Source organism: Leucoraja erinacea, chromosome 29 (assembly GCF_028641065.1).
Source record: "Leucoraja erinacea ecotype New England chromosome 29, Leri_hhj_1, whole genome shotgun sequence".
Lineage (NCBI taxonomy): Eukaryota > Metazoa > Chordata > Chondrichthyes > Rajiformes > Rajidae > Leucoraja > Leucoraja erinaceus.
Window position 1 is genome coordinate 14,521,402 of NC_073405.1, and position 72,089 is coordinate 14,593,490.

The 72,089-nt window shown below is 44.9% G+C and overlaps 1 protein-coding gene across 2 annotated transcripts; it reads right to left on the reverse strand.

Annotated features, from left to right (window-relative positions):
* Nucleotides 1-11,223: 11,223 nt before the first annotated feature.
* Nucleotides 11,224-55,377, reverse strand: LOC129711210 (A-kinase anchor protein 2-like). Of its 2 annotated transcripts, XM_055658685.1 has the most exons (5): nt 55,169-55,377; nt 18,749-20,864; nt 15,250-15,407; nt 14,445-14,483; nt 11,224-12,012 (listed from the first exon to the last, which is right to left on the reverse strand). In XM_055658685.1, the coding sequence occupies exons 1-5, from the start codon at nt 55,226-55,228 to the stop codon at nt 11,923-11,925; spliced, it is 2,463 nt and encodes an 820-aa protein (XP_055514660.1). In that variant the 5' UTR covers nt 55,229-55,377; the 3' UTR covers nt 11,224-11,922. The 2 variants fall into 2 exon arrangements, with proteins under 2 accessions (XP_055514660.1, XP_055514661.1); XM_055658686.1 differs by lacking the exon at nt 14,445-14,483 and having other exon boundaries at nt 55,169-55,376.
* Nucleotides 55,378-72,089: the final 16,712 nt, after the last annotated feature.

Consider the following 72,089-nt stretch of genomic DNA (forward strand, 5'->3'; position numbering starts at 1 on the left):
CTTGGAGGTGTTTAGGGACAAGTTGTTACTTGAGCACCAGTCCGCCAGGTTCTGCACCTCCGCTCTGTATTTTGTTTCATCACCGTTGGTGATCAGTCCGATCATCATTGTGTCATCTGCGAACTTATATTCTTCATAAGCCCCATCTGATGCCACCTTCTTAAACCTGATATGCTCTTCCATTTTCTTCCTGACCTAGTTAACAACCTCCTTGGTCATCCACAGTTCCCTTATAGGAACATAGAAACATAGAAATTAGGTGCAGGAGTAGGCCATTCAGCCCTTCGAGCCTGCACCACCATTCAATATGATCATGGTTGATCATCCAACTCAGTATCCCGTACCTGCCTTCTCTCCATACCCTCTGATCCCCTTAGCCACAAGGGCCACATCTAACTCCCTCTTAAATATAGCCAATGAACTGGCCTCAACTACCCTCTGTGGCAGAGAGTTCCAGAGATTCACCACTATCTTGCCTTCCTTATCCCTCCTCCTTACTAGAACATGTTGATCCTGCACTTTGATCAGATGGCCTTTAAACAACTCCCACATCTCGTCTGTGGACTTCCCTAATAACAAAGGTAGACAGAAATTCTGGAGAAACTCAGCGGGTGAGGCAGCATCTATGGAGAAAAGGAATAGGCGATGTTTCGGGTCGAGACCCTTCTTCAGACTGATGTCGGGGGTGGGGGAGGGGGAGTGGAAACAACAATAAACGCTCCCAATTTACACTCCCTAGCTCCTGCCTAATAACATTAGGCCCGGCCTGAAACGTGGCCTATTTCATTCGTTCCATAGATGCTGCTGTACCCGCTGAGTTACTCCAGCATTTTTGTGTACCTTCGATTTTCCAGCATCTGCAGTTCCTTCTTAAAAATGACATTGAAATCTCCTTCCCCCCCCCCTAATTAGGTACCTTCCCTTAACATCCAGACTTATCCCTATTCAAAACCATCCTTCCTTTCCTCCATGGAAAATAGTCACACCCTACTCAGAATCGCCTCATAATTCAAGCCCCCTAGCTGTGAGAACATGCTTGTGCATCTTTTCTGCACTCTTTCTTGCTTAATCACCTTAGTGTGGTGATCAGAATTGTTACCAATATTCAGATTCAGATTCAATTCAGATTCAATTTTAATTGTCATTGTCAGTGTACAGTACAGAGACAACGAAATGCATTTAGCATCTCCTTTGAAGAGCGACATAGCAAACGATGTTGAATTTAAACAAAATAACATAATAAGTGTCGGGGGGGGGGGGGGGTGATTGGCAGTCACCGAGGTACGTTGTTTTGTAGAGTGACAGCCGCCGGAAAGAAGCTGTTCCTCGACCTGCTGGTTCGGCAACGGAGAGACCTGTAGCGCCTCCCGGATGGTAGGAGGGTAAACAGTCCATGGTTGGGGTGAGAGCAGTCCTTGGCGATGCTGAGCGCCCTCCGCAGACAGCGCTTGCTTTGGACAGACTCAATGGAGGGGAGCGTGGAACCGGTGATGCGTTGGGCAATTTTCACCACCCTCTGCAATGCCTTCCGGACGGAGACAGAGCAGTTTCCATACCATACTGTGATGCAGTTGGTAAGGATGCTCTCGATGGTGCAGCGGTAGAAGTTCACCAGGATCTGAGGAGACAGATGGACCTTCTTCAGTCTTCTCAGGAAGAAGAGACGCTGATGAGCCTTCTTGATCAGAGTAGAGGTATTGTGGGTCCAAGAGAGGTCATCGGAGATGTTGACTCCCAGGAACCTGAAGCTAGAAACACGTTCCACCTCCGTCCCGTTAATGTGGATGGGGGTGTGCGTGCCGCCTCTGGACTTCCTGAAGTCTACAATGAGCTCCTTGGTCTTCTTGGAGTTAAGGGCCAGGTTGTTGTCAGCGCACCATGCTGCTAAGTGCTGGACTTCCTCCCTGTAGGCCAGCTCATCGTTGTTGCTGATGAGGTCAATCACCGTTGTATCATCTGCATACTTGATGATGGTGTTAGTACCATGTACAGGTGTGCAGTCATAGGTGAAGAGGGAGTAGAGGAGGGGGCTCAGCACACAGCCCTGATTCCAGGAGCAGTGTCACCAATGCCCAGTGCAGCTGTAATATAACATCCCAACTCTTGCACTGCGTACACGGCCAGATGAAGGCAAGCAGCCAAATGTCTTTATCAGCACTTAGTTTTTATTTGCAACTTTAATTAATAGGATTTGTTTATTGATTTGTTGTTTATTGATTTGTTGTTGTCTGATGTACCGAGATACAGTGAGGGAATTGAGAAACAGAGGACATAGGTTCAAGGTGAGGGAGGAAAAAAATCAATAGGAACCTGAGGGATAACTTTTTTACACACAGGGTGGTGGGTGTATGGAACGAGCTGCCGGTGGAGGTAGTTGAGGCAGGCATAATTGCAATGTTTATGAAGCAATTAGACAGGTATGTGGATAGGATAGGTTTAGAGGGATATGGGCCAAATGCAAGCAGGTGGGACCAGTGTAGATGGGACATGTTGGTTGGTGTGGGCAAGCTGGGCCTGTTTCTATGCTGTATGACTCTATGGCGCCAACTACTGTAAGGTGGCTGTCACCCGTACAGTTGCTTAGTGCAACTTGTGTGGACTACTTGATCTCACCCAGATTTCATTTTGGGGAACCACTTGGCTGATGATTATTGGAGCTGACCTTCCTCCATCAGACAGATCTAGGGTAGAGGGTGGAGGGCAGGTCTGCGCTGAAGCCACAAAGGATCTCAAGGGCAAGATCTCCATGGGATAGGTCCCCATTTCCTACCAGTCTGAAATCAGTGCACAAGAACAGGTTGATCGAGGGCCTAGATCACCCAGTTTGGGATCTGAGCTCTGAGGGTGAGGGAGAGATATTGCCCAAATCTATAACATCCCTAACTCCAATTTTTAATTAATGATGCCTAATATTATAGAGCATTGCCTTAACAGGTCCCACTAAAGCAGAGGTTGAAAGTCAATGGCAAATGTTTGGAATAGTGCAGGGAATGAGAAAGTTTATCTAATTCCCCAAAAGAGGCAACAGGGCTCAGGAAAAAGATGCCACGGGGAAGGAGATGGAGTCAGATGGCTGAGGTATCAAGAACGGAAGATAGGACAGATGAATGCATGGCTCAATTGGGACCAAAGGCGGGGTTTCATAATTTTGCACCATTAGGATGTCTTCTGTGGCAGAGGTGACCTGTACAAAAGGGACAGGTTGCACCTGAACTGGAAGGAGACCAATATTCTTGCAGGGAAGTTCACTAGTGCTATGCGGGTATGGAGTAAGGGGACCAGAGTAGGTCAGCAAGAGGAAGGGCTGATGTGAAGGTAAAGGTTAGGACCAGTATGTCTCAAAGGAAGGACAGGCAAGTTATGAAATATGGTGAAACTGATGGGCTGAAGTGTGTTTATTTCATTCAACACAAGGAGTATCATGAATAAAGCAGATGAATTTAGAGCCATTGATGATGTTGCCATTGCGAAGACTTGGTTGTGAAAGGGACATGATTGGCAGCTGAACGTTCTAAAGTTTTGATGTTTTAGATAGAGATGGAGATGGTGAATCTGTGGAATTCTTTGCCACAGAAGGCTGTGGAGGCTAAATCAGTGGATACATTTAAGGCAGAGATGGATAGATTTCCTGATTAGTACAGGTGTCAGATGTTATGAGGAGAAAGCAGGAGAATGGGGTTAGGAGGGAGAGATGGATCAGTCATGATTGAATGGCAGAGTAGACTTGATGAGCAGAATGGCCTAATTCTACTCCTATCACATGATTTATAATCTTATGAGGTAGAAGATGTGTAGGAGTTGTTCCAACAAAGTCACAGCATCATTCAGAGAGGACGCACTAGAGAGGCAATATGGGTGGAGCTCAAAAATAAGAAAGGTGAAATGACTCTCGTGGGATTGTACCATAGGGCTCCCAATAGACAGCAGGAGATAGAGGAACAAATATGCATTCAGCTTATGGAAAAATGGAAAAGCTACAGAGTTGGCATAATGGGTGACTGGCTTCCCTGATATTGACTGGGACTTGCTCAGTGTCAAAGACTTAGATGTGGCAGGGTTTGTTAGGTACATCCAAGAGGGCTTCCTAAAACGGTATGTGAACAGCCCAACTTGAGGAGGGAGTGTACTAGACATTGTTTTGGGAAACAAGGCAGGACTGATGAGTAGAGTTTCAGTGGAAGAGCATTTTGTGGGTAGCAATCAAACTACATGTTTTAAGTGTTCAAGAAGGGACTGCAGATGCTGAAGGGTTGAAGAAGGGTTTCGGCCCGAAACGTTACCTATTTCTTCGCTCCATAGATGCTGCTGCACCCGCTGAGTTTCTCCAGCATTTTTGTGTACCTTACATGTTTTAAGATTGTTTTTGAATAGGACCATGTGCAAAATATGCCATGTTTTGGCACCATTTTGTAAGTCAAAGCTGCACAAAGACCCATTCCAGCCATCATCCTCCATCTGGATCGCCAGTGTTCTGACATCCACTCTCGTCTGGCCTTCAGCCTTCGTGCCTCGGGTGCTTCTTAAGGTACAGTGTTTTGCATACTGTCTAGAGATCAGATATACCATACATAGATAAAAATGAGTTCAAACTCACACACAATAGATAGAGCAAAGGGGAAGATGCAGAGTGCAGAATACAATTCTCTGCATTATTGTGTAATGTAGTGCACCAGTTCCTTAGACAAAGCCCAATGTCCTCATTGGGGTAGAGGTGAATCAAACAGTACCCTTGTTTATGGAAGGCAGATATATTAGTGGTGTTTAAGATGCGCATGTTTAGAATGGCGCATGAATATTCAGGGAACATATGGATCATGTGCAGGCAGAAGGGATTATTTTAATTTGGCTCAGATATCATGGGCGATAGGGCCTGTTCCTGTATTGAATTTTTCGACATTCTGAGTTCTAAAAAATTATGAAATGCGGGAAACAGTCTGATCCTCATACATTTTTGCTCTTTGCACAGATGTTGGCTGGCTTGCTGGGCGTTTCAGCAATTTCTGATTCTGCTTTAGCACAATCGGCTGTTCCAATTGTTGGCACCAGGGGGTGGCATTGTGGTGTGTGAAGATGAGAACACGAGTTGGTTGGAAAGGGAAAAGTGAGGCAGGTGGGTGAGCCATTCAGTTTCTCCATCCTTTTCCAATTATGCTCATTGAGGTGGTGCTGATCGGTGAATAAAGCCCAAACCATGGAGAAAGTAATCTTGCCCTTTAGACTTGCTGTCCAAAAGAAATGTAATTTTCCTGTCTGCCTGCCAGTGGAATCACAGTAACTTAATTCAGACCCTGAATTTGAATTGTAGAATCATACAAGCCTGTCAGTCCACTGAGTTGCTGCTGATACCATGTGTCCATCTGCACTCATTGTGCACTAACACCCCTCAACTCCCCCCCCAAATCCTACCCCTCATCCACACAACTGGCATGATTTACAGTGATCAATTATCCCAGCAATCTGCACATCTTTGGGATGTGGGAGGAAACCAGAGCACAGTGACACAGTTGGTAGAGCTGCTGCCTTACAGTGCCACAGACCCGGATTCGATCCTGACTCTGGGTGCTGTCTGTACGGAGTTTGCACGTTCTCCCTGTGACCACGTGGGTTTTCTCCCACATCACAAAGACGTGTGGGTTTGCAGGTTAATTGATTCTGTAAATAGCCCCTAGTGTGTAGGATGAGGAAGTGGGATAACATAGAACTAGAACTGAGTATCTAGTCCGGCATTTGACTTGTTATGGTATGGAGGGCTATGGGCCAAATGCTGGCGAGTAGGATTTATACAAAAAGGTACAATAGTTGGTTGGACATGATGGGATAAAGGCCTGGTTCCATGTGGTATTAATATTTGTCTCTACAACAAAAGGTGAAATGATGCAGGGATTTTAAAAACAAGGCAAGAAGTTAACAAACAAGGCGATCACAGGGTAATGGATCCAAGGTGTAAATTAAACTATGGACTACTCTGGATCTGCCCAGTGCCTCCATATAAACACACATGACTATATCCATCTGAGACAAGGAGCCAGGAATCGCCAGCCAGATGAGCTGTATGAAACGTATGATAAAATCATAGGTTTGTAGAGTTGTCGATACAACCAAGGCTGATATGCACCTTGTGGACAGTGATGTCCTAATGTTATCAACACTGAGCCAAAGAATCATACAACAAGGAAATGGGTCCTTCGGCCCAACTCGTCCATGGTACTTACCTGAGTTAGTCCCATTTGTCTCCGTTGCCTTTATATCTTTCCAAACTATTCCTACCCATGCCTTTTAAATAAAATTGTACCCAACTCAAACACTTTCTATACCAGCTTGTCCCACATAACTACCCCACACTGTGTGAAAAATGTGTCCCTCAGGTCCTCTTTAAATCTTTGCCCTCTCACCTTAATGCTATACCCTCTGGATTTTTTCTCTCCTACTGTGGGGAAAAAACTGTAGCTTTGCCTCTCATGATTTTTAAAACTTCTAGAAAGTTACCCCTCAACCACCTTTGCTCCAGGGAAAGCAATTCCACCCAACCCAATCTCTCCGTATAACTTGTGCCCTCCAATCCTTGTGATTTTTTGCTGCACCCCACATCCTTCCTATAGCATGATGACTAGAAATGCACACATTATTTCGTGCAGTCTCACCATCTTGTACTGCCGCAATAATGATGCCCCAGCTCTGGTGCTGAAACTTGGCCGACAAAGGCAAGTGTGCCACATACTTTCTTTACCACCCTGTCTCACCGCGTCACCACTTTTTGGTGGTTGAGATACTTTATGGGAAAACATCTGCTGATGTACAACATCTCCAAAGAGTGGAATGCCAAGACCCTTTCCATGGATCCTGCCTCTATTGGGATTGGCAACCTTGCCCCCCATCATGAACCTTCGTTGGTGCCACAGCCGACATAGTACAAGCCCAGAACTCTGGCAATCTCCAGGCCAAGTATTGGACCTATATTTCTATCACTGTGGCCAGAACAGTGTTTTTTTTTTTTGTGTCTCTGGAAAGTAAGTTGATGATCAGTTTCTTTCAGATACTGTACATGTCCTCAACTGAAGGGGTTAACAGGAACCGTCTGACAATGCCTATCCTGGAACTGTGATTCATCTTCTATTTTTAATAATCCCCATGGTGACAGATTTGAAAGGAAGACTAACACAAAAATGTCAAATAAACAGTTCATAATGATTTCCAGCAATATTTGAGGACATTCCTAAAGCAGGAAACTACACTTGAGGAAGGATATTCCTGTCCGATGAAGCATCCTAATTTGAAAGTTTGGATTATTTAACATCAGAAAAGAAAGTCTCTGCTGTTAGAGAAACAATAAAAACAGAAGGAAGGCAAATGGCAAAAAGATTATGCCTTATGGGCCAGTCCCACTTAGGCGATTTTTTAGGCAACTACAGGCGACTAGTTTGTCGCCACATGTTCGCTGGTGGTCGCCGAGAGTAGTCTCCTCAGTCACGCAAAAAGTCGTAGCGTCTTTCTGGTCGGTGCTAAATTTTCAACATGCTGGGAATTTTTTGGCGACAGTGGGTTTGATGCCAATGAGCGTAGCTTGACATCTCCTGACGCAGGTGCAGTCGTGGGTTGTTGCCAGGATGACATGGGTTGTCGCAGGTTTTTTGGCGACCTGCTACGACTATGACAGTCACTGGTAGTTGCCTAAAAAAAAAATATTGCCAAGTGGGGCAGGCCCATTAGAAAAAGACAGGTACTGTTACAATTGTAAAGAGTACTGGCGAGGTGATACCTGGAGTAAGGTGCACCATTTTATATCCTTTATTTACAAAAAGATATCTTGGCTTCAGAGGCAATTCACAGGGGATTCACCAGGCTAATTCCTGGATGAGAGGAATGTCCTAGCCTCCTGTATTCCAGAAAGAATTTTACAGGAATTCAAAGCTCAGCATGAAATAAGGGCAGCGCAGTTGGTGGAGCTGCCCGAGACCTGACCTCAAGTGCTGTCTGTGCAGAGTTTGCACTCATGGGTTTCCTCTGGGTGCTGCAGTTTCATCCCACATCACAAAGGTGTGCGGGTTTGAAGGTTAATTGCCCCTGGTATCTTAGGAGTGGATAAGAAAGCGGGATAACAAAGGACCAGTATGAACTATGGATGGCATGGAGTTGAGTCTGATCGATGGTCAGCATGGACTCAGTGGGCTGAAGGGCCTGCTGCCATGCTGTGTCTTTAAAACTAAGAACTAAATCTCTTGTCCAATTTCTTTATGCAAAACATAACTTTGCCCACTACAGTGGTGTATACCCCAATGGCACTCTTGATGAAGACTGAGAATATGTTTTTGCCTTGTTTAACAGCAATTGTCCTTGTTGAACTGAAACAGAGGAGTTACAGAATCATTATATTGTTGATCAGTAAGAAACTCACAGCCACCTAGCCAACTGACACACTCAGGTCAGGTAGCATCCGCGGAAGCAAAGTTGTTGCCTGTTCATGTTCTTGACCCTTCATCAGAACTTTTGATTTTAATTAATTGCTATTTAAACATGTGGCACACACGACACAATCCTCGCCCAAAGTGAAGACATGCCGTTAATGATCCATTAATCTTCACCCTCATCAGCTCCATGCTTCATTTAGGGAAAGATACGTGTCATGGATCAAGAATCAAGTGTGTTTCATTGTCATATGTGCAGCCAACTAAACAATGAAATTCTTATATGCTGCAGCAGAACAGACCTGTAAACAAAATACACATAGATGTTATATAATAAACAAAAATTCAACACATTAATATTTGTTTGGCCAGCTGTATTCTATCTATAGAAATCCATTCCTTTTTCTTCTTCAGAGGTTGATGAGTTGACTCTGCATGAGCTGGGCAGCGAGATTGAACTCGCAACTTATATCAACTCTTCATGATCCCAGATCCAATTGACTTGCTGAAGATGTATGAGTCTCAACAGGTCTTTCCTGCCACATCCTCTGCACCGATCAATTTGGAGACAGGATGAGTCTGTTTGAATGAAGCAACACACCATTCCTCTATCAGGATGTCTACCTGAACCCCGTGGAGCCGGTAAATGGGTGGGAGCCAAAGGCAGAAGTCACAAGCGTACATTGCTGGATAGAACTGTTCTGAACACACAAAGTACACACAGCTCATTGCTCACTCTGCTTACAGTTCTCACGTGCAGATGCCAACTCTATGAATCACTGCACAGACTTCTCATTCTCAGTAGAACGCTACTTGCTCTGCACACAATCCCCGTACAGCTCAGCCTGCACACGATGCACACTCACACTCTGTTCATCTAGTTTCCTCACACTGCACTACCAGTGCAAGCTGTGCACACACAGCTCACTCATATGTAGAGTGCCACACATTCCGCACACTGTTCTTAACCATGCTGCTCACATAAGTGTCACTCTGCACCCATTGCTCACTTATATTCTACATACATTGCCCTTTGCCTCGAAGGTTCACTATCTGCATATACAGTTCATTCACACAATGCAAGTACAGGTCACTCTGCACACAACACACCCACACATGGTTTACTTTGCTGCCACATCTCCTGCGTGCACTGCTTTGTCAGCAGTAAAAGGATCGGTCTGAGTCAGCATGGATTTACCAACAGGAAATCATCCTTGACTAATCTGGAATTTTTTGAGGATGTAACTAGGAAAATGGACAAGGGAGAGCCAGTGGATGTAGTGTACCTGGACTTTCAGAAAGCATTTGATAAGGTCCCAAATAGGAGATTAGTGGGCAAAATTATAGCACATGGTATTGGGGTTAGGGTACTGGCATGGATAGAAAATTAGTTGGCAGACAGGAAACAAAGCGTAGGGATTAACGGGTCCCCTTCAGAATGGCAGTGACTAGTGGAGTACCGCAAGGCTATTATATATTATTATATACATTAATGATTTAGATGAAGGGATTAAAAGTAACATTAACAAATTTGCAGATAACACAAAGCTGGGTGGCAGTGTGAACTGTGAGGAGGATGCTATGAGGATGCAGGGCAACTTGGACAGGTTGGGCGAGTGGGCAGATGCATGGCAGATGCAGTTTCATGTGGATAAATGTGAGGTTATCGACTTTGGTGGCAAAAACAGGAAGGTAGATTATCTGAATGGTGTCAAGTTAGGAAAATGGGAAGTTTTGGGGGAGATCTGGGGGTCCTTGTTCATCAGTCACTGAAAGTAAGCATGCAGGTACAGCAGGCAGTGAAGAAAGCTAATGGCATGTTCGCCTTCATAACAAGAGGAGTTGAGTAGAGGAGCAAAGAGGTCCTTCTGCAGTTGTACAGGGCACCTAGTGAGACCACGCCTGGAATATTGTGTGCAGTTTTTGTCTCCAAATTTGAGGAAGGACATTCTTGCTATTGAGGGAGTGCAGTGTAGGTTCACAAGGTTAATTCCCGAGATGGCGGGACTGTCATATGTTGATACAATGGAGCGAGTGGACTTGTATACTCTGGAATTTAGAAGGATGAGAGGATATCTTATTGAAACATATTATTAAGGGATTGGACAGGCTAGAGGCAGGAAACATGTTTCCGATGTTAGGGGCCACAGTTTAAGAATAAGGGGTAGGCCATTTAGAACGGAGGTGAGGAAAAACCTTTCCACCCAGAGAGTTGTGAATCTGTGGAATTCTCTGCCTCAGAAGGCAGTGGAGGCCAAATCTCTGGACGCTTTCAAGAGTTAGATGGAGCTCTTAAAGATAGCAGAGGATATGGCAAGAAGGCAGGAAAGGGGTACTGATTGTGGATGATCAGCCATGATCATAGTGAATGGCAGTGCTGGCTCAAATGGCCTACCCCTGCACCTATTGTCTGGTGTCTATTGCACTATTCCCAGACAACCTGCTTCATTCACACATACTTTGCACGCTACACAAATTGTCATTAACGCACAGTGCTCTTTCACACTACTGCTGCCACACACACACACACACACACACTCACTCATGCAATGTGCACACTGCTCACTCTGCACACTTCATTCATCGCTTTATTATACAGAGCTGACTCAGGTTTTTCACATGCAACATTTATTAATTCACACTACACAGCCTACATTGCTCACTCTCACACTGCATACTCTTCGCTATTGCCACTCATTTGCACTTTTCACAGTCCTCACTCGCAAACACTGCTCAAATGCACTTACACATAACATGTCCTGCTTTCATCACTCCACTCTCACTAGCAATGTTTGCAGCAGGAACTTAGACAGTATTCATATTTTGTTCCAAATGCTAATTTATTTATATATATATTTTTAAATAATGGCACACAAGCATTCATTTGTTTTCTTTCAAATGGTTGATTGATATCTATAGAAACAAAAAGCAAACATTTTTATTTATAGTTCTCTTCATGAAACTGAGCATTTCATGTAAATTTACCAATCTAAAGAAACGCTGCTAAGAGGTCTGTGATGTAGAGGGAATCGGGGGGAAATCTGGCTGTGAATACTATAACCCATTGCCTTCATGGCAAACAAGTGGCAACTGTCTGATAAGGCACTGTGGTTATTAAAGAAAGACACAATCATGGGTCTCAACATCGAGGTCGGAGACTGGATACTGGAAAAGGGTTTCTGTGACTCAGTTTGTGTTTAATGGAGAACATTGCATAATAGTATTATTTAGGTTGTGGCTGAGATAGTACATGTGTGAGATTGATGTAGCATTGAACTCACATAGAACGAAGTGAGGAGTTGGATGGGATTGCAAACTTGGGGCAAGAAGATTGGACCTCAAATTTGTGTCTTTGTTCTTGAAGTTTACTGGTCACTGTTTGAAAACAGGAGAGTCACTCAGAGATGGAAATTTGTCCAGAGTGCTATAAAGAACTTAATTTCTGATCAATAGGCAGTGCTTTCCATAATTTCACTATCAATATGTATACAATTATATATTGCTGGCAGCTGGGCTGGCTTCATTCGTCCAGATGATTGTTGAATATCCCCGCTTCCCAGCGCTGGGCCATTGTGCTTTTACGGCGAGTGACTCTGGTAGATTCAAGTACCTACAGGCAAGATAACAAGGGTCAGGAAGATAGGATAGTAGAGCTGTAAATGATACGTCCACCATGATGCAGAATCGGCAATCTGCAAACCATGAAGCACCAATTGAGGTTAACAAACTTCCAATGCCATGAAAAGAAAAACAAAATAAAAATTGGCACACACTCTCTGGAAGGAAAAAACGATTAACAGATTAAAATGGTTATGATTGAGAGGGGAGCAGGATGGGCATATCTAGGAATAGGAAAGTGATTGAAGGAAAGGTTGGTGCGTTGAAGATTGCATTTGTAATGGGAGAGTGTGTTTGGAAGTAACATTCTTGGATATTCCCAAACGTGTGCTAGACCAGCCCAACAATCAATGCTTCCAACTTTTCCCAAACTTTCATGCTCAGAACTTGACGGAATTTGAGAATTCTCTTGCAAAGATATTGACTGCTCAAATACGTGTAATCAGTAGATGTTGCTGCCTTCCACTGCAATCCACTGCAAAACATTTGGGACGGTACAGTCGTGCAGCGGTAGTTACTGCCTTAGAAAGCAAGAGATCCAGGTTTGATATAACTACGGGTGCTGTCTGTTTGGAGTTTATAGGTTCGCCCTGTGAACACACCTCCCCCACACTTCAAAGACAAACAGGTTTGTAGATTTATTGACTTTGTAAATTGTCCTTGGTGTGTAAGGTAGTGCTAGTGGATGAGGTGATCATTGGTTGGTGTGGACTTAGTGAGCCAAAGGGCCTATTTCCACGTTGTATCTCTAAAGTCTAAAGTAAAGTCAATATTACCCCAGGTTCTGGGGAACCTGACACTCCCCTGGATTTGAGGAAGTATCCTGAGGTAAACGTTAACATCAGGCCTTGGTGAGATCTCACCTACCCAATTGGCAATGCTGGTTTAGGAGAGGAGGGAAGCATGTATCCATGAAGTAACCACATATGTCAGCAACCCAGTCACACCTGAGGACTGAGAGGATCAATACTGAGAGAGATTTGAAGGTAAGATATCAGGCAGATAATGGGGAGTCATAGATACTTTGATGGCATTGGGGAGGTGGGAGAATGGCTGGTCATGGAGAGCCAAGGTTTAGTTGAGGTGGAGAATGATCAAAATCAGAGGTCAACATTCGGAAGGGACTACTGGGGATAATGGAAAAATTATTCCTGGAGCCGAATTGAACCATTGAAGGGGGTTCTATCATGCTCCTGACGTGCCTCACGGAGAGTAGGAAAACTTTTAGAGGGTCAGGACGGATCTCATTTGCTGTAGGATACTCAGCTGCTGCCATGCTTTACTAACGACTGTATAGTTCCTGATCAGTGGTGAGACCCAGTGTATTTGTGATGTCAGATTTAGGTGATTAGACTCCCTCAGGTTGGAGATAGTCTTTGTTTAGCACTTCCGTAGCACACGAGCTCCTTGCCACTGATTGGCTCCTGCCTGAATGTTGTCCAAGTCTTGCTGGCTGCAGGCATGAGCCGATTCATTTGTAAAGAGATGAAAATGGGCCTGAACATGGTGCAATAATCAGAGAATCCCTTCTTCTGACCCTGTGGTGGAAGGAAGGTTGCGCCCAACACCGTGCTCCGAGAACCTCCTGCAGTAATACACTGCAGCTGAAGTGACTGACCACCGACAACACATCACTCCAGTTCTCCCCAAGCTCAGTTTTACCAGGATTCCTTGCTAGTCATACCTGCTCGAATAAAACCTTGACACCATCATTACACCTCGAGAATTCAGTTCATCCATCCAAACCGAGCCCTGGCCTTTGCTGGTTGGGAGTCGACCAACTGGCCGGTAAGTAACTGGATTGGATTTGTCCAGTGAATTTTCCACATTGTTGGGTGGATGCCAGGATTGGAATTGCTCTCGAACAGTTAGAAACACAGCAACTCAAGGAGCTCACGTCTTCATATTATCCTGTTCTATTGTCTGTGTTCTGTCCAGTCACTCACCATTTCTTGATATCACACACATGGTGTGAATTGGACAGGTTGCTGAGATGGTGGGGATCTCAGGAGGAAGCTGAATATGGAAGATTGCAAATGCTTTCAGCTAGGTTTTGACACTACATGTAATCAAAGTTTCATGTCACTGGGCCCTCTGCAATGTGGGAGTGCTTCTACCCACAAACAGCATTAATTCAAGAAAGTGCCTTGCTATCACCTTCTTAGAGGTCCTAGGGATAGGCAACATTCTTCCAGAGATGTTCCTCTGACATGGAGTAATAAAAGAGCCAGGAGTGGTTTTAATGATCAGATTATCATTAGGGCACAGCACAATTAAATAAGCCAGAGGAGTTTAGTCTCTCAAACCCATTGCTGAGCAGCAGTCAAGCAGTTAGTAACACTGAATGGCGTTTTGAGTATATGTTGTGGCATGCAACACTGATAGACAGCAAGCTGAAGTCTGGCACAATGAAAACGTGACTACCTCAGTGTTGATGTCATCAGAAGGCTCGATACCAGCATACTGAAGTTTAAAAAAAAACGCATAATAATTTAAGTAAACATCATGAAATAAACCACTTTAGAAGCAACAACGAATGATCCTGACACTGGACATTTTGTCCCTTCACTGTCTCTTGGACTTGCCGACTGACACTGTGTGCTGAGATGCCTTAGTATTCTCATGGTACTGTCATTCACCGGCCCATCCAACCTGTCTGTCCAACACAATTACGCAGAAGCTTAATGAGGGGCTTGTGGGGCACAACCGAGCACTCTACCATGGCTTTACATACTAAAACATCAGCACATTATATACCAGGCTCATTGTGTGCCTGGGAGAGTTCAGGAAAGAGGAAAATAGTAGAGAAAGATGTAAAAGAGAGGAAGCAAATTAACAAAGGAGGAAGCAGAATATGTTTTTCTCCATTAATTCTTTCATTATTAAACCAATAGTATTGCACCATCCAAACAATCTTCCCTCTGGCTCCATTCTTAACAAAAAAAGGTGCCATTAAATCTGATCCTTTTATATCCAATTCACCTCCCTACCCTATCTGTTTATTCAGTTGTACCCCTAATCTTTCCCCCAACCACACTTCACTTCCAATTGAAGTCAGATGACCTTGTGACTTCTCATTGATCTAGAAATCCAATCACTTTCACATAACACAAGATTTATTGTCCACTGACAGAGGCAAAACAGATTGCTCAACATCCTTCACAAAGCATGCCAGAATATCCACACAGTTTACTGCCAAAAAGGAAGAGAATCGCAAACTTCAACATACCGAAGAGTCATCCTTTTTTCCAGAAGGTTTCGCTCTCCTCTCTTCCTGGCAGTGCGTCGCTGGGAGATCGTCTGTTCGATCACCGTTCAAAGCTCCATCTCTGGACGTCAACTGAGGATACACTGGGGGACTTTGGGACTCCAATGTGGAGACTGTTGCTGCAAGGAAGTTAGAATAATCTTAAATCTTTCCATACTGATGAAGAACACTGTTGGTGGTGCAGTACAGACGGAATGCGGCACTATTTGAAGGGCAGCAGAGAGGGAAGTTTGCACTGTTAGAGGGCAGATAATAATAATAATAATAAATTTCATTTATGGGCGCCTTTCAAGAGTCTCAAGGACACCTTACAAAAATTTAGCAGGTAGAGGAAAAACATGTAAGGGGAATGAAATAAATAGTAGAGACATGACTAGTAAACAAAGTAAAGACAGAATTCAATACAAAACATTATACGAGGCAATTAATGCACAGATGAAAAGGGAGGGGGACGTGGGGCTAAGAGGTGAAGAGATGGGTCTTGAGGCGGGACTGGAAGATGGTGAGGGACAAACAGAATTGCGGATCAGTTGGGGGAGGGAGTTCCAGAGTCTGGGAGCAGCCCTGGAGAAGCCTCTGTCCCCAAAACTGCGGAGGTTGGACTTGTGGATGGAGAGGAGACTGGCTGATGTGGATCTGAGGGACCGTGAGGGTTGGTAGGGTGAGAGGAGGTCAGCGAGATATGGGGGGGGCCAGATGGTGGAGGGCTTTGTAGGTGAGGATCAGGATTTTGTAGTTGATCCGGTGGGAGATGGGAAGCCAGTGAAGTTGTTTGAGGACTGGAGTGATTTGATGCCAAGATAAGAGGGAAGGTTGCACTGTTAGAGGGCAGAGAAAAGGGAAGGCTACACTGTGAGAGGGGCAGTATAGAGGGAATGCAGCACTACTTGAAGGGCAGTAGAGAGGAAGGGCGAGGTTGTACTGTGTGTGTGTGGAGGGGGGAGGGGGGAGGGGGGTGGTACAGGAGAAATTCTATACAGTTAGATAGGCCATCACCATCTATTCTGATAAAGGGCAGGGAACTGTTAGTGGTTTGGTGAGAAATTTTTGTTCAAACAGCCTCACTGTTGGTGCAGTCATAATCGTAGAACCACTTGTATGAGCCTTCTGTATACAAACTGACTAATGTAATTTCTACAATGAATGGACCAAAACAGCTGTGATTTCTTAATGGTGTGTGAAAGATGTGATCTAAAAATTCTTTAAGTTCTTCAAATGCTTGATCAGTGGGTTTCCCAAAGTTTGGAAATTGTCTCTCTGCACCTGTACCCCAGAAACATGAGCGTGAAGGCCACACTGACAAGAGCTATAACTTTAGAACAGCTTTGGTCAGAGTTGGCTGGTCGGCACCATGTCCATGCCGACAACAGCTATTTAGATTGTAACGGCTCCACAACACTCGGTGCATAGTACCGTGGGCCGTGGCTCATCAAACGATCGTCCAAACACACTTACATACGATGACGGCTCCCGTCTCCAACACTCTGCCAGGCCCAGTTCCAGCTGCCACTACTCTTTGGTGAAAAATAATTCTTATTCTCCTTTAATCGTTCTCCTAATTAATTTTGACTTGTGTTAGGTTTAGGACAGCAGAGTGTTATCAGTGATAGAGCTGCTATCTCATGGCACCGATGATTTAAGCTTAGTCCTTTGGTGACCTGTGTGGGATGAAAAGCTACTTCCAGTGAGCACATAGGTTGCCCACCGGTGCTCTGCTTTATTCCTATATCTAAAGGTCAGGTTGATAAGTTGATTGGGGTCTGCAAGTTATTTCTCCCATGTATGTGAGTAGTAGAAAGTAGACAAACAAATGCTGGAGAAACTCAGCGGGTGAAGCAGCATCTATGGAGAGAGGGAATAGGCGACATTTTGGGTCAAGACCCTTCTTCAGATGATAGAAATGCAAGAAAATAAATAGAATTGTGTAAACAGATGGTGTGGGTGAAGTGCAGGGCCTGTTCCTGTGCTGTATGACTGTATGGGGCCCCCAAGCTATCAATTAATCATGGTTAAGATAACGAGAAGCATACACAGATCTGGTCTGAGGTCTTGTGTGCAGTTTCAGCATGACCTGCCTGCATTCATATTTTATTCCTCAGCCAATAAAGTCATATTCTGCCATCTGATTAGCTTGAGGGATGTTTAAGAAGGAACAGCAGATGCTGGAAAATCGAAGGTAGACAAAAATGCTGGAGAATCTCAGCAGGTGAGGCAGCATCTATGGAGCGAAGGAAATAGGCAATGTTTCAGGTTGAGACCCTTCTATAGACTTGAGGGATGTGTGGTTATGTACACCAAGGGCTCTATTTCTTCACACTTCCATGTCCTAGAGTCTATATCCATGATGTTGTTCAGTAACTTGTCCTTGTTCCCTTTTATACCAGGATCTTGGTTCTAAAGTTTAAATGATCTGAATCGTTTAGTCTGTATCATACCTTAACATTGCACAGAGACATTGACCAGAGACATTGAAGTCTAATGCATTCTGCATTGAGGAACATTGTCAATAGTTAAACTATGTCACATCAACATGGTGTGGAATTCTCTGCCACGGAAGGTAGTTGAGGCCAGTTCATTGGCTATATTTAAGAGGGAGTTAGATGTGGCCCTTGTGGCTAAGGGGATCAGGGGGTATGGAGAGAAAGCAGGTACGGGATACTGAGTTGGATGATCAGCCATGATCATATTGAATGGCGGTGCAGGCTCGAAGGGCCGAATGGTCTACTCCTGCACCTATTTTCTATGTTTCTATGTGTGAAGGTAGAAACATTTGTGGAGGGCTATTTAAGAGAAAAAACAAATTCTAGGTGAGATACCCCAGACATTATGGTAAGATAGTGGCAATCTAGTGGAAATGAGATTATATCCCACTCATTTAGTAACAAATAAAATTCAATTAAATTTGTAAGGTGGTTTATCATGTAAAAACAAACAGAACGCAGTTGGATTGTGAAATCTCATATGGTTCAATGGTACCATTTCAGAAGGGGATGCTACCATGCGTTTAGCTGATGCTGGACATCTAATGTTCCCAGGGATAGAAACCAAGTGCAGGCTTCCATCAAGAGGCAACGTTTAATATGCAAGGGATCATGTTTTGCGCTTTTGATCAAGTGGTGACTCTTTGCCACATTTAATGGATGGCCAAATTAAGGACTAGACACCATTCATTAAGGTAAGAAGTAAGCAAGGTTACAAATCAATGAAACCGGGAAGTAATGGTGCAGTTGTACAACAAACGTGAACTTTATCTCCTCCAGTTGTAGATCCAACATGTTAAGTGACCCAGTAACCATAGCCGCAACATCACACAATAATCTGTGCAAGAGGGGAGGGCAGCAACAGAAGGCTAATGGACTGGGCATCTGTTGCTCCCTTACAGGTTTCTCAAGTCACAAACAGGCCGGTCAGTTCCTGGGATTTTCTGCCACACATTGGGCAAACTAGTGGATGTACCTACCTGAAGGAAGACTCCCTCCAGGCTGCTGCCTCAGTCTCTGCGCCCGCAGCTCCGCCTCCCGACGTTGCTCGTCCTCAATTTCCTGCTCAATCAGGAAGTTGGTCTGAGGCTTCCAAGGTCGCAGGGTGTAGGGCTGGGACTCCGATCTCTTTTCTGCCAAGTCCTGACATTCAGTTGAGTCAGAATGTACCGAGTTGCTTTCCTCTAGAACATCAAGCACATCTAGAGATTCCCGTGAAGCCGAGCGGACTAACCTGGTCTGCCAACCCGGCTGTGGTGCAACTGGCACATCATCTGTTTGCTGCTCAAATACCTTTTTCCGTTCTTCCACTTCTTGAGGCACTCCTTTATCATACAGGCCTTTGACTTTGCCTTCTTCCTTCAATTTCTCCTCCCTCTTGGTGTCCATTTCAATTTCTCTCTGTACAAAAAAGCCCATCCGATTCTTGTCTTTATTTTTTAAGAAAGGAGATCCAGGGGATAGTTGGGATAAGAGTGGTTTTGTCTTGATTTCCACCATTTCCTCAGAGCTCACTGCCTTGCTAATTCCTCGTTCCTTGCGAAGAATTTCTTCCCTTTCCAAGGCTAATCGGATTTCTTTCTCAATGGGAGTTTCAAGGATTGGCTTCTGCTCGGGACACTCATAGTTATCAGTTCCTATGTTCTGCATTTCAATTGATGCCCCACCATCACTAGTGTACCCATAACCATAGTCATTGGTCATCTCACCTAATCCAGAATCAAGGTCATCTGTTGAGCAGGCAGCCAGATTTCGCCGAGTGGAACCAAATTTTTCGCCATCATTATCTTCCAGAGTTGCAATCTTCTCAGCAATGAACACACTATTGCTCACAGGACTTTTAGGCCCATTATCCTTCTCATCCGCGTCGGTGTAATCAACTCTAACAGCTTTTACCATGATTGTTGGACTAGTGTCCAAGGCAATCCCACCCTTGTCGTGAAGTAGCCAAGCAGATTCAGAGGGCGCGGAAGAATGTCCCAAACCCCCGTGGGACCGAGCAGAGGGCCGAGGACTGGTTGGTTCTTCTAGCCTTGGCTTCTCCATCAGGAGAAACTGTTGTCTAGCAGCGACAAAGTTTTTTTGTGGACTGTTGATGTCTTCGGGATGAGAAATGGAGGACTCGTCATGGAAAGAAAATGAATCGGAATGTTCAGCGGACTTCTGCATCTGGGATTCATCTGGCTTCTGGGTGAAATCTTCAACCGATGGAGTCCCTTCCAAATTGAATGACTTTGTTGAAACCTGTGCCTCCGCAAAGGTGGTGCTCTTCTTCACGGCTTGGTTTCGAATTAAGGCCCTTCGCTCTTTATCAAGGTTGTCACCATCTGTTGTTTCTTTAATGATTACTGTTTGATACTTTCTTTCCTCATCGTCTGAGAAGAGTTTAACTGGGTTTTTTCCTTTATCATATTTTCGAAGATCAAAGTTGGCTTCTTTTTTTATGGTAGTTAACTTTCCATCCCTGGCTGTGCTCACTGCAGAAGGCACACCGCCAAGTCCATCATTACTCAGAGTGTCCTGGTCACTCATGTCTTGGATGACAGTAACCTTCACTGCATGAATGATGGAATCATCACCACAGTCTATCTTCAATGGAATGGCTGAAAAAGAAGGCTCTGAACTATTCTGTGTGATTGGGGTCAGATTAGGAGAAACGTTGGTTTGGTGTTGAAGACTCACATTAGAACCATCCTTATTGACTAAAACCCCATTCTCCACGCTGAAATGATTACTCTCAGCGTTCTGCATTGGGACAGGAGCCTCGTCTTCAAGATAGTCCTCAGTTTCTCTAGGTGTCTTTAGATCTCTGGAGAGGACAATGTTATTGCCTTCACCTTCCTTTAGTTGGAGCTCATCAATTGCCTCCACATGCACTTGATCCTCAGTGCCTGTTGGTATCTGCTGTGTAATTTCAGTGGGAGATTTATCTCTCTCTGAACCTTTGTTCCACTCGGGTCCACCCTCTGAAATTCCTACCGGAAGGGTTCCAGAGACTGGCGGCTCCGTGTGCAGCAGATCCTTGGAGGCAGTAGCGGCCCGGTCAGATTCAACTTCATTCACCACGGTTATTGGAGACGCATAAGTCTGTTGTTTCTGATAGAGGAAACATAAAAACTTCAGTCAGAGGATGTACACAGTGCCCGTTGTAACCCGGAGCACGCAATCTTCACTATTACAATCAGTTATTCTCAGATGCAGAATAGAGCTCCCACCAATGATATTTGTTAAAGAGTGATATTATTTACTGTCAAGAGTAGACACAACTGAAAACTTGAAACTTAACCTCAGAAGAACAGAGTGCAGTATTTTAAAGACATTTGGACGGGGGCAAAGATAGAAACAGTTTGGAGGGATATGGGTCAAACGTGGGCCAGTGGTACAAGCTTAGATAGGCATTTTTGAGTTGGGCCAAATGGCTGGTAGTGCTGTATGACTCCATGATTTCTGTACAAGTACCTTCAGCCGGCTGTACATCAGTGGAGAGAATGTTTTGTCACAGCACAGAACAGTGCAGGCAAGTTCTCAGCTTGCACATCAGATTTGATCATGGGGCTCTGCTAAGAGACAGGTTGAGTGGGCCCTACAATATCCAGAGATGGTGCGATCATGTTGCATTTGTGTGCTTACTAGTTTAGTTTAGTTTAGTTTAGGGATACAGCACGGAAACAGGCCCTTCAGCTCACCGAGTCCTCAACGACCAGCGATCCTCGCACACTTACACTATCCTACACACTCACACACGTCGAACTTACAGTTATACCAAGCCAATTAGCTTACAAACCTGTATGTATTTGGAGTGTGAAAGGAAACTGGAGATCCCAGAGAAAACCAACACGGGTCACGTGGAGAACATATAAACTCCGTATCTACAGCACCCGTAAGTTAGGATCGAACTCGGATCACTGGCGCTGTAAGGCAACAACTCTATCGCTGCACCACCCTGCTGCCCTTATTTATGTATCTATCTGCTCATGATAGATCTATCTGCTCATTTCCCACTGAGATTCATTGCTAATGATGGCACAACAGCCACCAATAAGAACATTGTCCACATTCAGGATTTCCCAACTGAACTTATTCCATAGAAATCTTGGAAGCCAATTATCTGTGGCCGGCCACCTGCCCTGTCTTGTTGACAGGAACTCTTGCAGTCCAACAGAGTCAAACCAGCATCATTACCCCACTGTTTCCTTTACATTTCAGCCATCGCCTGTCCAATGTCGTTTCCTAATCTGCCCCAGCCAACTTGCACTTCTTATTGGTGGTAGACACAAAATGCTGCAGTAACTCAGCGGGTGAGGCAGCATCTATGGAGAGAAGGAATGGGTGATGTTTCAGGTCGAGACCCTTCTTCAGACTGATGTTAAGGGAGATGCAGGACAAAGATAGAATGTAAGCAGGAAATGAGTTCCCCTCTTCCATTATAGATGAGGCTTTCACTAGAATGTAGAGACAGTAAGACTAGTGGGAGAACTGGGAAGGGGAAGGAGAGAGAAAACAAGGGCTATCTGAAGTTTTTAGAAGTCAATGTTCATACTGCTGGGGTGTAAATTACCCAAGCAAAATATCCCTTTGGAGGTGGCGGAAATGTTGGAGGACCAACATTTTTGCCACCTCCAATGTGATCCCACTACTAGCCACATCTTCCCATCTCCACCCCTTTCTGCTTTCCGCAGAGACCGTTCCCTCCGTAACTCCCTGGTCGACTCGTCCCTTCCCACCCAAAACACCCCTTCCCTAGGTACTTTCCCCTGCAACCGCAGGAGATGCAACACCTGTCCCTTTACCTCCCACCTCGACTCCATCCAAGGACCTAAACAGTCTTTCCAGGTAAAGCAGCGGTTCACTTACACCTCCTCCAACCTCATCTACTGTTTCCGCTGTTCCAGGTGTCAACCTCTCTACATCGGCGTGACCAAGCGCAGGCTCGGCGATCATTTCGCTGAACACCTCCGCTCAGTCCGTCTTAACCTATCTGATCTCACAGTGGCCCAGCACTTCAACTCCCCCTCCCATTCCCAATCTGACCTTTCTGTCCTGGGCCTCCTCGATTGTCAGAGTGAGGCCCAACGCAATTTGGAGGAACAGTACCTCATATTTCGCTTGGGTAGTTTACACCCCAGTGGTATGAACATTGACCTCTCTAATATCAGATAGCCCTTGCTTTCTCTCTCCTTCCCCTTCCCAGTTCTCCCACTAGTCTTAATGTCTCCACCTATATTCTATCTTTGTCCCGCCCCCTCCCCTGACATCAGTCTGAAGGGTCTCGACCCGAAACGTCGCCCATTCCTTCTCTCCATAGATGCTGCCTCATCCGCTGAGTTACTCCAGCATTTTGTGTTTACCTTCGATTCTACCAGCATCTGCAATTTTTTCTTACACTTCTTCGACTTATTTCCTTCATTTAGATTGAAAACCAAGGTTTCAGATTAAACGGGTTCATTTCTGATCTTCATGTAAAATTCTGTAATATACATGGTCTCTTTACCCTGTGGCCCTACTGTAACAAGATCACCTTGTACAGAACCAGCTCTAATGTAGACACACAAGAAACTGCAGATGCTAGAATTGTGAGCACAACACAGTGCTTAAAAAACTCAGCAGGTCAGGCAGATTTGTGGATCTGTCACCTTCATTAGATCAGTGTGAAGAAGGGTCTCGACCCGAAACGTCGCCCATTTCCTTCGCTCCATAGATGCTGCCTCACCCGCTGAATTTCACCAGCATTTTTGTCTACCGTCATTAGATCATATCAACCTACAACTATTTGTACCATCATTTCATCAAAATTGATAAAATACTTGGACTAATCAAAATATATCACAAGCTGTTAGACAAACATGGGAAGAAATAACAATGGTTCTGATTATGATATTCTGGCTACACACTGATGCCAAGGGGGTGAAAGACTGTTATTATGGTGTCATGGTTTAAGAAAGGGAGAGAGGATAGAGCATGTAATTACAGTTCATGTTACTATTGATGGTGGGTACATTATGTTCAGAAACCACGGAGGGCAGTGTAAAGCATTGTGTAGAAAAGCAAAATGAATCCGCATGGTTTGTTTAGGGCAAAGATTCTAGAGGAGCAAGATAAACCACTCGACGAAAAAGCTGTAGGACGGTCATGGGCTCATGGGAAATTTGTTTTGCGCCATTTTGTGAATCACTTATATGAGGGGGGTTTTTTGAATGGGCCTCTGTCATGGCGTCTCCTCTAGAATCTTTGGTTTAGGGAATGTTCTGTCTAGCAGTGTTGAATGGATTTTAATGAGGTGGTGGTTGACAAGGGGAGCTGTTAAGGACAACACATTTTCTATCATCCACTTAGATGTTAATAAGCAGTTCGATCTAATGCAGGATTTTGGCAAAATCCCATATGATCTGAAGAAAATAGCAAGTTTATTTAAGAACCGAGTGTCCTGGTTGTGTGACTTGATACATTATGCCAGGCATTGATCCTGGTTGAGGATTAACATCGTTCTTGCCCCACGTTCCCAACTGATCCATATCCTGTTATAATCTCGGATATCTTTTTAACTGTCCACTGTATCATCAGTTTTTATGTCATCTGCAAATTTCTTAATAATCTTGTCATCTAAATCAAAAATGTCCATATCAAACAGCAGTTGAACCAGTACCAACCCCAGCAACACTCTACTGTTCACAAGCCTCCAATCAGAAAAAACCTCCACAACTATCCTTTCATTCCTTTCTCCAACTTGTATCCTCTTCATTATGTATCTTGTATCCTCTTCATTAGCTTGCCCTGGAAACCATGCAATCCAACCTTCCAGACTATCCTACCACGTGGGTCCTTGTCAAATTCAATATGGACAATGTCCAATGCCCTGCCCTCATCATCCAGTTTTCTGGCACCTCGTTTGTGACTGATAAACATGAAAAATAATCTCTTATCAGGGACCCAGTAATCACTTCTTTGGTTTCCCATTTCTGGGAAAGATCTCATTCAGCTCAGCTCACCCTTATCTGACACATGGCATCCTCCACTTTCTCCTTCTTTTTACTGAGTAGCTACAGATTATCTACGTACCTCTCCCTGAACTCACAATCTTCCAAGTCATTCTCCTTGGTGAATACAGATGAGAAGTATTCATTTAGGACCTCACTGACATTGCCCAGCTCCACACGTAGATCACCACCTTGATCCCAAGGGGGCCCCTTTCTTTCCTACATTACCCTCTTACTCCAGATATAAAGGAGAATACAAAGGCATTCTTTAAGTATCTTACATGTCAAGGATATTTCGTGACCCCTTTTTCTCTCCTAATTTCATTCTTAAGTTCTCTCGTGTTCACTGTATTCTTCAAAAGCCTCTCTCGACTCGACTCCCTCCCCTCCCCCTTGCCTGTATCTGCCACGTGATTTCTTTAAAGTATTTCAAGGATACAAGGATACAAAGGACATTTATTATCACATACACCAATGGTGTAGTGAAATATGACTCCTCTTTCCGTCCGGGAAGATGGAACATCCCCCCGACAATGCTTCCCACTGGGTGAACACGCCTCAGCGGCTTGGAATGTCTGGAGCAGCCGCTTCCTCCCAAAATCAGCGCTTTGATTTTGTTTAGGATATTATCCGTTATTGGCAAGAGACAGAATACAAGATCAGGCGTGTTAAAGGCGTCAAAGGTTACGGATGAAGGTAGGAGAATGGAGCTGAGAGGGAAAAATAGATCAGCCGTGATAAGATGGCGGAACAGACTCAATGGGCTGAATGGCCTAATTCTGCTCCTATGTCTTATACTGTAGTTATGTAATGCTCAAGCTATTGAACAAACTACTGCACAGTGCACATTTCTGGTCACCACACGATAAGAAGTATGTGATAGCTGTGGTGGGGGGTGCAGAGAATTTTGACGAGGATGTTGGCAAGGCAGCAGAAGTTTAGTTAGATGGGGAGATTGACTAAGATAGCAGTTTTTACTTGGGAAAGGAGCAGAGTCAGCGAAAAACTAACCTGTGCACCTAGAACTTTGATAGTTACTAATAATTTTATAAAATTTTAAAAATTGATCATAAATCAGATCTGATCAGGTCATGATGGAAATATCATGTGGAAACACTTTGCTTTGAAATGTTTTTAAAACACATCATGTCACACTGTATCATACAGCATGGAAACAGGCCCTTCGACCCCAATGAACGAGATTAATATTTATTATCCTACAGTATAGAAGCACTGAGGTTAGATACCAGGCTGAATGAAGATCACCATCACCAACAAAAAGAGCATTGTGCTGAGAACATAGTAGCTCAAAATAATTTTTAAAAATAATCATAAATCAGTTCTGATCAGGTCATGATGGAAATATCGTGTGGGAACACTTTGCTTTGAAATGTTTTTAAAACATCTGTCATAATTATATATGACCTTCCATGCCCTGAAACTTATCTAGCGATATCCATTGCTCAATTAAACTACTTAAGAAACTACTGTAATCAAAATTAATTCTATCTGTACATCATGATACATGTGTGTTTGACAATAAACTCTACTTGTTTTGCAAAATTTAACTTGCAGGCACAGAGTTCAAAGATTATTTTCATGTTTTCATTTTCACTGAAGACTTGTTTGTTAGTTAGGACAATCTTGGAGATGGAGTGGGCCAATTGAAGCAGGGTATTGTGATAGATCCTCCCTAATATTCCTACTGGAAATTCAGTGGTAAATTGAATAAATGGACACTGCTGTGCACCAGCTACATCAGTGGCTCCCAACCTTTTTTTGGCCATGCCCCACCTAATCACCTCTAAAATCCTGATGCCCCCCCCCCCCCCCCTTGCTTTCCCTTGAAAGAAAACGGAGGAAACTTAGCAAAAGCTCTTTGAATCGCATTTCTAAATCCAATTCAATAAATAAGGTTCTCCCATGACCTCGCGCGCTTCGTGCGACGTGCATGAAGAGCGATGGCGTGTTGATTATGTACTAACTACACAATAAAGACCTTTTTTACCCCAAAAAAATTATTTACTCAAAATAACATCTGAAACATAAACTACATATGTTTACCTGATGGAAAATCCAAAAAAATAAAAATCAAAAATTTGGACCCAGACCTCCTCAGGCGCGCTCAATTGCCCCCCTTAAAAATCAAATTGCCCCCCTGTGGGGCGTACGCCCCACGTTGGGAACCACTGAGCTACATTGACTAACAGGACAGCACATTAATGTATAAAGTCAAAGAGACATCAAGCAGCTTGAAGAGAGTTTAACTTGTCCATGTTATCTGCAGGGAGAGAGTGTCTATCGTTGGACTATGGACATCCCTGATAAGCTGAATTCTTGGAATCTTGTCAGCCAGAGTGTCATTGGCCAGCACTTTGCACCTCACCAACCTCCTGCACACTGCACACAGAGGCAGCTGGCAAAGCTAAACGACCAAAAGGCTAAGCAAGACTATTCCATTTGCTAATTCCCCTCATTAGCTTACTTTGTGCAACCGCTGATTACTAACTGCTCTCGTCTTTATTTTCAGTATAAATTATCTTGAAAGGAAAAAAATGGGCTAATTTCATATTTGTAAACTAAATTGACAAAATGGGCAGATGGGTTTAGCCCCTTGGTATCAATCTGTCAACTGTGTGAATATCAGGCAATTCATTGTCCCACCACTTCACAGTCTAATTGTGAGGAGACCAGTAATTGGGAAAGACTAGGGAGGTTGGCATCACAGGGCCTGAGATCGGAGCAGTCAGAAATATAGAAACAGGAACTGCAGATGCTAGATTATTAAAAAAATATTGCTGGAGTAATTCAGCACGTTAGGCAGTATCCCCATGGGACATGGATAGGTAATATTTTGGGTTGCGACCCTTCCTGAGACTAATTGTGTGTGGAGGGTGGGGAGAAAGCTAGAAGAGAGGAGAGGAAGGACAAAGCCTGGCAGCAATATTTGGAGAGCAGAGCAGTACAGGAATCCAAGTGTTAAGGGCAGGTGAGGTGGGGGTGGAAATTACAGGACTCGAATAAGTTCAAGGTCATAGAATCATAGTTATACAGCGCAGAACCAGGCCCTTCAGCCCAACACATGCTGATCTAGGGTGATGGAGGAACTGAAGGAAATACACATTAGTCAGGAAATGGTGCTGGTTAGACTGATTGGATTGAAGGCTGATATCTGCTCCAGGTCGGGAATTCTGCACCACCTACGGAAAAATTTGACATACAGAACTTTTGCCACGACTGTAAAAAATTTAATCACTTCATGAAATGTTTCCATTCTTGTGCGACTCATTCCTCACCAAGACAAAAATATGCACCTGTTAATACAAGAACCTACTGATAACGAGTTTCAAGAGATGGACGCGGCATTCCCTGCTCTCCTCCCTGTGAGCCAGGATAGCAGTTCAGCCATTCACTCTCTCGCGCCCAGTTGCTGCAGAACAACCACTGACCGTGCCCCCTGCAGCTCTCCACAGCGTTCGGCACCCTACTCGCCAGCTTCGCAGCCTCAACTCTACGGGTCCCCAGTGCCGTCCCTGGTGAAAGGAGGAGACGCGGATTTATACCGCCCGCACGCACACCGGATGGGTCTGTAGGCCACCTTTTAGATATGGAGATTGTGTAACCATCCATATGTCACTGTATGCGTTATTATCGTTTCGGGTACCGTACTATTTAGCCATCACTTAGTGTTTCTGCTTATTGGCACTTGAGTTGTGCTTTATTTCATTTCTACAAGGAAAGATGTAGATTGGTTACTTCATACTAACCAATTGTAGTGCTCTATTAGTAGAAGCTCTGCCTACTACGCGATTTATATCATCAGAATCCAGTTCATACAGTCAGTTGGAGTAGCTGTTACGCTTGCCTTAACATTATGCTGAAGTGTACTGCGAGTAGACTTTAATAAATATGTTGCACCATGTTGTGCAAGTGACTGACCTTATTACAGTTGTCAAGTAAAAGATTGGTTAATTAAGAACATCCTCTTGGAGATATGTGTCATTGTTTTAACAAAACTTATGCTTTATGAAGAACTAGACCAAAGGGTATTCGTTGGATCCCGTCCCCTCAACGCGCAGTTGCGGGGGAAGGCGATCTTCGGCATTACACACACTCTAACCCCCCCCCCTTGTTATTATATTAATATTATTCATTCACTCCTTTTACCCCATCCCCCGCCCTATCCACTCATCAGATTCAATTTCAATTTTAATTGTCATTGTCAGTGTACAGTACAGAGACAACAAAATGCATTATCCTGCATAATCCCCAACTGCGCAGGTGCGGCTAGAGAGCGGGAGGGGGTAGAGAGAGGGAGGTGGGTAGAGATTGAGGGGTGGGGGGGGGCACAGCATCACAGGGGAGGGCTGATTCCTGAACGCAATACTCCAACACTCACCCATAGGTCCCAATATTCACCACTCCCCTAGACAGGGGGGGGGGGGGGGGCAGAGAGGGGGGGGGCCGAGAGGAATGGAGGGGCAGAGAGGAAGGAGGGGGGGGAAGGGCAGAGAGAAAGCCCCCCCCCTCTCTTCCTCCTCCCCCCCCTCTCCCTCCACCCCCTCTCTCTTTCTCTGCCCCGGGGAGGGGGTAGAGAGGGAGGGGTAGAGGCAGCACCTACCCAGGTCTTAGAGCTCTTTGTGGCGTCATCACTCGGGTGCGCCTCGGGGTATCTCGGGTTCCGTCGGGAAACCCGAGCTGAGGTGCGAGCGTACTTCGTGTTCAGCAGCTGGAAAGTCTCGGAAGCCGTCGGAGCCCACTTGCTCGTCTTTTGAAGATTGGGGGGGGGGGGGGAGGGGGGAATATGTAAAAATTTCGCAGTTTCCGCGTCGGGGTTTCGAGGAGATGTGAATCACATAATCACAGCTGACCGGTGAATTTCATTGGCTCATCCCCACCCCATCTCCCCCTTCGCCCCCCCCCCCCACTTTTTAAAGGACTTAAGTGACCCTTCCCGTACACTGTGGTTTCACCGCCTCAATTACAGCGCCAACCTTCCTGTTCATCGTGATGTGTGCCTGTATCACATTAGCTTTGCATCGTGTGAATTTCACTCAGATTTGTCCTGTCCCTCGCCTGCATATCTGGCTGTTGAAGGAAGCGGGGGGGGGGGGGGGGGGGGGTGTGTGTGTGTGTGTGTGTGTGTGTGTGTGTGTGTGTGTGTGTGTGTGTGTGTGTGTGTGTGTGTGTGTGTGTGTGTGTGTCTGTGTGTTCCACTCTGACAGTCGCCGTCCAGTCGCCGGTTTTTCAGCGACCTGCTACGACTTGACAGTCGCCTGAAAAATCGGCTAAGTGGGACAGACCCATTAGGTACTTGATGGTCAGCATAGGCATGGAGGGCTGAAGTGCCTGTTTCTGCTGTCCGCGTGATTCCATGACACAATGACATATTGCCTGCCCTGCTGCATATCTCAGTTTTTGTTTTTTACTGCAGTTCAATAACCTGACCGCTATTGACATTAGAAAATGGGAAATGTCTAACTGAACATTTGATAAGGTCATATGAAGGCCTGTATTGTGTATAGCATGATGCCAAAATACACGTGTGCATTAGTGCGACTCGTCACAGAAATGCATGGTAACTTTGCATTGAGGATTAGGTCTTAAACAGATATATCTCTAAAGTGATCACTTAAATGCAGTGGAATGGATTTGGCTAATTCAGACAGACGGCACAGGAAGCCAAGAGCACTCAGTCATCACAAACTTAGTGAAAAACAGGAAAGTTAAGGTTAATAAAGGTGCTATTGTCTTATTGCCTTTAATGCGCTTGTTAAAAGTTGCATAAACTAATGGCACAAAGATAAACAAGATAAAAAAGATAAGTTTGATCAAAGTGGCTGAAAACTGGCCAAAGTTAGGAACTAAATATTCAACACATTTGATATTTCATTTCTATGGAGAAGCTGGAGTGTTTCTGATAACAAGAATGAAATGGAAGGAAGCATAATAAAGGATGTTCCCTCGAAAATCAAAATCATGACTACCTCTCTATCAACAACAGCACTGATTTCTGTATCACATGTGACTTACTAATCATAGACAGGATAGACTACAGGAAGATATTCCCCCAAATCAGTACTAGATAACATTAAATGCCGTGGATTTAGGCTGCCGGGTGGGAGATTTGGAGGGGATCTAAGATGTACCTTTTTGTCCCAGCTAAAAGGCCACACAGCTAGAGTTAAACTTGTGTAATCAAGTCAGATAAAAACTGACATTGCTGCCAGCGATGTTGATTTTAGTGGGCACTGTGCTTGGGCAGGTTGAAGTAGCTTGGGTTTAGCAGATATATTCCCGCCTTGTGATCTGGGAGGTTTCTGCTGCCCTGTCAGACTCCATGGGGAGCCTGGCACACATGCTTGGTGGCAGTGCTCCAGCACCACAGCCTCCACTGGGTGTAGCCCAGTTACAGGTATAGGTGCTAGTAGATCAGAGCTGACCTCCGACCTAGAGTTAGAGGTTTATCTGGTTGTTCAAAACTATAATCAAACAAAGCCATTATAAAATACATGAGTCAATTTAGACAGTCCTAAAGCACAGAAAAAAAGCTGTTTGACCCATTGTGTCAATGCCAACATTGGCTGAGGTAGATTGGGATCAAAAGATTTTGTGGCAAACAAACAACAATGGTTTAAAGAAACAATTTGTCATTTGAAACCAATATACACCCCTTTGAAAGAATGCAAACACTATTAGATCAACATTGCACCCAAAATTAAGTTGAGGAATTAAAGAATTAAGCACAGGAATTTCACTGGAAAAGTTGAGATTGTGCTCCTGGGACCAAAGGAAATTTAGAAGAGATTTAATTTAGTTTAGAGATACACTGCGGAACAGGCCCTTTAGTCCACACCAACCAATGATCACTACACTAGTTCTATCCTACACACTAGGGACAATTTTCGGAAGCCAATTAACCTACAAACCAGCTGATCATTGGAATGTGGGACAAAACTGGAGCACTGGGAGAAATCCCACATGGTCACAGGGAGAACCTACAAACTCCATTCAGACAGCACCCATAGTCAGGATCGAACCCGGGTCTCAGGCGCCGTCTCAACTAGCAATTCTACTGCTCCACCAGTTTGCGCCCCTTTTTTTGATAGAGATATGCAAGACATGGGGGTTTAGGCTGGGTTAACGGAGGAGAACTGTTCCTATTTACTGCTGTTTCTCGGACAGCAACACATGTGAAGGGTAAAAGGTCCAGGGCAATGTAAGGAAATATCTGCCTGTTGGTGAACTTGGGAGGAATTTTAAAGCTTACTCAAGGAAGAGTAGGAGAGTCTTGTGATGGACCCAACTTAACCAAAATCATTACTGTTTGTCTCTCCATGCACAGTTCACTGTAGGATATCAGCTGCATTTTGAAAGGAATTCTTTGGCTCTGAAACACGTAAAAGTTTCCTGAGAACCCTGATCAAGTTCTAGAGAAACACAAAGCTTTCAGAAGCACAGTGGTGATTGAAGAGCCGTCAAAAATCTCGGTCAACAGCATTTGCCCAAAGGTATTTACTCAGACTGAGGTTTGCTGTTCTTTACTTCCCTGTACTTTATGCAATTAGTCCAGGTAACAATGTCACTCAGAGCTACAGATGAACATTAAATTCTGGTTCGCAGTGGAGCTGTCTCCACATCCAATTCATCTGCCAGCTCTAATAAGATTCCACCAACAATCACATTTAGCTCTTGCCACCCCTTTCTGCACCTGATTCTGTTCACTGATCCGCTAATGACTAACACAGTACAGACAGAGAAGGATAATCTGACCCTGTTATCCCACTGCAACATTAACTCATAGGATCTCAGCTGACAAGAGATGTTCTCTTTTTTCTAAAGATACACATGAAATGCCGGAGTAACTCAGCAGCTCAGGCAGCATTTCTAGAGAAAAGCATTAGGTGATGTTTTGGGTCGAGACCCTTCTTCAGACCTCAGCCTAAAGAAGGGTCTCAACTCAAAATGTCACTTAATGCTTTTCTCCAGAGATGCTGCCTGATCCCTTGAGTCACTCCACATTTTTGTTTTAAAGCATCCATGTTTTGGGCATTTTTAATTCACACCTCATCCTTGGTGCCTATATAATTTTTCAGTTAATTACATCATAACAATGTCCTGGGGCAGGGTTTTAATCATTTTGCAAAATGTATTCAGACTACTTTGATCTGGTGGTGTTGCCTTTGTCAAGAATTCAATGTCACTTCTGCGCCTTCATGGGGGTCAAGGAAAGAGCGTTCACGTTGCGGCCCTGTTTTCACCAATCTTTTCACCACCACACACCAGAAGCGACAAGACAGACACCATTGTAATGCAGATGCCGGGAAGTGTGTTCAGCTCTGGCTGAACACCTTCTAATCTTGTATGTGGACTCAATAAGAAGCACCTTCATACCCACTCAGGTTTCCCATTGCTTACAAACTGAATACGCAGAAGTTTTTTTCCTATTAATAACATCTTTTAAGATTGAGGCAAAGGGAATCGGAAGAAGGGTCTCGACCCAAACTGTCACCCATTCCATCCCTCCGGAGATGCTGCCTGTCCCACTGAGTTACTCCAGCTTTTCGTGTCTATCTTCGGAATCTATCTTTCCCTGCCTTTCTCCACTCAGTTGAAGTGTTAACATTCCCATTTACCTGCTGTCTAATCTACTTCCTGAGGAAAAGAAAGGTGCCAAAATCTAATGTATGTATTTCACCAGCCAATACTTGCAGATCTATTGTTCAGACAGGAGGAGCTAACTGCCCTGTTGTGCCTTGCTATCATCAGGTTGTAGGATATGGTCAGCAGCTTCTTTAATGCCCCTAGGAAGGAATTATGGAGTCATATAGCATGGAAACAGGCCCTTGTCCCAACTTACCCATGCCGATAAAGATGCCCCATCTAAGCTAGTCCCATTTGCCCTGCATTTGGTCCTTATAGCTCTCTAAACCTTTCCTATCCAGGTACCTACCCAAATGTAATGGAGTAATTGAGGGCTACAGCACGGAAACAGGTGCTTCAACCCACCATGTCTGTGACAATTGTCAACCACCATTTTTGCTGCACAATATCAGTAGCAGAGTGTGCATTACCCTAGGAGCAAGAAAGAGCACCGTCCCTCCTCACAAACGGCTGAGGGATGAATTAACCTGATCACTCTGACTGGAGACAAACAATGAATCAACGTAGAAGGGCTGTAATAGGAGCCGTGGGAAAACCAGTCTTGGGCAGGCTAGTTGAACAGCAACAGAACAACTTTAGTACAGTAAAATGCCTCACAGAAGCTTTAATGAACGATTTAAAAATGGACTAATTAGATCGTAAAACATAATGTAAAATAATGCTGCAGATGATGGAAATCTGAGCCAAAACAAAGACTCTGCAAATCAGACAAGAACCATGGAAAGAGAAACAGTTTGTTTGTCCGAACAAAAGAAAGCAAAGTAAGTTTTAAGTTGCAGGGTAAGTGGGTAAGGGGTGGATGGGATAAAGGGGAAATCTGTGATAAGTTGGGACCACACTTGTTGTGGGGATGGAATAGTAATGGGGCAGTTGGGGAACTGAGCCAAGATCACAGGTGAGTGGGTAACTTTGCCACACAGCAGTTTTAATCCAGACAGAAAAAGTGGGTTAGCAGAGGTTGGAGAATCCAATAGTATTTGGAAGGCTGTAGGGTAGATAGAAAATGCGATGCTGGGAATCACTGTATTGGGCCTAATTACAGCAATGAAGGCTGCTAGAGACAGATAGATCAGAGTGGAGTGGTCAGCTGAATTAAAGTGTAAGGCAAAAGGAAGGTCAAGGTTACTCTGTGAACTAACACAAACCGAGAAGCCCAATTTGCAGATGGTTTCTCCAAAGCAGAGACCACATGGTGAATATTGAATGCAGCTGATCGCTTCTTCACCTGGAAAGACTGTTTGGATCCCAGGATGATGGGGAGGGAAGAGGTGAAAGGACAGGTGTTGCTTCGCCTGACTTGCATTGAAAAGGGTAACATGATGGGGGAGTAGTTGGTGGAGATGGAAGAGTGGACCTGGGAATCACCAGGGGAGGGATCCACGAAACGCTGAGAGAGCAGCACGTGTCTGATGGCAATCCTTTTGGAACGGTGGAAATTGTAAAGGATGATTCCCTGAAAACAGAAGTTAGTGGATTAGAAGACCAGGGGAATTCTGGCTTCAACATAGCTGATGTTGTTTATATGGATTTTAGTAGGCTATTTGCTAAATTCTTTCATGGGTGTTACGAGTGTTATTTTGGAAGTGTTTTTTTGGCTGGACATCTATGACCAGCACAGTTCTGAGGGTAGATAGTGTAGGCAGGAACTGCAGATTTGAAATTAAATTGAATCTGAATCAGATGCTGGTTTACACCAAAGATAGACCACAAAATGCTGGAGTAACCCAACGGGACAGGCAGCATCTCTGGAGAGAAGGAATGGGTGACGTTTCGGGTCGAGACCCATCTTCAGATATGTGCGTGTGTATATACACACACACACACACATACTAAGTTTGCTGTAAATTTGTAAAATTGGTGGAGTTTGAGACAGTGAAGAAGGATACAGTCAAAGGCTGTCAAAGTACACAGTGAGAAATAAATACGTTACAGATATGGGCAGAAAAATGGTGGGTGGAGTTTAATCCAAGCAAATGAGAGGTGTTGCACTTTGAGAGGTGCAATTTAATGGGAAGTATATAGGTTTGTCAATAGGTTTAACAACATTAGTGCACAAAGGGCTCTAGGGGTCCAAGTACTTAGTTCCATGAACACAGGTATATAGAACAATAAAGAAGCTGTATGGTATGCTTGCCTTCATCGGTCAGGGCATTGAGTACAAGTCAGGTAGCAATATTGCAGTTTTACAAAACATTGGTTAGACCACATTTGGAGTATTGTGTGTAGTTCTGGTCACCCCATTACAGGAAGGATGTGAAGGTTTGAAGAGGGTTCAGAAGAGGTTTACAAGAATGTTTCCTAGATTAGAGGGTATTAGTTATCAGGAGAGATTGGACAAACTTGGATTGTTTTCTCTGGAGCATCAGAGGTCGATGGGAGAATTGATAGAAGTACATAAACTTATGAAACTTTAACCAATTCATTTTGAAAATCCAAACATATCGTATCCACTGGCATTCCTTTATCCACTCTACCAGTTACATCCTCAAGAAACTCCAGCAAGTTTAATAAACGCGATTCTCCTGTTATAAACACATGATGAATCTCTCCAGTTGGTTGAACGTTTCGAAGTGCCATACAATAACATCCTGTATTACAAGTTCTAACAGTTCGCTCCTACGGATGTTGGGGTTCATCATCAGAGCGAAGAGAATTATCACCAACGTCTAAAATTGACACACGACGCGCTGAAATTCTGCCCGAAAAACAGCATATACTGTACTTGCAACATCTGCCGAGAGAAGGGGCTGATGTTTGTCTTTAGTTGAGGATATCGTTATCGCAGTGGGGTGTAGAAGAGAAACTACTTCATCTTTGCTGTAAATGCCCCGTCTCACACATGCAGTTCAACAAGTGTGACAAGTGTTTTACTGACTATCGCCCTGAACTGAGCAAAGTAGAGCGAGGAAGGAGCCCTGCCAGCCAGCCAGCCGACGGGAGCCACTCCTGTCCCTGGACGGTACCGCCACCGCCACCCTCCCCCGGTTAAAGAGCCTACCCTGCGCCACTTACCTGCGGCTGTTCGGTGCCTCGGGACTGGTGACCGGCCTCGCTTGCTGTCTAATACCGCTCTCAAGTCCAGAGTCCATCAGCTCGACTGGGACCACACCCAGCGGCAGAGGGGGGGAGAGGCAGGGCGGGCTCTGCTCCGCTTCCAGTCAGGCAGGATACTGGGCGGACGGAGAAGGAGCAGCGCCTTGTGAAGCGGCACTGACCCCGGGCGGAGAGAGTTCACTTGACCCTCCCGCAGTATGGACCTCACAACCCGTGCACCTTCCCGACCGCGGATCTCATAGTAAAGCGGAGACACCGCCCCCTCCGGGAGGAGAGCCACACGCCCCCCCCCCCCCCCTCCCCCCTCCCCCTCCCTCCCCTCCCCTCCCCCCCCCCCCCCCGCCTCCTCCCCCCCCCCCCCCTCCCCTCCTCCTCCCCCCCCCCCTCCTCCTCCTCCCCCCCCTCCTCCTCCCCCCCCTCCTCCACCCCCCCCTCCTCCTCCTCCCCCCCCCCTTCCCCCTCCCTCCCCTCCTCCTCCTCCTCCCCCACCCCCGTCACTCTTCACCCCATTCCACCTCCCCCCATCGCTCTCCCTCCCCATCGCACTCCCTATCCCATGCTAAAGAAATTCCACCTCATCTCCAATCGTATGTCAATAGACAATAGAAAATACAGGAGTAGGCCATTTGGCCCTTCGAGCTAGCACCACCATTCACTGTGATCATGGCTGATCATCCACAATCAGTACCCCGTTCCTGCCTTCTCCCCATAATCCCCTGACTCACTATTTTTAAGAGCCCTATCTAGTTCTCTCTTGAAAGCATCCAGAGAACCTGCCTCCACCGCCCTCTGAGAATTCCACAGACTCACCACTCTGTGAGAAAAAAGTGTTTCTTCGTGTCCATTTTAAATGGCTTACTCCTTATTCTTAAACTGTGGCCCCTGTTTCTGGACTCCCCCAACATCGGGAACATGTTTCCTGCCTCCAGCATGTCCAAGCCCTGAACAATCTTATACGTTTCAATGAGATACCCTCTCATTCTTCTAAACTCCAGAGTGTACACGCCCAGCTGCTCCATTCTCTCAGCATATGACAGTCCCACCATCCCAGGAATTAACCTTGTAAACCTACGCTGCACTCCCTCAATAGCAAGAATGTCTTTCCTCAAATTAGGGGACCAAAACTGCACACAATACTCCAGGTGTGGTCTCACCGGGGCTCTGTACAACTGCAGAAGGACCTCTTTGCTCCTATATTCAATTCCTCTTGTTATAAAGGCCAACATGCCATTCGCTTTCTTCACTGCCTGCTGTACCTGCATGCATACTTTCATAGACTGATGTACAAGGACCCCTAGATCCCGTTGTTCTTCCCCTTTTCCCAACTTGATGCCATTTAGATAGTAATCTGCCTTCCTGTTTTTGCTACCAAAGTGGATAACCTCACATTTATCCGCATTAAACTGCCATGCATCTGCCCACTCCCCCAACCTGTCTATGTCACCCTGTATTCCTGGGAGTCAACATCTCCGATGACCTCTCTTGGACCCACAATACCTCTACTCTGATCAAGAAGGCTCATCAGCGTCTCTTCTTCCTGAGGAGACTGAAGAAGGTCCATCTGTCTCCTCAGATCCTGGTGAACTTCTACCGCTGCACCATCGAGAGCATCCTTACCAACTGCATCACAGTATGGTATGGCAACTGCTCTGTCTCCGACCGGAAGAGTAAAGAAGTTGCAGAGGGTGGTGAAAATTGCCCAACGCATCACCGGTTCCTCGCTCCCCTCCATTGAGTCTGTCCAAAGCAAGCGTTGTCTGCGGAGGGCGCTCAGCATCGCCAAGGACTGCTCTCACCCCAACCATGGACTGTTTACCCCTGTTACCATCCGGGGCAACAGGTTTGCTTGCCGCTTTTTAGGTTGCCAAATGACAGGTCGAGGAACAGCTTCTTTCCGGCGGCGGTTACTTGCATGAACAACGTACCTCGGTAACTTGTTCACACCCCCCCCCCCCCCCCCCCCCCCCCCGTCGGAATTTTTTTCAATTAAGCTCAATCGTTTGGATAACTCTCACATTAAATGCATTTCGTTGCCATGCATCTGTACACTGACAATGACAATCTATGAATCTGACCCTGAATTCACATAGCATCCTCCTCACAGTTCACACTGCCACCCAGCTTTGTGTCATCTGCAAATTTGCTAATGTTACTTTGAATCCCTTCATTGAAATCATTGATGTATATTGTCCTTTTATTCTGAGGCTGTCTCTCTGGTTTTGGACTTGCCCACTACCGCAAACATTCTGGACTCGCCCACTACTGCAAACATTTTCTCCACATCCACTCTATCTAGGTCTTTCATTCACATAAGGGACGGAGAGGAGATTCAGTCACAGAGGGGAGATGAAACTCCACACAGACAGCGGGATTGGACCTGGATCTCATTGAACCAATGAGGCAGCAGCTCTATTGTGCCACCCCTATTAGCAACTATTTCAAAATACCATAATAGATGAAGTTATACAGAGTTAGGAAGTTGTGAAAACAATAAGCTTGATTCACCATCATTTCCCTGGGTAGGTGCTGGCAAGTTCAAAACTCTCATGCGATTGTTTGTAGGCTGGAACCTACTGGCAGCTATTTGCTTGTGATTCTTGGGCTACAACAGAATTCAGTGGAGAAGCAGGAGGGTACTTACGTTAAGCATAAGTACATTGGAATCGATTTGGACAATCTCATAGTATTCCTCACCACTGATATTATTGGGAGAGAACAGGTACAGAAAAAATCAACATGTTTTTGTGCAGGAGAGTTCATGTGTCTCAAATTTGAGTGAACTTATTGAGCAGACGAGCAAGAAAATTGATGAAGACTGTGCAGTAGACATTGTTTACATGGGTTTTAACATAGTCCCCCATGACAGGCCAGTCGAGAAAGTTCAGACACAAGGAACCTGAGGTGTTTAGAGATACAGCGTTGAAACAGGTCCTTTGGCCCACCAGGTCCATGCCGACCAGCGATCATCCTGTGCACTAGTTCTATCCTACATACTAGGGACAATTTACAGAAGCCAATTAACCCATAAACCTGCATGTCTTTGGGACGAAACCCTGCTTCCGCTACCCTACACCCATCCCTAGCACTTCCTGCCCCAGCAGAGAATCTTGTCGCCACCACACCCAGCCATCTACTCTCTATCTTCCACTGTTCCTACTCCTGGCTTCTAGCCCAGACCCACCCTGGTCTCTGGATGTCCTTGCTTCCTGTCTGAGTGCTGTGCTGGTGCTGGTGCTGTCACTGGATAAAGGGTCTATTGTTCTGAAAGTCTGACAGCCACACCCTGATCCTCTGGTGCACCTGAACCTCCTGCAGCTCTGTGAAGTTGTGTGATATCATGTAGCTGACTCGTTCAGGCAATGCCAAAGACGTTCTCGGCTGCCATCTGGTCATTATCAGCTGTAAGTCATAAGGGATAGGAGTAGGTTTAGGTCATTCGGCCCATCAAGTCTACTCTGCCATTTAATTATGGCTGATCTATCTCCCTCCTAACCCCATTCTCCTGCCTTCTCCCCATAACCTCCGACACCTGTACTAATCAAGAATGTATCTATCTCTGCCTTAAAAAATATCTACTGACTTGGCCTCCACAGCCTTCTGTGGCAAAGAATTCCATAGATTCACCACCCTCTGACTAAATTCATTTCTCCTCATCTCCTTCATAAAAGAACGTTCTTTAATTCTGAGGCTATGACCTGTAGTCCTAGACTAGTGGAAACATCCTCTCCACATCCACTCTATCCAAGCCTTTCACTATTCAGAGGTTCAATGGTCATTTATTGTCACGCGTACCAATTAAGGTACAGTGATATTCAATTTGCTATCTGTATGTTTCAATGAGGTCCCCCCTCATTCTTCTAAACTCCAGCAAGTACAGGCCCAGTGCCGACAAGCACTCATAATAGTCTGTATGATGACAACCTGTAGTCTGTGATAAGCAGGGTTCTCATTGCACACTATCCACACATCGAAAAGCCACTGTGTCCAAACCTCTTTCTGATCTCCTGAGTTTATGAGAAAAGAAAATTTTTCCTACAAGGTGAAGCATGCCATAACTTTAGTAGCTGAGAATTCAAGTATTCCCACCATTACGGTGCTGCCGGATGGTGTGGATTGACTGTGGGGTTGAAAGAGTGCGGGTGACAGCTATTCACCAGGAAACAGGGAATAAGGAGGGAAGAGAGGAATCCAGCTTCACCTGAGTAAACTGCCACAGGTGCCTCACCCCTTCCAGTCACCCAACCAGGGTGGGACAGCGTCTCGCAAGGCAAAGACAAAAGGCTTATTCCAAAGCCAGATGAAAGACTCCACAGAAAGCAGTCAATGCCCTATATCCTATTCTGACAGGACTGGTTACAATAATACAAGGGATTGAATTAATTCCTTTCTGTAAACACAGCATGGACAAACAATGATATACCATTACAGCATACACACAGTTTAAAGCTGATCCAGGTCCCATACTGTCACATTCATGTACAATGTTTTTGAAAGGAGAGTCATGCTGACAATCCAACTCACTTTGTGTGGGTTACTCACAGTTTCAAAAGAATGGCAATAAATCTCTGAGTTAATGTTTCAGGCTAATGACTCCATTAGATCATGTTGCACTACGTCTGCAGCTAATCGCTCGTTGGAAGTCCTGAACTTTCTGAGAGGCTCCTGTCGCTGTTATCCTGAGTGTTCTGTACAATGTTCCTCATGGAGTTCCCTACTATGGGCTGAAGGGCCTGTTTCCATGCTGCATTATTCTATATTCCGCATTACATTTATAGCTCAGTATCAAGTTGCTGCAGATTCTGAGCAATCATTCAGGGAAAGCTGGGCACTGAACCTGCGAGACTATCTTCACCACATGTATTGCAGCCTTTCATAAGCTGGCTCACTGCTCTCTTTGTCGAATACCCTCCAAATCCCAAAATGATTAAATGATAAACAGACCTTTCAAATTATTAAAAAAAATACAAATAGGCAAGAGCACCAGGCAGTAATCTTTCTGTTCAGTATTACATCAAGAAGCGGTCACTTCCAGCAATTGAAGTACACTTAACACACACAAGGGAACAGCAGACCAAGCAATTGGGTTATTCCCAGCAGCCTAGGACATGTGTGTTTATAAAGTAATATAAAAATGGAGAAATACAAGGAGATAAGAATGGACCAATGGACCAGTGGAACTGATCAGGTACCCACACAGTGGGGCAACATTGGAGGAGCAGTCAGCCTAGTCAGTCCAACTCAAAAAAAGCGTAAGCAACTCAGACTGCCTCACTGGGCATGTAGGTGGACAAGTTCAGGTGAATTAAAGTAGAAAAGGTTGAGAAATTTGTAAAGTGGTGTGGGTATTGGCAGTGTTGTAGAAGATGTAACGCACACCGTGGAGAAAGTTAGTTGGCTGTGGGATTATCGTTGTCGTAAATGATGAATTTGCACGCACCGCATTGGAAAGATTTAGCTCCTTCATCTTTTGTGGGGAAGCTAACAAATGGCACAGTGGTCATCCAGTTGATAACAGGCAACAATTAGGTATGCCTCGTGCTCTGGTTGCCATGGGGAAACCTATTAAAGGCCAAGATCCACAACGCATGTGGCATGGGTGCGGCAGCAACGGTTTTTCTGGGATACAACCCAATTTGGGGGGATGCTTATTTTGGTGTTAAATGTAGCCCAAGGCGTTGGTTTGGGATGTGCTTTCTGAATAGCCTGTGTGAGTGACTGCAGTACATTTTGTAAATTGCACACACTGTAGCCACTGGACTAGTAGTCCATTGGGATACCATCAAGCTGGCTGCTTTGCCATGGACTTTGTTTTGCCTCCAGAGAGTTGTAGGTGCTGCACTCATTCATGCAGGTGGAAAGGAATCCATCATGCCAATGGTGGAAAGGCCTCAGGGTGTTAGGAGGTGAGATACACTTGGCAGCATAGAGCAGTACAATGATCAGTCTAGTAGAGCTGTTGCCTCACAGCTCTAGTGATCACTTCAATACTGACATCCAGTACCCACGTGGGTTTCCCCCCGACGTTCTAGTTTCTTCCTACATCCAAAAGATATGTGGGTTGGTTGATTATTCGACTGCTCAGTTACCCTTAACAAGTAGATGACAATATCAGCCATTTTCCTTTGTGTGAGGGATGACTTCAGTCTTTGGAGTGTTTTCTCCTTGATGTACAGTGACCAGTTTTACCTAGGCTTCTTAATGCAACACTTGATCAAACACTTCTTTGATATCAAAGACATGACTTTCTGACCTCACATTTGGAATTCAAAACTGTGATGATGTCTGCAGCAAATGATGGGGAGACCAAATGGAATACTAGCTTTTTTTGACAGGAATATATGAATGAAGGAGGAAGGATATCCTATTGCATTTGTACAAGGCAACAGTAATCTTGTGTCAAAGATTATGGGGAGAAAGCAGAAGAATCGGGTTGAGATGGGGAAAATAAATCAGTCACAATTGGTGCAGTAGATCCGATGGGCCGAATGACCTAATTCCACTCTTATGCTTTACGGTCTTGTGCACAGTTTCATGCAATAGCAGATAGCTGCGAGGATTCACTGGACCGTATCAAGGGATGGAAGATTTATTATTTGAGGAGACATTGAGTAGATTGGGGCTGTAGTTTCTGGAGTTTTGGACGAAGGTCTTGGCTGTTTGGAACTGGGATGGGGAGAATTTCCTCATTCAGAAGGGAGGAGAGTTGTGGAGATTCTGAGTTAATACAAAACAGAGACCATGGATTTCTGAACATTAAGAGGATCAAGAGACCATCGAGGGCAATGGGACCAAGTTCGAGGGTCAACCAAGACTAAGGATTAGATGGATCACTTCCCATCTTATTTCATATGTTGGTCTGAACCTGACACCCGAGTTCCATATTCTACCATTTCTCAACATCTTTGCTATCTTCAGCTCACAAAACATTTGGTGGGGGAGGACTGGTTAGATTATCAATGTTTCTCTGCCCCCAGTTCTCAGGACTGTTTGCAGTTCATATATCATATCATATCTAGTATCTATTAAAACTGTGTGTTGTGTGTGTGTGTGTGTGTGTGTGTGTGTGTGTGTGTGTGTGTGTGTGTGTGTGTGTGTGTGTGTGTGTGTGTGTGTGTGTGTGTGTGTGTGTGTGTGTGTGTGTGTGTGTGTGTGCGCGTGTGTATGTCATTTTACCTTTGAAACGTATTTCCTCGAAAACCAGACGCAAAAACGCGGAGATTTTTACATATTTCCGTAGGGATTTAATTTATGATTTCAGAAATCCAATCCTCTCTAGATTTGGTCAATTATTTCCCCAGATTTTGAATAAAATTGTTCACAAAACATCAAAAAAAATTAAAATCTGCTGCATGAGTCACAGTACCACCTCACAGATGTCCAATCACAATGGATCTCATTTACTTATATGACATCACAATGGGACAGGTGTGGGAGATTGCTACCTTCACGTGGTCCCACTAAAATCAAACTGCTGCATGAGTCACCGTGCCATCTCACAGATGTACAATCACAATGGATCTCATTTACATATGATATCACAATGGGACAGGGGTGGGAGATCTCTCCCCCTCCCTTCCACCCCCATGCCTTTCCCCCACTGCCCCCTTCTCTCCCCTCCCCCTCTGCCTTACCCTCCTCCTCTCCCCTCCCCCTCTCCTCCTCAACCCCTCTTCTCCCCCCTCTCCCCTCTCCTCTCACATCTCCCCTTCCCCCTCCCCTCTCTATCCCCCTCCCCCCTTCCCCTCCCCCCCACCACCCCCTCCCCCCATCTCCCCTTTCACCCCCAACACTCTCTCCCCTCCCCTCATCCCCTCCCCCTCTCTCCCCCCTCCTCCCCCCCCCCTCTCTCCCCTCTCTCCCTCCCCCTCCTCCCCCACCCACCCTCTCCTCCTCCTCCCCTCCATCCCCTCTCCCTCTGTCTCTTGCCCTTCTGTCTCTGCCCCTCTCTCTCTGTCTCTCTCCATTCTCTCTTGCCCTCACTCTCTACACCCCCCCCCCCTTTCTAGACGCGCCTGCGAGTTGGGGGCTATGCGTCAGTGGATAGGGTGGTAATGGGGTAAAAGGAGCAAATTAATAATATTAATATAATATCAAGGGGGGTAGTTAGCGTGTGTGCAGGGTGGTAGTTAGTGTGCGTTACGCCACATGCCGCCCCCACCCTCCCCCGCAACCGCACTTTGGGGGAACAGACCCAACGGGTCTGCACTTGGTCTAGTAAAGTATTAAAATGATCATGTTTGTTGATCCCAATTATATTATTCAGCTTTATCCTGTATTGTTTCGAGTTGGGAGTGGTTGTTGTAAGCAAGAGTTCAAACGTTTTGGAGTCAAAAGTTCAGTTTCATTAACGTGACTGTGTAAACGTGAGGGATAAATACTCATCAGCCTTGGTGCACTGATGCTTTTGTTTGCGAGGAGCTGGCTGCCAAGATCCGGCTCCCACTTTTCATCAAGTGATGCGGGGACACACCCAGTCGGCACAGTCATACAGCACGAAAATAGACCCTTTGGCCCAACTTGTCATGTCGACCAAGATGCCCCATCTAAGCTAGTGCCATTTGCCGATTTTGGCCCATATCCCTCGGAGCCCTTCCTATCCATGTACCTGTACAAATGTATTTTAAATGTTGTAAATGTACCTGCATTAACTGCTTCCTACGGTAGCTTATTCCATACACCACCCTCTGTGTAAAATAATTGCCCCTCAGGCTCCTATTAAAATGTTTCCCTCTCACCTTAAACATTTGCTCTCTAGTTCTTGATTTCATTACCCTGGTTAGATGCTCATTGTGTCTCAACTCCCAGTTCTCAGGTCAGGTTGCAGTTTATCCATGAGATATTAACATTATATAGTTTGTTGATCCAGATTATAATTCCAGGGAAAAACTTGATGCATTCATTCACCTTATTTCCCTCAGTATTTTATTCAGGGTGGCATTGTAGAGCTGCTCCCTCATAGTGCCAGAGATCCGGTTTCAATCCTGACCTCATCTACTGTCTATGTGGAATTTGCACATTGTCCGGTGTAGGTTAGTAATTTAATTGGCCTCTGTAATTCCCCCTAGTGCATAGTTGCATGGTTGCAAAAGTAGGATAACATAGCACTAGTGTGAACAGGTTGGCATGAATTCTGTCGGCTGAAGGGCCTGTTTCTCCATGCTGTATATTTGACCTAATCAAAACCTCTACAAGATCAACTCTCAGCCTCCTACGCTCCAAGGAGTAAAGTCCACTCCAAACCCTCCCAACAGCTCAGGCTCTCAAGTCTCGGCAACATCCTCATAAATCTTCTCTGCTCTTTCCAGCTTAATGGCATATTTCCCAATACAACCACCAAAGCTGAACACAATCATCTGTGTGGTCTCACCAGTGTCTTGTACAATTGCAAGTACAGTTCCATGACTGATGAAGGCCACATACTAAAAGTCTTCACCACCTGATCTATCTGATACGCCACATTCAGGGAACTATGTTCTTGTACTCATAGATCCCTCTGCTTTCTCTCATTCCCAGGTATCTACATTATGAAGATCATGCCCTGGTTTAACTTCCCAAATTGCAATGCCTCATACTTAGAGGAAGAAGATTGGACTTTATTACCTTCCATCACAGTGAGGAATGTGGGGAATCCGCTGAGTTGATGTTTATGTTAACTTTTATGTAGTTGTGTGTTGTGTTGCTTTTTTTTTAGTATGGCTGTATGGTAATTTGAATTTCACTGTACCTTAATTGGTACACGTGACAATAAACTGACCTTGAAACCTTGAAACCTCACCTGAATTAAATTCCATTAGCCATTCCTTAGCCACTGAGTAACCTGGATGGTGCTCAAGAAGCAGAAGTTGCTACCAACCTCTATGGTGATGAAGTGATTAAGAGGTGTGTTATGGTCCATATCCACTCCTACCTTAACACAAACCTGCACCTACTACAATCTGCCTGCTGTCACAAAAGATCAATGGGAGATGTGATCTCGCTGGCTCTCCACTCTGCGCTGGACCTCTTGGACAATTAGAACACATACATCAGGCTGTGTTCATTGACGGGACACAAAAAAGCTGGAGAAACTCAGCGGGTGCAGCAGCATTTATGGAGCGAAGGAAATAGGTAACGTTTCGGGCCGAAACCCTTCTTCAGACTATTGACTACAGTTAGGCATTCAACAGCATCATCCCCTCCAAACTTGTCACCAAGTCCAGGGAACTGTCTGCGCATCCCTTTGCAACTGGATCCTTGACTTCCTCACCAGCAGGCCACGATAGGTACAACCTGGATAACAACACCTCCACCTTGTTAACCATCAGCAAAGGGAAACCTCAAGGCTGTGCGACCTGTCCCCTGCTCTATTCACTCTATATAGGTATGTTACAAAACCTACCTGAATCGTGGCTGAGCATCTGCCCCACCCCTTGTGTGTGATTTTGGCGCTGTTTAGAGGGGGCGGGTTTAAAACGCAATTTTTACTAGGCTGTTCCAATCGAAAATGTTCAGCCTAGTAAATCATTAACGGAAAATCGCTGAAAGACCCCGTCGCAAAAGGTATTATTAGTTTTTATGGCCTTGTATAATATTTATAGTAGTTTAAAAATCACTCTCTCACTCCGCAACCTCTCGCAGCCCCAGGGTTTTATAAAGCAAACAATTAAAGGTATGTACCTTATTTTTACATAAAATGGGGCTTCTTAAGAACCCTGTATATAAAGTTTTCTATAGCGAGTAGCTCATTTTGGGCTCTTTATATCCCGCAGTATTTTTCTGGGCACTTGAGGGCACAAATCCAGCGCAATGTGAACGTTCTAAACCAGCGCGTTCACAGGAACACACTAGAAAGCCGATTTAAATTGACTTTAATTTAGAGCAAATGAACACTAAATTCCTTCCATTTGGCCTATAAATTGATGTAGATGAGATTTAAAAATCATGTTTTATTGTGAATTATTTGTGAATATTATTTGGACACTTGGGCTATTTAAAAATGTTAATCATTTATTAAGAAATGGATAGATGTTTAGTTCGGTAATTGAAGTTTGAAATTAGCTACAATTGGGTAACTAACTAATTATATGCTTTAATTTCAGGTCATCCAAGTAAGATTATTTTATATTTGTTTCAGAATGCTTCAATCTATGATAACTGAAAATTTCATTCAGTTCTCTTAATTTTTAAGAAGGTTATGGGCTTTTGACTGTCCACGATCACAGCTTTTTTGTTATGTCCATAGAAAATCAATAGGGAACAAGATGCTAATTTCCGAGTATGAAAATGGCCATAACCTTTTTATTACTTGAGCTATGAAAGTGAATTAGGTGTCAAATTAAACTTATTGTTATGCTTTATCTGATGGGATAAATTGCAGACTTGATTTTTTTAATCTCAAAATTTTGTAACATTGCTACTCTATACTCATGACTGTGCAGCCAGACCCAGCTCCAACTTTAAATTCACCTTTAAATTCACTGACAACAGCATCATTGTTGGACGGATTATGGATAATGATGAGTCAGAGTATAGGAGAGAGATCAATCAGATGAGATTGAAACTTACAAAATTCTTAAGGGGTTGGACAGGCTAGATGCAGGAAGATTGTTCCCGATGTTAGGGAAGTCCAGGACAAGGGGTCACAGCTTAAGGATAAGGGGGAAATCCTTTAAAACTGAGATGAGAAGAACTTTTTTCACACAGAGAGTGGTGAATCTCTGGAACTCTCTGCCACAGAGGGTAGTCGAGTCTAGTTCATTGGCTATATTTAAGAGGGAGTTATATGTGGCCTTTGTGGCTAAGGGGATCAGAGGGTATGGAGAGAAGGAAGGTACGGGATACTGAGTTGGATGATCAGCCATGATCATATTGAATGGCGGTGCAGGCTCGAAGGGCCGAATGGCCTACTTCTGCACCTAATTTCTATGTTTCTATGTTTCTATGAATGTTGTGAGAACAACAACCTTGCTGTCAATGTCAGTAAGACCAAGGAGCTGATGCTGACTTTAGAAGAGGAAGGCCGAGATACACAAAGCTGTCGTCATCGATGGGTAAGGGATGGAGGGAGTCAATATCTTCAAGTTCCAGGCCGTACATATCTCTGAAGATCTTTCCTGGACACAGCAACATTGATATAATCATAAATAAAACCCATCAAGGCCTCTACTTCCTGAGAAGGATTGAGGAGATTTGGCATGTCGATGAATACTCTCTGGAACATTTACAGGTGTACGCTAGAGATTATATTGACCAATTACATCAGAGCCTAACTCGGCAACATGAACTTCCAGGAGCGAAGGATAAAAGTGATGGAAGCTGCCTGGACCATCATGTTGACAGTCCTCCCCCCAATCAAATGGATCTATAGGAGGCGCTGCCTGAAAAAGGCAGCCAGCATCATCAAAGACCCACAGCACACTACCCACCCTCTCATTTCACTCCTGCCAGGGGCGCCACTGACTTTGCCAGAACTGTGCAGGCAGGTCTACAGTTCCTTCGTGTGGTGGTGCTTGTTTCAGCTCCAGGCAAAGAGCAGCCAACATTCCTAACAATCTTGAAGCCGCATGTTTACTTTCCTGATCTAATTGTCCCTCTGCCAATTAGCTTGTGACTCGGGTTAAGCTCCTTAGAGATCAGGCTTTTCAGCTTTGTCTAGGAAGGAACTGCAGATGCTGGTTTACACTGAAGATAGACATAAAAAGCTGGAATGACTCAGCAGGTCAGGCAGCATCTCTGGAGAAAAGGAATACGTGACGTTTCTGGTCAAGACCCTTCTTCAGACTGAGAGTCAGGGGAGAGGGGTCTGGTAACCAGGAGATCGCTTTGATCAAGGTAGATTGAAGGAAGGTGTTCAGCAAAACGATTGCCCAGTCTGCGCTTGGTCTCACCTGGAACAACGGATACAGTTGATGAGGTTGGAGGAGGTGCAAGTGAATCTCTGCCTCACCTGAAAGGACCCTGTTGGGGTCCCTGGACAGAGTCAAACTCCTCATCCTCACTCAGCACTTGCCTCTCCCTCCACTCTTTTGAGTCATTGCTTCCAGCACAGATCTCAACGGGCTCTTTCCTCGCCTTTTGCAGACACTTTGAGACGTCCTGTACTTTATCACCAGTCAAACAATGCGCCTCTTGAAATGTCAAACGTGCTGTTGGGCCACCTTTTGATCAGCCCCCTGAGATCTGGAACTTTTCTAAAATTCACCACCAGCCATCACACTCCCTGGTGCTGGGACTGAGCATTCCCCCATCATCTGCTCCACGGGTATTATATTGTCAGACAGCACCAGAGTCTGTGCTGCCTCCTCCTAGGCCGAGCTGTTAATCACACCCTCCTCTTCCTATACTCTCTACATGAGTAACTGAATGATCCAGATGTTTTTGTATTTTTATCTCACCTCCTGTCTTAAAAATGCAAGCTGCTGAGACAATTCCACAGAGAGGTGGATAGTAGTGATGACCTTTACAAAACATCCCTTGCCAGTGTGTGTTCCCACGAACCCCACCATGTCTGTAAGAGTATCGATGGAAAAAAATAGCATGTACATTCTTAAGATGGCGACATTGATATGATGTACAAAGACCAATCTTAGCCCCTCCTGAACAAGACTCTCAAATTATGCTGTATAATGTTAAGAATGTGGCTACATCATGTTGAACCGATAAGGTGTGTGAGTTTGACTTCATTCCATTCTGAAAGGATGAGTCAGAGACAATTGGTGTGTGTGCGTGTGCGTCTGTGTGTGCGTGTGCGTCTGTGTGCAGTTTGCATGTTTGCATGTGTGTGTGCGTGTGCGTCTGTGTGCAGTTTGCATGTTTGCATGTGTGTGTGCCACAATATAAGTGGACTCCAAAGAGACCACTAAAATGGCAGCTTTTGGACCAGGCCTTCAGTAAAGCAGAATCTACCCTCTCAGCTAAATGGAAAGAACTGAGAAGAGGAAGAATAGAAATTCTACAGTAAAAGAGCCAGGGTAAAATGGTACCGACACCGTCAGCATCCACAGTTCCCACCCCGTCCTGCCTTGTCCTCAATATTCTACCATGTATGGCCTCAGCATCAACAGAATAGAAGTGGTCGCTGCAGTAAAGCACAGGAGGATTCTTCCCCCAATCCCCACTTCTGCAGTAAGCTACAGATGACCAGGATGTGGATTGACAGAGGACACGGAGAGGTGATCGGGTCTGGAATCCAAAGGAATGTGGGAGCATCAGTGGAATGGGATCAGCAATAGAGGGTGCAACATTGTGCAGCAATAGAGGGTGGTAAAGAGGCATGTGTTACGCTTGTTTTGATAGGTCATGGCATTGAATAGAAGAGTCAGGAAGTGATGCAGCTTTATAGGAGTTTGGTTAGGCCGCATTTTGAGTAGCATGTGCAGTTCTGTTCACCCCATTACAGGAAGGATATGGAGGCTTTGGAAAGGGAGCTGAGGTTTACGAGAATGATGCGTTGATTTAGGTGCTATTGGCTACAAGGAGAGGTTAGACAGATTAAGATTGTTATCTCTGGATTGCTGGAGGTTGCGGGGTAGAGAGGGAGAGGGAGAGGGAGAGGGAGAGGGGGAGGCATAGGGAGAGGCATAGGGAGAGGCATAGGGAGAGAGAGAGAGAGAGAGAGAGAGAGAGAGAGAGAGAGAGAGAGAGAGATTTTTTTACACAAAGGATGATGAGTGCCTGTGTTGCGCTGCCAGAGATGGTGGTGGTTGAAGCTGATACGCTAGTGCAATTTAAAAGACTTTTGGATTAGAGCTGCTTTCTGATTATGATTGTGAAAATAAAGCGTTTAATCAATAATGAATCACTTTACCCCAATTAAAATGATTGATTTTTAAAAATCTAACTTTCATAATTTTTAAATGAAAACATTTTTTCTCAGCAAATTTACCTTTATTTCACATACATGAAGCTACTTTAGATTGTCATTAAGTAAGATCACAAAAAAACATAAGGTATCAATGGTCTCAGTACTCAATGATGTGCACATTTTCATGACAAGGAGGCCAGCAGCATCTTTGAAGCTAAAAGAGGCTAAAACATCTTTCAGATTCAACTGAGCTTGGAGGAATTGTCATGTGCTCTATACACCTTTTCAAGTGTGCTTGGAGATTTTGACCTGCTTTCCAGGACAGCTATTACTCGCTTCAATATCTTCAAGATGTCTTGCCCGTTTGAATATGACTCCATTGACTTCAGCTTCTTGACATTCTGTCTGGAAAGAGTAGGCATGCAGGTGCAGCAGGCAGTGAAGAAAGCGAATGGTATGTTAGCATTCAAAGCAAAAGGATTTGAGTGTAAGAGCAGGGAGGTTCTACTGCAGTTGTACAGGGTCTTGGTGAGACCACACCTGGAGTATTGCGTACAATTTTGGTCTCCTAATCTGAGGAAAGACATTCTTGCCATAGAGGGAGTACAGAGAAGGTTCACCAGACTGATTCCTGGGATGGCAGGACTTTCATATGAAGAAAGACTGGATAGACTCGGCTTGTACTCGTTAGAATTTAGAAAATTGAGGGGGGGGATCTTATAGAAACTTACAAAATTCTTAAGGGGTTGGACAGGCTAGATGCAGAAAGATTGTTCCCGATGTTGGGGAAGTCCAGAACAAGGGGTCACAGTTTAAGGATAAGGGGGAAGTCTTTTAGGACCGAGATGAGAAAAACATTTTTCACACAGAGAGTGGTGAATCTGTGGAATTCTCTGCCACAGAAGGTAGTTGAGGACCAGTTCATTGGCTATATTTAAGAGGGAGTTAGATGTGGCCCTTGTGGCTAAAGGGATCAGGGGGTATAGAGAGAAGGCAGGTACAGGATACTGAGTTGGATGATCAGCCATGATCATATTGAATGGCGGTGCAGGCTCGAAGGGCCGAATGGCCTACCCCTGCACCTATTTTCCATGTTTCTATGTTTCTAATGGCATCGTGCTCTTCTGATTTACATTGCTTCGCAATGGGCTTGATCATTATATTTTTCACCATTGTCATCAAATAATTCATTGTTTAGTTTGAGAACAGCCGCATGTAAACATCTTTCACAATTTTGACAAGATGATTTGATGGTGGAAATGCTAGTCGGGAGTTCCAGGCAGAATCCTAATCCATTGGATCAAGTACCTAAGAAGATTCATGCAGTTTTCTGCCGATATCACCAGGTTGCTGCTCCATATTGGTCAACACAAAGTCAAATATTTTGTCAGCTTTGATTAATTTGCAATCATGTCGTCCAAGTGCGAGGACATTCATTTAATAATATCCAAACTTTCAGCTAACTCGGATGACCACTGCAACTAAATTTCAGATTGGAAAGAATGGCTGGATAAAAGCTCATTAAGCACTGTTGGTTTGATGTATTTCAGTTTAAATAACCACCTCAGCATAGCCAACATTGCATTCCAACGTGTGTTGCAGTCAAGAATCAATGATGCCATCTCATTTCCTTTTTCACATCTGATTAAATTTACAATCAATCATTTCACATGGGTAATTTGCAGAAAAACGTATTCATCTTCAATTTCTCTTTGAGGTCCATTCTAAAGTGAGTGGGTGTCAGTCTCCAGATTCCAGTATTTTCCTCAGTTCTTGCTTCATTTCTTCTCGGATTTTTGTTCCAAACTTCATGACCATATCACTAATTCCCTCTGTCGTACCAGGGATTTCAGACCTTGTGCTTTCCAGTCAATTTGGATGTCGACAATTTGGCCAAAGTTGCAAACTGAATTCTGTCTCAAACTGCCAAATGTGCAGTAACAAACTCAGGTGTTTCTGTTGATTTCTTCATGAAATGCAAAAAGAATTGTTCCATGATTCATGCACGATGGAATGCCAACAGACTCGTTTGAAGACACTGAGTCAAATTTGAGAGCATGTTTGTGTTCCAGATGATACCTGTATGACGAGGGGGATGGTTGATATTTGAAAGTTGTTTCACAATGCTTGCACTCACTAAATTCCTATTGTTGTTGTTCACACAGAAAGTTGGGCCAAACATCTGACTTCTTGTCTTGAAAATCAATCCAGTTATTCAAGGTTTTGCTGTTCGTAATTTTTTGAATGCATTTAACATTGATTATGTTTATGGTGTGTTGATGGTATGTTGGTATGTTGGTATGTTAGCATTCATAGCAAAATGATTTGAGTATAGGAGCAGGAAGGTTCTACTGCAGTTGTACAGGGTATTGGTGAGACCACACCTGGAGTATTGTGTACAGTTTTGATCTCCAAATCTGAGGAAATACAAAGAGGGAATACAGAGAAGGTTCACCAGACTGATTCCTGGGATGTCAGGAGTTTCATATGAAGAAAGACTGGATAGACTTGGTTTGTACTCGCTAGAATTTAGAAGATTGAGGGGGGATCTTATAGAAACTTAAATTCTTAAGGGGGTTGGACAGGCTACATGCAGGAAGATTGTTCCCGATGTTGGGGAAGTCCAGAACAAGGGGTCACAGCTTAAGGATAAGGGGGAAGTCTTTTGGGACCGAGATGAGAAAAACATTTTTCACACAGAGAGTGGTGAATCTGTGGAATTCTCTGCCACAGAAGGTAGTTGAGGCCAGTTAATTGGCTATATTTAAGAGGGAGTTAGATGTGGCCCTTGTGGCTAAAGGGACCAGGGGGTATGGAGAGAAGGCAGGTACAAGATACCGAGTTGGATGATCAGCCATGATCATATTGAATGGCGGTACAGGCTCGAAGGGCCGAATGGCCTACTCCTGCACCTATTTTCTATGTTTCTATGTTTTCGCCTAGCTTTACTGGATAAACTAGGTGAAAAGTTACAAAACGTTTATTTACAAAACGAGGAATTCTCGTACCATCCTATTCTAGTACTGATTTTAGATAAGAGAGTGTTTAGAAATGTAATCACTTTAATTGATTAATCATCATTAAACCTGGGTGATTAATCATTAATCACATTTTTCAAAAAACATAAATCAGAACAGCCTTAGTTTGGATAGGCATATGGATATGCAGGGAATGGAGGGATATGGGTTATGTGCAGTTACATAAGTGATGGTCTGAAGAGTATATGTTATGTGAGGGTACATAGATGATGGTCTGAAGAACATAGTCTGAAGAAGGGTCTCAACCCGAAACGTCACCTATCCCATTTCCCGAGAGATGCTGTCTGACCTGCTGAGTTACTCCAGCTTTTTGTGTCTATCTTACACAAGTAATGGTCTAGGAGTAGGAGGGTCAAACTGGAACAACTTACAGCACAAGGGTGGCTTGAGTGCTGGTCACAGTACAGGCTGCAGAGAGGCTGCAGTGGGAATTTATGCTGCTGGGACTGGAAAATTACACAAAAGAGAGACTCTCTAAACTGGAATAAAAGAAACTGTGTGGAGATGCAGTTAAATAAAATTATCAGGTACCCAGACAGGGTGGACAGGAAGCACTTATTCTCTGGGTACAGAGGGCTCTGACCAAGGGCATACTGTAGATTTGAGTGGATTGCGTGATAAATTGAAGGGCTGAAGAGAAAGGTTCTCATCCAACGAGAAATGGAGTTTCGATCTCTTCATAAGGAAGGGTAGCAGAATCCAAAACCCTCGTCTGTTTAGTTCAGCAGAAGATAATAAGCCAGTTTAACAAGTCTCTTTCTGCTGTAATTCCACAGCTCAGAGCCACTCCACAATCCCACTCTTCATGCTGCTGTCGATTCACAATCACAACTGCATATAGAAGCCAAACAACAGAGCTGAGAGTTTATCCTGAGTTTAAATTCTTACCTTATACTTTGTGTCCTTCATCTGACATAGTGCTTGCCAAGGAGGAGTGTATTTAAACATCTTCACGGTCGGTTTTTCCCCTTTTCACTTATTTCTCAAAGAATTCTGCTCCTTTTCTGTTCAGGATCTCCGGTTCCTTCTAAGAGCAGGTGAACAACTTCTGACAGGTCCCACTGCAACAACTCCCTGAATGTCCATTGATATAGTCTGCGGAGTTCAGAGAGATGATGCACTTTTACAAAGGTCGGAGTTACACCCAGTGTCTCAGGAATTTACACCCTCTCAGGTTACACGTTTGCTTGCACTTTCGGAGTTCTGTACTGTTGCAGTCTCCTCCCTCCCCCACGAAACACCTTATGAATGTCAAACTTGTTCAGTCACTTATTAGCCTGGAAGAGAATGTGTCAGCTGCAGGCTAGCGGAAATTATTGCAGTAGGTTTATCAACTCATTCCAGTACTGGGTGGAGAAAGATGTAACAACCAAATCCAGTAACTATCACAATTCGTCCAAAGTGGCATGATTTTTCCAATTAAACAAGAAAAGGAGGGGGTGAGCAAGCTGAGACTGCAGGTAGGAAGGAGCCTTTCCAATCCAGGGGGCATGGAACATGGAGCATTGACTTCCAATATAACACCCAGGAACTAGAAGGGTGAGGGGAGCAGAGGAGGAGTGGAGCCCATGGTAAAAGCTGAGTGGAATTCTCCCAGTGAAAAATCAAACAGGAAAAGTGGGCAAGCAAGTTCACGTGCAGTTTAATGTGAGAGGTATGATGGTACATTTAGGCAGGAAGAATGAGGGGAGAAATATGGGCCAGCAAAGAAATGTTTGTCTCTCATCCCTGCCTGCAGGAGCCGAGCTCAGGAACAGGAAGCTTTATGATGACGCCATTTCTTGTTGTGCTCCCTAAAACAAAAAGAAACTGAAAACTAAACACAGCCCTTTGTGCTGTAAACATGTGTCATAACATTCAGCTTGGAAATGGAAATCAAAGTCTGCTCAGTACGTTACAGTCCGTGTAAATTCTGATCTCAATCCAGGTTCTCAAGATTGGGTGTTCAAGAAGGAACTGCAGATGCTGGAAGATCGAAGGTACACAAAATTGCTGGAGAAACTCAGCGGGTGCAGCAGCATCTATGGAGCGAAGAAAATAGGCGACGTTTCGGGCCAAAACCCTTCTTCAGACTGATGGGGGGTGGGAGGGGAGAAGGAAGGAAAAGGGGAGGAGGAGGAGCCCGAGGGCGGGGGGATGGGAGGAGACAGCTCGAGGGTTAAGGAAGGGGAGGAGACAGCAAGAGCTAGCAAAATTGGGAGAATTCAACATTCATGCCATCAGGATGCAAGCTGCCCAGGCGGAATATGAAGTGCTGTTCCTCCAATTTCCGGTGTTGCTCACTCTGGCAATGGAGGAGACCCAGGACAGAGAGGTCGGATTGGGAATGAGAGGGGGAGTTGAAGTGCTGAGCCACCGGGAGTTCAGGTAGGTTATTGCGGACTGAGCGGAGGTGTTCGGCGAAACGATCGCCCAACCGCCGCTTAGTCTCCCCGATGTAAATCAGCTGACATCTAGAGCAGTGGATGCAGTAGATGAGGTTGGAGGAGATACAGGTGAACCTTTGTCGCACCTGGAGCGACTGCTTGGGACCTTGAATGGAGTCGAGGGGGGAGGTGAAGGGACAGGTGTTGCATTTCTTGCGGTTGCAACGGAAAGTGCCCGGGGAGGGGGTGGTACGGGAGGGAAGGGAAGAATTGACAAGGGAGTTGCGGAGGGAGCAATCTTTGCGGAAGGCAGACATGGGGGGAGATGGGAAGATGTGGCGAGTGGTGGGGTCACGTTGGAGGTGGCGGAAATGGCGGAGGATTATGTGTTGTATTTGCCGGCTGGTGGGGTGAAAGGTGAGGACCAGGGGGACTCTGCCCTTGTTGCGAGTGCGGGGATGGGGAGAGAGAGCAGTGTTGCGGGGTATGGATGAGACCCTGGTGCGAGCCTCATCTATGGTGGCGGAGGGGAATCCCCGTTCCCTCCTGAAGAACGAGGACATTTCCGATGCCCTGGGATGGAATGTCTCATCCTGGGAACAGATGTGGTGTAGGCGGAGGAATTGGGAGTAGGGGATGGAGTCTTTACAGGGTGCAGGGTGGGAAGACGTGTAATCCAGATAGTCATGTGAGTCAGTTGGTTTGTAGTGTATGTCGGTCAGAAGTCTGTCCCCTGCGATGAAGATGGTGAGGTCAAGGAATGGTAGGGAAGTGTCGGAAATGGTCCAGGTGTATTGGAGTGCCGGATGGAAGTTGGTGGTGAAGTGGATGAAGTCAGTCAGTTGTGTGTAGGTGTAGGAGGTGGCCCCAAAGCAGTCGTCAATGTAATGGAGGTAGAGGTCGGGGATGGGGCCCTGGTACATATTGAACAAGGATTGTTCAACGTACCCGACAAAGAGGCAGGCGTAGCTGGGGCCCATGCGTGTGCCCATAGCTACACCTTGTGTTTGGAGGAAATGGGAGGAATCAAATGTAAAGTTGTTGAGGGTGAGGACCAACTCCGCTAGGCGGAGGAGAGTGTCAGTGGCTGGGTATAGGTTGCTCCTCTGGTCGAGGAAGAACCGGAGGGCTTTGAGGTCATCCTGGTGGGGGATGGAGGTGTAGAGTGACTGTACATCCGTGGTGAAGATGAGGGGGTGGGGGCCTAGAGAGTAGAATGCGTGGAGGCAATCTCAAGATTGGGGCTTGGTGATGAGGCCAGTTACGGTACCTGCCAATAATGAGAAGCTGCCTCCATGGGCTGCTGCAGTTTGTCCATTGGCAGGGCTGGAATGGGGACCTGACCTGTAATGACCATTCAAAGTGAAGGAACTCAATACAAGGAACAGCAGATGTTAGAATTTTGAGCACAACACGAAGTGTTGGTGAAACTGAGCAGGTAAGGCAACATCTGTGGAGGGATTATAGGTGACGTTTTGGGTTGGGGACGTTCTTCAGACTGGAACTCAACGTATTTCCAAGTCACAAGGGTAACAGGAACCATGGAGGTAGTGCTGTTCCCATTTCCCTGCTGCTCTTGGCAGAGGGTGAGCCTGTGGAGGGGTTGTTGGAATATTAATTGTTACTAATTAGAGCTGTAGAATCTTACACTTAAGAAACCAGTCTTTCAGCCCACCACGCAGAACTTTGTACTTATCACAAGGTCATAAAAAATACAGGCCCTTCAACCCACTGGGTCTGTGCTAACAATCAAATACCCATCCTACGCTAATACCATTTTATCCTCCATATATAATTTCAACTCTCCTCAGAGTCTCCCATTCAATGCACACTAAGGGCCAATTAACACGCCAATCCATGCATCTTTAGGATGTGGGAGGAAAAACACAGCACCCCAAGGAAACCCTAGGATTTCTAACAGCCCGAACCAACAATAATGCCTGTGTACCCATTGACTGGGATAGAAAACATCTAAACTGAAGCAGTAAATAATTCAGACCATTTTCATTGAAAGTAAACCATGGCAGAATTCCAGTGTTTCCAGATTTTACTCTGAAAATCCAGTGCTCCCACATCATATTTCTCAGATGACCAATCCAGCATCTCCTAGTTTAGTAACTTGCCAGTTCGTGGTCCAGTGTCCTTTTTATCTACATTAAGAAGCTATCTTTGCTGGTGTCTATAGGTTACCCAGAGGTACTAGATCGACCTGTCTGAAACAGGGCACTCTGATACTTCCGATAGTTCTGCCGGGTTGGCTACCTGAAATGGCCACGTGGCTTAGGTACTGTTCTATCAGCTCCCTTCTTCATCTCATACACAGAAACATTCTCAATGCTCGTCCCATCCCCATAAACGCCAGTGACAGTCTGATAATCTGAACTATCAAATGAAAATGACAGACCAAAGGCAGCAAATACACAGAGCAAGGTGCAAAGTGTTCAAAAGCAGCATTTGCCCAGAAACAAAAAGTTATCTTCAAGAATCTCAGGGCAATAGACCAAGCCTCCAGCAACCTGCATTCCAAATACCTGAAGAGCCCGGCGACAGGTTTTCTCCAGCTATTGGCCTCCGGTTAGCAGGGACTTGCAGATGCATTTATACTAATTAAATAGATGTATTAGTAAGAAATGCCAACATTGACATCAAACGACAAGTTAATGGAATGTTCACCAACAGTTCCAAAACACCATCTCAAGGACAATTAGGGATGGATAATAAATGTTGGCCTTACCAGTAACATAAAAATTCCCAAAATGATTTGAAAATTATATTTAAATAACACCAATGTTAAAAGAAATTACACAAAAAGATAGGGAGTGTGCATAATTCTGAAGGAGGAGGTATCTGAGAATATTTTAAAGTAAAATATATTGGTACTATGGATAAAAGACATTAAGTACAAATGCAAGGAAATAATGTAAACCCCTATCAAAAAAATGTTCTAGGCCCTATGTGTATTATTATGTTCAACTCTTGGCACCACACATGAGAAAGTGCATGAAGGACTGAGAGGAAGAGATTAAGTAGAAATGTTGTGGGTTGACTTCAGTTAAATCTGAACTTGCCCACACTGGACAAGAACAGAGATGGTTAAGGCGAGATTTCATAGCAGTGTTCAAAATTAGGAAGGATTTGAGAGAGTATATAGAAACATAGAAAATAGGTGCAGGAGTAGGCCATTTGGCCCTTCAAGCCAGCACCGCCATTCAATATGATCATGGCTGATCATCCAAAAGCAGTTTATGCTTTTTCCCCCTATCCCTTGATTCCCTTAGCCCTAAGAGCTAAATCTAACTCTTGGCAACATCCAGTGAATTGGTCCCCACTGCCTTCTGTGGCAGTGAAATGCCATAGATTCACAATTTTCTGGGTGACATTTTTTCTTCCTCATCTCAGTCCTAAAAGGCCTACCGCTTGGTCTTAAACTGTGACCCCTGGTTCTGGACTCCCTCAACATTGGGAACATTTTTCCTGCATCTAGCCTGTCCAATCCCTTAAGAATTTTATATGTTTCTATAAGATCCCCTCTTATCCTAAATTCCAGCATACAAGTCCAGTCGACCCATTCGTACATGTAAATTGTTGCAGGTGGCAGATAGATAGGGGTTAAAGATAATTGACAAAAGAACCAGATATAATCGGAGGTTTTGTATATCAGATAGTTATGGTGTAGAATGCGCTGCCAAAGAGGATGGTCGAAGCAGATTTAAAGATAACATTCAAAACGGTACAATATGCAGACCGTCCTAAAGTAACATATGTGTCCCAATTTTACAGACATCCATAAGTTAATTTTGTCTGCAAGTCGGAAAATACACAAAAATCACCAGATATGGTAACCATATCTCCACATAATTGGAAGAAATGGCATCAAAAGCATGAGGCTGATAAATAAGAATTACAAAAGTAGAGAAAAAAAGGGGACCAGTTCTATCCTTCATAGGTGCCACCGGATGTACATGTCAAAGTTTTGAATATAATATATTTTGGAAGCTCATTCACAAGTAAGGGTGCCTATGTTGGGCGTTCATAATGCAGAGATGGCTTGTAAAATACTTAAAGTAGAAAAGGTTGCTGTGCTCCAGAAAAAGAACAATGGGACTAAAACGGATAGGTCTTACAAACAAGCAGCGCACATTAGGAGCCAAACAGCTTTCTATGATTTGAACAATTGCACATGTTTGTGAAAGAACTTTGCAGTGACACTGAAGGCACAGATCAGGCACCACCTTATCCTATGCGCAAGAACTGAATAAAGGGTGTATCATATGTTGTCGGTGAGGAATTTCAGGGTGTGTCTATTGTTTAGCACTTCAGACATCTCTGAAAATTCCTTTCAGCTTCTATTTTAGGAATTCCTAGTTTCTGTCACATAGCTTTGACATGAGAGCATTGAACCTTTCCCATAACAGCACTTTATTTCACTGGACTTTGTTGTGTCGAGAGTAGTGCCACTGCCTCACAGCTGCAGGCGACCCAGTTTAAATCTGCATAGAGTTGGCACGTCTTCCCTGTGACTCTGGGTTTCCTTCAGTTTCCTCCCACATCCCAAAGACATGGTGGTTGATGGGTTAAATGGCCACAGTAAATTGTCCCTTGTATATGGATGAGTGGTAATCTGAGAGAAGTTGGGGAGAATAAATTGGGCTTGAGTAGGATTTGGGTAAAAATTGATGCTAGTTGATCAGCACATTGTAATTGTAATTGTAAATCTTTATTGTCATTTCCTGAGTATTCGCATACCCAGAGGAAACAAAAAAACGTTGCTCAACCAGTGTCCATTCAGTTTGCATTAAAAAATAAATAGGAATTAAAAATTAAAAAATACATGTCATGAACAAATTTAACACTCTACTAAACATTCAACAGCCGTTCCGACCGGCAGCGGCACAACAGTGGCTCTGCTGCAGTGTGGGGGTTTGTGCGCGATACTTGGCAGGGGGCAAAGTCCATTTAACAGTCTTATAGCCTGTGGGAAGAAGCTGAGGAGCATCCTGCTGGTTTTGCAGCTAATGCTCCTGTACCTCTTCCCAGATGGGAGGATGGAGAAAATGTCATGCGATGGGTGGTAAGGGTCTTTGATGATGGAGATGGCTCTGTTGATACATCTCTTCTTGTATATGTCCAGCAGGAAGGGGAGTGGAGCACCAATAATCCTGCTTGCGGTCTTCACTATCCTGTCCAGTTGGTGCCGTTCGTACGCCTTGCAGCCTCCGAACCAGGAAGTGATGCCGTATGTCAGTGTGCTCGCGACAGTCCCCCTATAAAAACTCCGTAGGTGTGTGGTGGGGAGGCCTGCTTTACATAGTCTTCGGAGAGGGTGAAGTCGCTGCTGGGTTCTCTTGACCAGAGCTGTGGTGTTGGCCATCTCAGTGGGCCAAAGGGCCTCTTTCTGTGCTGTATCACTATCATGCCTTTATGTACTACAATGTACTATCGTAATGTTTAAGAAACATTTAGGCAGGCACATGGATAGGGTAGGTTTAGAGGGATATGGGCCAAACGCGGACAGGTGGGACTAGTGTAGATCAGACATATTGGTCAGTGTGGGCAAGTTGGGTCGAAGGGCCTGTTTCCACGCTGTATGACTCTATGACTATGAATTGGTGATCCCTCCATCTGTCACCCCCATAATGACTCTATTTTGTCTGAGTTATGTGCTCATCATTCTTTACTGGACATGAGTGGACAGGGTGGGAGCAGATTTGGGAGTTCCAGCCACCATCATGTTCTGCTGAGATTATACAGAACCGGAAAACCAAGAAAGGGGAGCACTAATTTTGAGTTATATTGTTTGAGTGAAGTGCTCAAATGTGGAAGGGAGAAGTGTGAGTTTGGGCTCACCGTATACTGCTCACCACTTCCCCGCAAAAGGAAGCTTTTAGCTCATCATGTCACTCCTTCTTTTTGAAATTAATCCCACTATTGTTTTTTGCAGCCTGGTCTTGAATGCTTCTGCTCTTCAAGTATACCTGTAGCCCTCTGAGCTCACAGCTTCCTTTTAAGCAATGTGCCAAGACCACATCCACAGGCTGTGTGAGACAACGGTTCTCCAGATAACTGGTCAATCATTATAAATTAATATCCCCTACTTACAGAACTCCTGCAGTCAAAACAATTTCCCCTTCGTTATTCAATACAAAACCTGTGTATTTCTGAATAGGTCTACACACATTAATCGCAGTTGGAACACATTTACATAAAGCATGTAATCGGTACACAGTAAGGACACTCACCTGAGAGCTTTCTGCGACTTGAGCTTTTGTGGAGCAACCAGAACGACCTGTTAGTGGGGAGATGGGTGAGAACGATGGATTTAGTTGGTATTAACTGGAACAAAATAACAAGCTCGGTGATGAATGAGAATAATCGGGAACTGTGTTAGTTGGCAGAGGGCGGTGAGAATGGCTTGGTTTGCTGACAGCATGGATTCCAGGGACGAATTGCTGACCTATGGTGGATTACACATTCAGAATAGCTGGAGTTAAGGAGGCTGCTGCTGTCTGCGGAGATGCCACTGCTCATTGTGAATCTGACACCATCCTGGAGGACATACATGATGGCTAGGTTTATTGTAATTTACTACTTTTACTTTGGTTGCTCAGAGCTTTCAATACTCCATGATGCCACATCTGTGAATGAAGATGGGTTTCAAGTAAGGTGGTGAAGCCCTGTATCTGTCCTCAGTAATATATAAAAGAATAGGGATTGCCTCTGTTTTTCACTAGCTTCATGAGAATCTGACTGGAGAAAATGTCAGCGGCAGTAGACACCGCTATGCCTGCGCATCCATCGACGCGTCCCACTCCAGAGGCTGGAGCATGTGGTTCAGTTCTGAGGACAGCTACATAGAAAAAAATAGGCACAAAGTCCTGGGGTAACCCGGAAGGTTAGGCAGCATCTCTGGAGATCATGAATACGTGACATTTCGGGTCGGGACCTTTCTTCACACTGCTCTGATACCCACTACACTCGTGAGTCTGAAAAAGGGTCCCAACCCAAAACATCACATCCATATTCTTCAGAGATGCTGTCAGACTTGCTAAGTTACTCCAGCACTTGTATCTTTTTTTATAAATCAGCATCTACAGTTCTTAGTTTGAACATTTTGACTGCTCCACTGCAAAATCTCTTCATAGTATGCCTACTTTGAAAAAGTTCTCTTTCCGACAGGGGTTCTGTGAGACCCTCCTTCGCTCCTCCTCCTCTGGGATTCCTTCTGCTCTCCTGAGTATGAAGGAGGACCACAACCTGAAACATTATCTATCCATGTTCTTCAGAGAAGATGCCTGGCCCACTGAGTTACTCCAGCACTTGGTGTCTTTTTTTGTTTCTACTGCTAATCGAGGTTGGGTTTTCGGTATCTCGAAGAACTGAGGTGTGCTGCACAGCATGACATTGGACAGTCTCTGCCTTTTTGTAGAGATACAACATGGAAACGGGTCCTTTGGTCCATTGAGTCCACTCTAACCATCAATCACCCGTCACACCAGTCTCATGTTATTCCCACTTTTCATTCAATTCATACACACTAGGAGGCAATTTGCATAACTAATTAACCTACAAACCCACATGTCTTTGGGATGCGGGAGGAAACCCACGTGGTGACAGGGAGAACATGCAAATTCTGCACAGACAGGCCAAGAGGTCAGGATGAAACATGGGTCTCTGGCGCTGTGAAGCAGCAGCTATACCAGCTGCACCACTGTGCCACCCATTGAGATTATGGCACTTTCAGTGCAGGACAGTCTTTTGTTAGCTTTATCTCTATCTAGTAAGTAGGACTCTGCAAACCCACAACGTAATCCTCCTGTTTCTCACTGTGATGGATTGAGGGTCACTTCATGGCTCCAGTATGGGCCAATGACGCTGATTAAACTGTTCAGAATCTTGATGCTTGGGAGAAGACTCTTACACTGGGATGCCTGTCCTGCAAATGGATTTGGAAGGTTTTACAGAGATAGTGTTGATAGCACATCACCAGTGATCTGAAAGTTGTCCAATCCTTGCAAGTGTATCGGAGAACAGGAATTACTGGCCCCTTGCTCCGTGTTGTAATTGAGGTCTTGCTCTTTAAACTCCCTTTACCTCAAATGGTGCAATACTGTTGTGTGGAAACCGATGATGGATTTCAGTAATTTGTGAAGTGAGAAACAGTCTTAATTTTCCCGGAGCTTAATATGGACTTTGGCTGTTAGAGGGCGATATAGATGCAGTAGGGCCAGGGTGGTACTGGACCTTTAGCTTGTGAGTGTTTAGTGCAAGACCCATTCTCTTGTACGCATCGCTGAACATCAATAATGATTTGGAATGGCATGGGGGTAGTTGAGTTTTGATAAAGTACATTAATCTGTAGCAAACGAAGGGAAATTTATAGTTAAATTGGACACGTTAGACAACATGGCCTTGCCTGAAGGTGTGGTGTTCCCTCAATAACAGTGTCACTTTAAATTGTCAGTGAAGAATGGCCCTCATCTGTATAATACGCATGTAGTTTTTGTAAAATAAGGATCAGATATACCACCAGGAGGCACAGCAGAATGGCTGCCTTGCTAACGGTCCGTCTTCATCTTTTTCCTTCTTTGTTTTTAGTTTGTTGTAAAATGTATCTTTTAGTTTATCTTTAGTTTTGTATTTGTGGGGGATGGGGGAAACTTTTCTCATCTCTTACCTCGACGGAGATGCAACTTTTTCTGTGTCGTATCTCCGTCCACACTGCGAACTAACATTGTGGAGTTGACGGCCTCTTGTTTTGGACTTCTGGAGCTCCAAAACCGCAGAACCTGCGTATTTTAACATCTCGGAGCAGGTGAACCCTTTGCCAAGGGTCAACCTTTGGTACTTCAACCTGCGGGAGCTGCGGACTTTAACATCATGGAGCTCGTGGTCCCTGGTTAGCGGCCGACTTCGGGGGCTCCAAGCCGCAGTAGTTTGACCGCCCCGATGTGGGAACTCAGACCACCCCCACGTAGGAGCTTGATCGCCAGCTGCGGATGTTCGACTACCCCGACCGCGGGAGGAAAGGGGGAAAGACTTTATTACCTTCCATCGCAGTGGGGAATGTGGAGGAGCCGCTGTGGTGGATGTTTCTGTCAATTTTCTATGTAGTTGTGTGTCTTGTTGCTTTTTTGATATGACTGTATGGCAAACCAAATTCCTCGTATGTTGCAAAACATACTTGGCTAATAAATTACGGTTATGCTTATGAGGGTCTTAAACCTGCAGTTCTTTTTTCAGTTCTTGCCATAACTTAATAATGATTCCAAAGTTTCCATGGTGATTGGGAAAGTGCATTAGTGGTGGTGAGTCTCTGTTGCAGAGCGAGCTCGGACAACATCCCCTGCTGTCCAACATGGGAACTGCTACAACTAAAGGTACAGCCATTGTTGCAGTGTTGGGAAATAATTGGAGCAAGAGCTGCAAGATAGGTGGGTACTGATGGTGGGAATTGAGTGGTGATTAATGGCCAGACGGTGGTTAATGAGGTGACCATCTAAAGAATTATGTAAAAGGTGCAATGTCAGGGTTACATTTCGGGTCGAGACCTTTCTGCAGACAATCACAAGTACTCTCACCGACGAGAGTTCAGTTCAGTCTTCTCTCCAGAGTCGCTGCTTGTCCCGCAGAGTTACTCCAGCTTTATGTCTAACTTCAATTTCAAGAGTTAAATAAAAAACAGAGTGCGGGAGAAACTCAGTGGGCTAGGCGGCATCTGTGGAGGTCAGGGCCGGCCTTAAGTCGATTGGACCAATTGCTCCCAATTGAGCCCCGGGCCTAAGGGGGCCCCATGCTAGAGTAATCTACTCTCGGCTCGGGTAGATCTACCCCGGATGGATAGGGGAGAGAAGAGTGGAGAGAGCGTAGAGGGGAAGAAAGGGGTAGACGTGGAGAGGGTGTGAGGAGGAAAGGAGAAGAGGGAGAGGGGAAGGTGGGTTGTTCACTCACGGTCCCGGGGCAGCCCTCCCGCCCCTCCAGTCGCTGTGCTTCACGCACACAGCCCTGGCTCCACCTCGCTCTCTCCCAGGGGAGATGCTGTGAACAATACAGGGAGGGCCGGGCCAGGGGTTGGAGCAACGTTTACAAACCTCAGCCTCAGCTCACACCCGTCCGCCCAGACCCTGCCATCCGCTCCCGCCACCGCCCCTCTCCCTCCCTTCTCTCCTTCCTTTCCCTCCCTCCCCTTCTTTCCTCCCTCCCCTCCTTCCCTCCATCCTCTCTCTTTTCCATTCTCTCCTTCCCTCCCTCCCTCCTCTTCTTCCTCTCGCTCTTTTCCCTTCTCTCCTTCCCTCCCTCCCTTCTTTCTCTCCTTCGCTCCCTCCCTTCTTTCTCTAGTTCCCTCACTCCCTTCTCTCCTTCCTCCCTCTGTCCCTTCTCTCCTTCCCACACACACACATAACGCACAGACAACTAAGACACACAAGACATCACGCAGACAATTAACATACACAGAACACACACACAACACACACACACACACACACACACACACACACGGATGTGGCTGAAGCCCAAAGGGTAGAATGGGGCTGAAGCCCAAAATTTAATGCCTGGACTGGTTGTTCGCCAATAGTTATTGGTTTCTAGTTATTTTTTTTTTTTAATTTCAGTCACTAAAACAAGTGGTATTGTAACTATGTACTTTTCAGAGGTGATCTACACATTTTGTTTGTTACTTGTAGGCTTACATATATAATAATAATAATACATTTTATTTGTGGGCGCCTTTCTAAAGTCTCAAGGACACCTTACAGAAATTAACAAGAGTAAAAAAACATATAATCGGAATAAAATAAATAATAAAGACATCACCAATACACAAATTAAAGACAGAATTCGATCCAAAGACAAAAAAATCAAAAACACAATGCGAAGAGAGAGCAGCGGCAGCCAAACCGCGCCAGCGTACACTCTCCCTTCCGACAGCCATCTTGGACACAAACTAAAATATTCACTTACACACAAAAATCATCCCCCCACAATGGATACCACTGTGGGGGAAGGCACAATGTCCAGTCCCCATCCCCAGTTCTCCCAAAGTCAGGCCTATTGAGGCCTCCACTATTGCCTCTACAGAGGCCCGATGTTCCTGGCCGTTCTGGCCGGGTGCTGTTGCCCCGGCATCGGGAGAGTCCTCTCAGCGGCTGGGCCACCTGGAACGGCCGCTTCCTAACCGGAGACCGCGGCTTCCGGAGCCGACAAGGCCGCGCCGGTATGGAGCTCCCAGGCTCCCGATGTTGAAGTCGGCGCCGCCCGCTCCGCTCCGCAGACCCGCAGCCCGGAGGTGTTGATCTCGGCGGTCACAGCTCACCGGAGGTCCAGCGCGTCAATACAGCGCGGCGACCCAGGCAAGGCATCGCCCCGCTCTGCTCCGCGATAGCGCTCCAGTGCTGTGCCGCCACCGAAGCCGAGGTGCTGGGCGGTCCCCGCCAGGAAACGGCGCTCCACGCCCGCTGGTAGGCCACGAGAACGGGTCAACGGGGCAGCCTGGAGAAAAAGCTGCCTCACCGACCAGGTAGGGACCTAGAAATATAGTTACCCCCTTCCCCCCACATTAAAAAGTCTATATTGTTGGGGAGATGGGGCGGGGCGACATGCTGGAGTAGTCGCACTTTTCCACGCTCCCAATCTGTTAACCTTCAACTGTTATTACAGCTCAGCCTCAGATTTATAACTACCATAAATATTTAACACCATCGACAGCACCTCTCCACATCGCAAAGATGCCAGGCAGAAGAAAGAAAGAAGAACAAAATATGGAAGACTCGACGACCAGCACCATCATGGCTACGCTAGTAGCCATGTTAACAGAGCACAAGGCATCGCTACTGGCAGAATTCAACACAGCATTCACCAAACTGGTAACGAAGCTGGACAATATCCAGACCACTATTTTAGATCAACAACAGCGTCTTTCGTCATTAGAGACATTTGCCGATACCACCAGCCAAGACATGCGAGCTATGGAGACAATGCTAACCACGGTGATCGAAGAGAACGCCAAGCTAAAGTCTAAGCTTATCGACCTGGAAGGCAGCAGTCGCCGAAATAACATAAGGATAGTCGGCCTCCCCGAGAACATCGAAGGCCCCCAAACAACAGCTTTTTTCTCTCAACTCCTGCTCGAGACACTTGGCGAACGCACACTGGTATCAGCCCCGGAGCTAGACCGAGCCCACCGCACGCTAGCAGCCAAGCCAAGCCCTGGTGAGAAACCCAGAGCAGTTGTGATTTGCTTCCATAGATTCCAAACCCGCGAGTTGGTGGTGCGTGAGGCTCGGAGGCAGAGGGGTAAGCTGAAGTACAAGGACATCCCGATCCACATTTTTGAAGACTATTGTCCCGAGATAGTTGAACAACGCTCTGCATATCGAGACGTTATGAAGGAGCTGTTCATCATGGCCGGGGAAGGAAAGAGGCGACGGTTAACATCTCCCGAGGACGCTCAGGATTTCATTTAATCTTACCGTCGATGCGGACCGGGACCTACAGATGACTGACTTCGCTCGGTACGTCTACATCCGAGTGGCACAGGGGTCCAGTTAATCTATGGTCACATTATGGGCTAACTTTAGCTTGACTGCCCTTAGCAACTAGCCACTGCTAGCGCTCGGCCTTGCTGTTATACTAGACCCCTGTCTCGAAACGTATGAGGCCGGTAAGAAATCACCACGTTCATGACTATGTCTTACCAACTTTTCCTTATAATGTTTATGTGTAATCATACTTGAAAGGCTCTTCCACTGCACATGCTATAACATTGGGCTCAAGGGGCCTACATTGTGGTTCGTGATTTGATCTCTGCCTTCTTGTTTTTAGCAGCTGGCCAGCATTTGACTGGTTTGTTTACACTAGTCTTCATAGCGGACTGTCTGGGGCTGATAAGAACTCATTATAGTCAAGGCTGTGTTACACCAATTAGCTCTTACAGCGTTTTTGTTTAACAATACTTAATTGATGTTCTTCTGCCCTGCGCCTTAATCCAAGAACCCAGTTTGCAATTTGCTAATCTCTCTAATGCTAACTCTTTCTTTATACCTTATCAACTTTAAGTTATACTATGTTATATCAAAGGAAGCTATTCCTGTTTCACTTATACGTTGGCTTACTTATTTAGTATCACCATTTTGTTAATTTGTCTTGTTGTATTATTACTATCATCACTACTATTATTACCATTAGTGTTAGCAATGTCATTGGTAGCACAACTACCAAGGCCATTATTTTAACTTTGTATCTATTCATTTAGGTTTACTTCACTTTATTTCTATTTTTTTCTATTTTCAAATTATTATTATCATTGTTATCATTACTATATTTATTTCATTTTATGTTACTTTACTGATATTGAGCGATTTTGTTGCTTTGGGATGTGGAAATATTGGGAGTTAAGATCGGGCTACTCCATGTGGATGCGAGGACAACGTACCTTGGTGCAATGGGCACTTAAGGTTCGGTTGGGACATTCGGGATCTCAGGTTTGGGGACTCAGGTTTGAAAGATGGCTAAGAGATATATGTCCCGACTGTTTGTTGTGTGTGTACGTATGTATGTATCTTTTTTTTATTTTTTTTTAAATTATTTTTTAAATTTTATTTTATTTATTTATTTGTTTTTTTTTTTTCCCCTTTTACCACCCACACCCCCACTCTCTGCAGCTGGCTTCGATGCGCTCTTCCATCTCAACTTGCAGTACTACAGCGCTCTCCCCACTCGTTTGGATATAGCTAAATATGGCCAACACAAACAACACTCTTAGATTTGTCTCGTGGAACGTGAGGGGGGTGGGGGGTCCTACTAAGACTGATAGGATCTTGGCCCACTTGCAACACCTTAAGGGCGATATATTTTTTTATTCAAGAGACCCACCTTCGCAACAGAGAGGTAACACGGCTTAAGAGAGGCTGGATTAGCCACTTATTTCATTCAAAATTTAATTATAGGGCTAGGGGTACTGCTATCCTGATTCGTAAAAACGTTATGTTCGAACCATAGAAAACTGTGGAAGACCCTGCTGGCTGCTTTGTCATGGTTTCTGGCAAACTGCAAGACACACCTGTCATATTGGCCAGTATTTACGGTCCCAACTGGGATGACAGCTCATTTGTAACCAAATTTTTTACATCTCTCCCAAACATTGAAAATCACCACATCATTGTGGGTGGAGATTTTAATCTGGTCCAAGACCCTATACTGGACAGATCTTCGAACAAAGCCTCTACTGTAACTAAATCAGGTAGGACTTTGCATGCTTTTTCCAAACAACTTGGGCTCACTGACCCATGGAGACATACATTTCCCACGACTAAATTATTTTCATTTTTTTCCCACGTGCACCGTACCTATACCCGTATAGACTTCTTCCTCTTAGATGACAGACTGCTCTCCAAAATCAAATCCAGCGAGTATCATAGTATCGTGATATCAGATCACGCTGCGGCTTCCCTCGATCTCCACTTTCGTAAACAAACTAACCCCTTTAAACAGTGGAGGTTCAACTCCTCATTATTAGCAGAGGCTCACTACAAGCAATTCCTGCACTCTCAAATCATTTTATATTTTGAGCTGAATGACATAGCAAGAGGTATACTCTGGGAAGCTTCAAAAGCCTATATTAGGGGCCAACTTATCTCTTTTGTCTCCAACCTGAAAAGAGCCGAGACGTCCCAAACGGCAGACCTGTTAAGAAAAATAAAGGACATTGATGACAAATATGCATCTGACCCAGACCCTAATTTTTATAAAGAACGCCTTAGGTTACAAACAGACTTTGACCTCATGTCTACTAATAAAGCCAAGCTACGACTGCTTAAATCTAGGCAACACTTTTTTGAATCTGGGGATAAAGCTGGGAAGTTTCTGGCCTATCAGGCCAGAACCGAGGCGACTTCATGGCTAATTCCAGCCATTAGATCTAGCTTAGTGGAGATTCATACTGATCCTCTTAGAATTAATGAACCATTTGCTAAATTCTACGCTGAACTATACGCTTACGATTGTCCTCCCACTGCAGATGACATGCTCCGTAGTATGACGTTTCCCCGAATTGACGATAAAGCCACGAGAGACTTGGGTGGTCCCATAACTGTCACTGAGGTCCAAGCAGCCATCACATCTTTGTAAAGCAGAAAAGTCGCCCGGCCCTGACGGTTTCACTGTAGAATATTACAAAGCTTTCCCCGCTCTCCTCGCACCTGTCCTGAGAGATATGTACAATGAAGCGTTTCTACATCGTCGCCTACCGCCCACCTTGTCGTGGGCTACTATCTCCCTAATTCTTAAAAAGGAGAAAGATCCCCTGCTTTGTAGTAGCTATAGACCAATTTCACTCCTGAATGTGGACCTCAAAATCCTCTCTAAAGTGACTTTAGGCGATACTACAGGGCAGCTAACTTGCAAAAACTCCTGTATTGGATGAATGATGATTGCGACCACCTACCGAC

Coding starts and splice junctions, on each gene's coding strand:
- LOC129711210 (XM_055658685.1), bottom strand. CDS start 55,228: ATGTTTAAATACACTCCTCCTTGGCAAGCACTATGTCAGATGAAGGAC. Junction 20,865..55,168: donor TGAAGGACACAAAGTATAAG/GTAAGAATTTAA, acceptor TTCCTCTATCAG/AAACAACAGACTTATGCGTC. Junction 12,013..14,444: donor CTGATGACATCAACACTGAG/GTAGTCACGTTT, acceptor TCTTGCCTGTAG/GTACTTGAATCTACCAGAGT.